Source organism: Mytilus edulis, chromosome 8 (genome assembly GCF_963676685.1).
Source record: "Mytilus edulis chromosome 8, xbMytEdul2.2, whole genome shotgun sequence".
Taxonomy (NCBI): Eukaryota; Metazoa; Mollusca; class Bivalvia; order Mytilida; family Mytilidae; genus Mytilus; species Mytilus edulis.
Genome location: NC_092351.1, coordinates 72,719,149 through 72,780,096, shown reverse-complemented (window position 1 = coordinate 72,780,096; position 60,948 = coordinate 72,719,149). Strand labels below are relative to the sequence as shown.

Here is a 60,948-nt window from a genome sequence, read left to right as displayed (position 1 = left end):
TTTTTTGACATCCCAATGTCATTTTTACTGTCAGTTTATCACGACTACTGAGTATTCTAATGCAATTATTTTGTATCAATGGTTCTGATTGGATGACGGTAAGCGTAAAATTCTCTATCTCCTTGTCTGTAACTAAGGAAGCCGACATTTTGAATTGCTGAATGTATTGACATGTAATTTCTACAATAATAAGCCAAAAAACTCACACGTTGCACCTAAACATTTCTTTTTTTCAAATTTTATTACATTCTAAGGCGGTACAGAAGCCAGCAAACGCCCGGTGTTTATGTTTGACGCAGGAAGCATACCTATGACGTCACCTAGTGTAGGGACCAAAGAAGATAACATCTTTTCGCGGAATTTTCTTTAATGAAGATTTTACACTGAAATAATGATTGAAATTCAATTATGAACTTGTTTTGCATTAGAATAGAGATAACTGTATTGTATTTGAAGCTTTAAGGACGTCCATCGGTAGTTTTACTGTCGCAAATTTAGTTTACCTGGCGACGCGTAGCGGAGACAGGTAAACGGGTATTTGCGACGGTAAAACTACCGATGGACAACCTTTAAGCTTCAAATACAATACAGTTATCTCTTAAATGAATGACACCTTGTCTTTTCGATTATAAACAAATAAGTCCATAAAAACACCAAGTTAATAAAATACTTTATCCAGCAAAAAAGCACATGAGATTCTTAAAATTTAATTTTTCGAATGATACAATCGAAATGAAAACAAAAACATGAAGCTTTAATTTTCCGGGTTCCAATATTACTTTTTCTTTGGTTGGTAAAAAATCAATATACACGCAATGATTTAGTCTTCAGAATAAATTTGTCTGAGAGAACTCGAACATATCGAATGAAGACATGTATCCTGTGTGATTGTATTTCAATGAAATTCCCAAAACGTGCCAGTGTATAGATAATAATAATCAAACTTATGTTTACAAGGTTCACAACAGATAACCCAGTTATGCATGTTCTGTAAGAACCTTGTCATTCAGAATCTACGTGATCATGGTATCGATTTCGATACTCGGTAAGACATTTATTATTGAAAATGAAAAGCAGGATATTCCAGCAAATCTTTTTATTAACAACATAATAATATTTATTCATCTAATCTTGCTTGTTACAAATTTCACCAAGAGTCCAAGCTTCTCTTGATATGTTCCATCTTTCATACTTGTGAACATGGTAATTGTGTACAAAAATAGGTGCACTCCTTCATGAAAGAAAATATTCATATCTATACTACTAAGGAAGAAACCGATTTCATTGAGTTGAGACTCCTCTGAAACCATACAAAGTCGGAAATACGTGTGATATGACGTATAAATGTAGTTTTGTACTTCTTAAATTTGGCTTTGAAACAATCTTTTTTCCACAGAAAACTTCAATTTTGAGAAAATATCCAAATTCGGAGACCGTTATTGATTCGTGTCTTATACGCTTTCGCGCATGCTCAGTTGACGTCCATTTTTTTATTCAAAGGCAATAATTCGTGACATAATTGTACATGTTGTAGTGCAACATTGGTCAACCATTTCTTTTCCTCTTTTCTTTCTTTCTTTTTGTGTAGTTTTAAAAATGTTACTCTAGACTTTTATATTGTACACTTATTCATTATTATTACAACTCGGCAAATTAGCCTTATTTGTTTCAGTGTTTATTGTATGTATAATATACTTGCCAACGGGAACAAATGGTAAGTATCAAGTAGGTTAGCGAAACAATAGGACTTCAAAAAGCTATAAAAAAGATTCAGCTATTGAAGTGGCACTTGGTGTCAAACTCATGTTCACCGATTTGACTCAAATTGTCATATTTGATTTTATAACAATGTAAAACATTTATCCAAATTACAAAAAGTCTAAAATAATCAATTTACAGGGCATGGGCTCGATAATATGCAGCTTCGTTTAATGTGTATTTTAGTCTAGACGCCATCTAATTAACTATCTACATCCGAAGACCTCCTACTGCCATATGCATTTATACTGCACTCGTTCTTTTTGAGCAATCCAAATGCGTTGACCGTATATTTCTATGTCATATACAGTCACTGACCTGATATCACTTTTCCTCATGAATGTTTAAATTGCTGAAATTATAATTAATTATTCATACGACCTATTCAACCTGTTCTTGTTTCCAATGTATAACACGACTCAAACTTATTTCTTTTGCAATTTTTGGTCAGCATATTACACTTGTTAATATTTTTGGTTTGCAAACTATAAATCATTATATTTTAAGCTTATTGTTGATATTAAAGCTCATTCTCAAACAAATTCGTTCACCATCGATTGCAAATTTCAACAGGTTATATACATGTCTGTGTGTTGTACATTTCTCCGCTTGCATGATATGAGGCCTTTTCAAAAAAGAGGGATGTTTCCTAATAATTAAATCAAATAATAGCATTAACATATTAAACAACAATTGAAAATGTTTATTTTTAGATTGCAGTATAAAGACAATAATAGTGCAGTGACTTGACATATCAACGATATAAGGATTCGGCCCGAAACTGAGAAAAAGCTCGTTGCTAAGCCTCATCCTTATATCGTTGATATGTCAAGTCAATGCACTATTATTGTCTATCGAAGCGACATAAATAAAGATATAAACAGAAAGCGAAATCTTGCAATTAGAATTTTCTAGGTCTGTTGATTACATATTGATTACAGATTGAAAATATATTGAAAATATATGTTTAAACCCGTGTTTACTTGTAAACGAATGCTTTCTGTAAATTGAATCATTCAATCAAATAATCTAGGACTAACTAAATAGACAACAAATCAATGACAATCTAATACATATCAACAATAAACAAGTGCCCCATAATATGCATTCTGGAAATTGACAACTAGTGACAATATATTAACAGCTTCTACCTTATATTTATCATCGCACACATTTTCTGGTTAGGAAATATTTGATCTATTATAAAGTGTAAGATTTGTTTTCCACATTTGACATACGTGTATTTATGGTCTTTTGTTGGTTATGTCATCCTTCAACGTTTGTATAGTTTCGGTTTAGACATAGATTGTCTTATTTTTGAACAGTGATAATGACGTATTATAGAATTTAGCTCCAGATTGCAAATTAATAGTAATATATATCAGCTATGTTCGAGTTTCTTTTATTTGGGCAATTTGAAATACATAATAATTGTGTGTTTCATGTCTGACAACTTTGTCAAAATCTTAGTCTGCAATATCATTATCGGTACCAATTTTTCGGCACCATATGTGCATTTCGACAATCAATATCTCTTCATTGATGCACGAGGCCATCAAAAATGAAAGTCCAAGCTTATTGTTGATGTACAAATAGAAGAATGCTACAAGGTTCCCTATCAAACAACATTAGTGTTAATTTCTACATTTTAGTTGAGTGTTAAGTTCTTGTTCATGTTGTTGTTGAAATTTCAAACGTCTGATTGGAAGGCAGAATGATATAAACTTAATCATTTTATCTTTTTATATCTATAATTTTTCTGGTTCAAGGTTTAACCTGTTTCAGTTGTTTGAGTATTACGCATCCAAGATTTTGCAAACATGTAGATAACTGTAACAGTGGAGAGGTAATGATACTTAACTTGTATCTAAATTTTATAAGGTTAATTGTTGTTTTGCTGACAGATCAGTTACTTATTAGATCAACGATCAATTTTTCCGCAAAAACAGTTTGGTCTAGCTAGTGGTTGATCGAGCAATAATCAGGATATCAATAATTCCTGTCATATAAGACATTTCTTATATATTTTCTATATACTGCAAACATTTGGACTTCATATGTATCGCAGTAATGAAAACTCGCATTTTTTTCTCAAAAATCATTTCAATGCGGCATTTCATGGATTGACAATTACTTTATTGATTTATATTTGGAGCTACTGTTTGAATTTAGCAATGATAACAAAATAAACACGCTCAATTTTCAAAGTATTAGGTAATTAAACTCATCATTTATACCAGGGTTACATTTTGTATTTATGCCAGACGCGCGTTACTTCTACTAAAGACTCATCAGTGACGCTGGAATCCAAATAAGTTAAAAAGCCAAATAAAGTACGAATTTGAGGCGCATTGAGGACCAAAATTTCTAAAATGTTTGCAAAATACAGCTAAAGAAATATATTCCTGAGGTAGAAATGCCTTAGTATTTCAAAATTGCAAACGTTTTATAACAGTTAATTTATAAATATGACCATATCAATGATAACTTAAGTCAACACAGAAGTGTTGATTACTGGGCTGGTGATACCCTCTGGGAATTAAAACTCCACCAGTAGTGACGTGGCAACGATATTGGACTGATTGATTTTCTGATTTTGATTATTTTTTTGTAGCAAGAACGATTAGTGTAACATGTGGTATGTGAGGTCAAATATGAGTTGCACTTGAAATTTTGTTTACCATTTATAATGTTTTATTAGATATGTGGATTAGAAAAACTGGTATATCCATCTGGAGAGACAATTTTTAATGTCGGATGTTTTCAATCGCAGGTAACATTATTTACACTTAACTTAGTAAGATGAAGACATGAACACACAATATTTGACAAAATACATTATTGTACTTGCGTGTAAAATCATTTCTTATCAAATCAATTCATCAAAATTAACAAAGCCATATGCATACAATATGTTTACTAGATTTTCCCTAACGTCGACTTTTTTATATAATTACATGACTTCCAAAAGAAGTACCAAAACGAAATTGGTCAATGATTCACGAAAACTCGCTTTGATTGATATGTGTTTTTTTTCATTTTACCTTATTAAATGCCTTATTTATTTACCTTATTGTTTTTGAAATAGCATTCAATAGATATATAGGGTATATGTATACTCTTTGATCATATTGCTGTCTGTAAGATTACTGTTTAATGTTTGATTTACAGTCTTTTCTACGTCTTTTTTGCTTTGAGTGTTTGCAGCAGACTCACTAAACTGTAATCCTAGTACATTTTCAGTTTTGAATACCATTTTAATTTTTAAAAAAGGTGCAAAAGATAACAGAGGGACAGTTAAGGCTGTATGGGTGTCTTTCGCCATCTTGGATTGTAAACAACAGAGAATCTAAGGTCCAGATTTTCAATCAAGTTGAGCCCCAGTCCCACTAGACCACGATTGCACCACGCTCACCGCAATCTAAAATAAATTCAGATCGTGGTGAGGTCGCGGTATGAGCGGCACGAAAATGTAAACTTTCGTTGTTTTCACGATGCTACTACGTCCTCATTACGCTTCTACAACGATCCCGCTACGATTATACCACGTTCTCACCGCGCTTATTCTGCGACCTCACTATCGAGTACCTTCTACGCTCTTCACGTTCTCACTACGACCATACCACGAGTTATCCGATTGCAACACGATCTTACCACGCTTCTACTGCGATTGTAGCACGTTCTTACCACGATTATACTACGTTCATACTGCGATCTTACTACGTTCGTTCTCAGCAATAACGTAAACATCGTGTTCCATATCAATACAGTTCCATTCCTTCTATTTCTGTTTAATACGTCATGCCACCATAATCTACTAGAACACGTAGGCGTTGTGGTAGGGGTTGATGTAGAGGCAGAGAAAGTAAAGTAACGAATCCTGATCAAGCAGAGATGTCGGACCGACCAATCCAACCTAAATATCAACCTATTGCTGGTCCATAAAGCTCAAATGAAGATATTTTAGTGAACGATAGCAGAGATGACACAGATGTGTCAATATATATAGGAAGATGTGGTATGAGTGCCAATGAAACAACTCTCCATCCAAGTAACAATTCAAAGTAAACCAGTATAGGCCAAGGAACGGCCTTCAACACGGAGCCTTGGCTCACACCGAACACCAATCTATAAAGGTCCCAAAAAAGAACTAGTGTAAAACCATTTAAACGGGAAAACCAACGGTCTTATCTTTATAAAATCAAAAAACATGGTTGAGCCGTTAGAGCAAATGATTAATTACATACAGACAAACAGAATCTAGGGAACTTTTTTATATATTTTATGTAAAAATTACAATGAGAATGATGGTCGTAGTATGAACGTAGTCAGGTCGTAAGAGGAGCGTGATGAGGACGTCAAGGGCGTGCTAGAATCGTACTATGGTCATGAACAGCGTGGTATAGTCGTAGTGGAAGCGTAGTTGGGTCGCAGTGAGAACGCGATGGTCGTAGTCAGGTTGTATGAAAGTCGCTGTGATATCGAAGCGCAGTCTCTCCGAATAGAATCACGCCTTCGCTACGCTCTCGCTACGATGGTACAGCGACCTTTGTGATCTTACTACGATCTTAGTGCGCCCTTACTACGCTTCTACTACGACCTGTTTTCGCCACGACCGCAACACGATTGTTTTGAACATGTTCAAAGTTGGCCACGCTCATCACGATCTTGAAGACATCACCACGACCGTGATACGACCTTACTGCGATCTACACGATCGTACTACGATCTTTAAAATTTGCATTTTATACACAGATCGTAGTGCGATCGTGGCCTAGTGGGACTGCGGTATTAGCAAAATTTGATCCAGGAATGCAGATAACTATGAAATAGTGCACGCTCAATGTTCAATAATGTGAATTTGCATTTTAAAGAACATTTATGAGATTATAACTCATAAATATTAAAAATTTTACAAGTGAAGATTATTTTTGCGTGCATTTTTATTGTTTTTAAATTAACATTTTAAGGGGAGGTAATTATAAAATATAGCATGTTCTGAAGGAATCTGCATGGATGTTTTCTATGTTGTATTTTAGCCAGAAAAAACGTGCTATGAGATTATCAAAAGAAAAGCCTTTTAGAAAAGCTATCTTCTCGTATTTTATTTTACAATTCTATCTTTAGTTATGCCTCTAATCATATAATGGTGTTTTTCCTGTTTAGTCCATACAAAATGTGTCATTTTGTCACACCCTGTAGCTTGCGAAAATGCAAGGTCACCTATCATTTTTATTATATTTTTTTTTATCATATATCAATATATACTACGTTTTGAAAAAGTATGAACAAATTCTATCATTTTTAATTTAGACTCCCATACCATCTTAAACTCATAGATTGAAAAAGAACTCACAACGCCATGGCTAAAAATAATAAAGACAAACAGACAAATGATAGTACATAAGACGTTGGTATTGCTGGTTGTAAGACTTGTCTTCCTGGTATACCCCTGAATAGCATGCGTTCATTGCGTATTCTTAATTTACCGTCATCGCGAACGCTTTTAAAACGGAACTGAATAAGGTATTTCCACTTGAATACTTCGAGTGATCTACGACCAAAACAAAACATATGTCAAATCGAGGGCAACATTTATTTAGAAAGTTCAGAAAAAGAATGTAACATATAGGTAATCAGAAAATCTGTCTTACTTCGGGTATGCCCAATACATTACAATGACAAGTACATGATGAATTAGCACATGTAAACAATGTATTGTGCAGTTGAAGAAGCCAAGAATACCACCTTTTTTTATAATTTGCATTAAATAATTCTTTAAATTTTTATTTACATCAGTTGATTTTTTATGTATTGCCGGATTACAATTATTATTTCTGCTTATATTTGATGTTAGTGCAAATGATGTCCTTTGAAAGAAGGACGAAAGATACCAGAGGGACAGTCAAACTCACAAATCGAAAACAAACTGACAGCGCCATGGCTAAAAATGAAAAAGACAAACAGACAAACAACAGCACACATGACACAACATAGAAAACTAAAGACTAAGAAACACGAACCCAAGCAAAAACTGGGGCTGATTCCCGGTGCTCTGGAAGGGTAAGCAGACCCTGCTCCACATATGGCACCTGTCATGTTGCTTATGTTATAACAATATCAACTGATTTATTTCGAAACATGTATAAAAACGGAGGTGGTATGATCAGTAAAAAGTTAAATATCAAAAATACCGAACTCCGAGGAAAATTCAAAACGGAAAGTCCCTTATCAAATGGCAAATTCAAAAGCCTAAACACATCAAACAAATGGATAACAACTGTCATATTCCTGACTTGGTACAGGCATTTTCTCATGTAGAAAATGGTGGATTTAATTTTGTTTTATAGCTAGCTAAAGCTTTCACATCTGAAACTACATTAATGTTACACGATGAGAATCATTCGACTACATAACTGAATAAATAATGGCCCTAACAACTAATGACAATATTTATCTATCATTATTGGATTTAACTTAATAGAAGCTGCTGTCTTATAACTGAGCTGAAAATCTAAATATTGAAGACAGCTTAGAAGAAAGCAATTTGATATGAAAGGAGACGGGAATTGAAAATAAAACGATTGTGTTTTTTGCGTCTTACTTTTTTTCATATACATTTTAAATATGTACTTACGTCTGTACAATTACAGGATACAATAAGCAAACATTTCATTTCAGATCATATAATGTTTTCCCCTTGACGGTTTATTTCCTTTTCATAGCTATTGTTTGCTTTCAGACTTGTTATGATAACAGAGCTACAGTACATGAAACCTGTAGACATTGTTGCTCCAAAAACATGTGCAATGATAACGGCTGTGGAGAGAAAGGTTTGTCTTTATAAATATTTCAAAAAGGGCATATTACTTTTATTATTTATTTGTAGATTTGTACTGTGTTTTGGTCAAAAGAACTGTTCTAATGATTTTCAACACTTGCGATTAATCAGTTGAATATATACACATGGAAAAAACTATTGCAACACCTTGATTTTTTAAAACTTGAAAAATTAGCCTCTTATTTTGGATGGAATATGATAAAATATTTGTTAAATAATATTGAAACGTAGTTAATGATAATATTGGCATTAAAAAGAACAAAAAATGAATGAAAAAATAATGTTTTATCTAACCAAAATTTTTATAACAAAATGAAGTGTTTTTTGTACAAAAAAATGCATTTTACAACTTTTACTGTAGTCGAACTTTACAATTTCAGACAATTCAAAATTAATCTTTTGATGATTGTTCATATCATGGTTGATCGTTATACGCCGAAGAGTTAGTACTTTGTGCGCAGCCTCTATTCAAATGGATAATAGTTATCAAAGGTACCAGGATTATAATTTAGTACGCCAGACGCGCGTTTCGTCTACATAAGACTCATCAGTGACGCTCATATCAAAATATTTATAAAGCCAAACAAGTACGAAGTTGAAGAGCATTGAGGATCCAAAATTCCAAAAAAGTTGTGCCAAATACAGCTAAGGTTATCTATTCCTGGGATAAGAAAATCCTTAGTTTTTCGAAAATTCCAAAGTTTTGTAACCAGTAAATTTATAAAAACCGAATCTTAACGTCTTCTGATTCCTGCCATAAGTCGACTAATTTGTTGCTAAGGTAGCAGAAACCATTCCTGACGAAAGATACGCTCGATATGGTTCAAATTTGGGCTACGATCGCGCCAAGTAAGATAAACCGAATTCCATTGGAACAATGGATCTTCCTCCACGATGCTAATTTCCAACTTTGGAGAGCTCTGCACTATATTGGATACGGGCAACTGTTTGTCTGTTCATAGGCAAAGGTCCCCAAAATGGTCTTATTGCAGTAGCGATGAGCCGATCTCGAACATTTCTTGTTTAAATGCTCCTGTATGGTCATCTCTCTCTTTTTAGGATTGTATTGTTTGCAATGGGTTTCCTTCTGACCAACCTTCTTTATGCTTGATTCTCCCTAGCAGATGTTATAGGGGTCTTCTTGATCTCGGAAGGACTTTAACATCGTTTATTGCCTGATTTTTAAACTCAAAATGACTTATAGTGGAATGGTGATGACTAACAATACGTGCAATTGTCACAGCGACATATCTGCTTCTTTCATGCTGATTATCTCCCATCTTGCTGCAGTTATTAGATTTGGATCACCAATTACAAGGTGTCAATCACATAACTTTATAAACTTGGTTATTTAAGGTGTTGAAAACAATGAGGATAAAAACATCTGTTTTATTGTTTACGAGTACAGTAGCTGCATGTGCAAATAAGAACTTATTGAATCAATATTTATTGATTAAACTCAGGTGATATTTAAATAATGTTTAACTAGTTCTATTTCAACAAATTATATCACCAAAAAATAAAGAATATTTTTTTAATTTGAATTTCAATTTGGTGTTGCAATATTTTTTTCCATGTGTATATATAATGAATTTTTTCTATCTTATAATACCATGTATCTATAAAAAAAAAATAAAGGCTTTCTATTGTTAACTGTTCCTTATTGGTTATTATTAGGGATGTCAAAAGATCTGAATTTTAATACTCGGATACTCGGTCATACTACTCGAGTACTCGCGACTACTCGATTGAATCTTAAAAGTCTTTTGAAAAGTTTAGATTTTAGGCAGGATGCAATGTTTTTCCTATTTCCTTTCATAAACATATTAACGAAAGACAAACGTACTACAAGCATAGCTTGATCAATTTTTTTGGTCAATTTTACAATGAATTACCGACCGCCGTTTCTACAAATAACCTATCATTATATCAATTATTGTTTGTGTACGTGTTCATAAACCAAATTCCAATAAAATCAAAAATGTTTGAAAAAAAAGTCCGACAAAGTATGCAACAAATGTATCCTCTGTTCCTGAGGAGTTGGTATTTTTTATAATACGACTTATCCAATAATTTGTCAACAACAATATTAGACATCAAATAACTTGTGTTTTTTTGTGTTGCTCAGTCTTACTTTTTCTGTGTTTTGTTATTTTGCACTATCGTTTGTGCGATTTTCTTTTTTTTTTAGCCATGACGTTGTCAGTTTATTTTCGACTTTTGGTTTAGGATGTCGCTCTCGTACTTTTGCTCATCTTTAAATTGCAAATTCAACAACTATAGTTAAGTTTCAAATACAGGGTTATTAAATTAATTTAAATGTACATCTTATACCAATCACATTTACTGAAGTCTTGATTAACAAAAACAAAGGTAAGTTTTTACGACTTGTGATGAGTTAATTATTAATCCATGAAAGTGTTGATCAGTGTACAAACACTGGTTAATTAACTGTCTCTATAATCAGTTGCGTAGGGTTCACCGTAGGTCACTTTGGTTTTGTTTTTGTTTAGAAATATGCTCTGGTCAACAATTTCAAACGAAAGACTGTTTGACTTTTACTTTTGTTACAAGTAGTGTACATGAAAACATTCCCTCGGAAGGAAAGGAAGTTGCCGGGACGACTATTACAAATATAGTATCCTCAAGATAAACATATTTATGTTGTTAATTGATTTTATTTAGTATTACGAAGGGGATATTTCAACGGAACTAAAGTGAGTGGAAATGTGAAGAGAAATATCTCAAGTTGTATAACAGGCAAACGAGTATCCGAGTACTAAATCTGTACTCGAGTACTCGGCCTTCCGATCGAGTAAACGAGTACTCGATATACTCGTTGCCATCCCTAGTTATTATAATATATAAAGGCAACAGTAGTTTACCGCTGTTCAATAGTAAATAGGCAAAAATAAATCCGGGTAACAAACTTAAACAGAAGGAAAAAACATTTATAAGAGCAAAACAACGGAACAACAAAAACACTGAACTACAACAAAGGCAAGCGCCAACATATATAGAAACGGACTGTAGATAACAAGTGCGATATTCCTGACTAGGTAGATGCCATTTTAGGAAACTATAGTGGATTGTACCTGGTTTTCTTGCTACCCAAACCTGCCACTTATATGGCATTGTTCAAAATACTATAATGACAACACTGCATGACAAAATACAGTACCAACAAACGCAATAACATTCAAAACAGAAAATACTTGAATGAATATTTCCTAACAAAAAAATCTTATTAATTCGACAAACAACATACCCAAACAATATGTCAATATGTGTTATGCCTCAATACACAGAACGTGTTCGGAAATAAGCAAATAAAGATTAAAATTATATAAAGATGTCTGTCCGTTTTAAATATATATATTTGCATACAAATGTCAAAGTTCGAAGCAATGTGACGCTTGTCTACTTATACTACATTTGCTTTAAAGCCGAATGGCAGTTTGTATATTTGATTGCTTGTTTCTTAAATAACTATCAAAATAAAAGAAATTTAGGTTTTATATTTTAAGGATTAACACTATCGAGAGGACCGATATGTTACCATTGTGATGGGGCATTATCAATGACTGAATGTAAAAAAATATCAATTTGTGAGCAAAATCAGGTATTTACAATTAAATATTATCTGCAATCAACTTTTATCAAATTCTCCATTCTTGGTTTATCGTATGGGAATGAATCCAGAATTTGATATCAAATTTTGACCGCTGATTTGTCCGCGTTTGCTGAAGAAAATAGTATGGTTATAACTTGTGGTAACTTAACACTTGTTTAACAAATTAAGCATGCTCATTTTCCCAGAATTAATCGATATATCTTCTGCATTTGATTTGACATATTGCTGATTCCCCAACAGATGTTAAAATGAGCTATTTCACTGAGTGAGTTTGCGAATTTGGTTCTATGAAAAATAATTGGATTCATATATTTGAGTGTAGTCATAGTGAAAAAATTTAGTAAAAAAAAAGACAACAATTCAACACAAGACGTTTAATAGAAAGGTATATGGCAAAAGCATGTAAAATGTATTTTTCAAATGGAAGGGAAACGCCTTTATGTTACCGATTGAAATAATAGTCAAGCAAGTAAATCTACAGAATTGCTATTATCAATTTATGTAAAATTTTATTAATGTTTTCAGTTCTGTTATATTGAGGAGCAATTAAGTCTCGGTGAAAGATTTTATACAACTAGTTGTCAATTCAAAAATGTATGTACAGTAGATATTATTCCTGCTTTTTTATTTGTTGTAATGTGTTAGCGAATATATATTTTTATAGTTACTAGTACATCCGTAAAAAGAAAGTAGCAACAAACAGATTCACTTTATATTTTATGTTTCAAAATCAAACTTCACTTCTTTCAACTTAACAAAAAAGACAACCAAACGGCAACATGCATAGAAACATAATGTTTGATAACAACTGCCATATTCTAAACTTGATACAGGACATTTCAAGAAAAAATGGTGGATTGAACCTGATTTTATGGCTAGCCAAACATCCCGCATATATGACAATATGGAAAATCACACTAAAATGACAACATTACCTGACAGGAATACAGTACATATAAACGCATGTATACTATATTTATAGTATATATAACAACATGTAAAGCACAGAATAACATGCATGTACGACTATTGAACAGGGCACTTCAATAGAGCAATTGATTAATGTAACTGAAAAGAATTTACTTTGGAATGCTTTGTTGATTTGTTTGTTTGATTTGAATACATATGTACTGCTGTTTGTCTGTTTTTCTTTTTTTTTAATATGTTTTAATTGGAGTGTAAAAGAATCCTAGTTAGAGAAAAAGGTTCAACGACATACGAGACCACCAAGGGCATTTTCAAATCAAACATCTCAATTTGTTATGAATAACATTGTTATAACACATGATGTGTAACATATTACAACTCTTATAATCTTATCGACTACTCTGGACTTAAAATATAACTTCGGCCATTTGTCAAAATTCTCTCGAACGATCGATCGAACTCGAACAATTGTTATAAAGTAAACAACTCTTGCTCATGTCACATGTGTCACACATATGTGCACAAATCATACATTCATACTAATCATTCATACAGATCAATGCTTAATACACGCTTGGGCATAATGAATAAAAGTAACATAACCAAAAAACGAGACTTTAATTCAGATCTTGAATGGTATTTAAGGTGTGTGATGCAGTGTCAGGTGGTATGCCTATAATAGGCAGAAAACGTAGCGTAATCAGAAGTCGAATTCGAAGTTCTGCGTGCAGCAGATGTTGCTTAGAGGATCTGTGTAATACGGAATGCTGGAAATCTAATTTCAGTGCAACAAACGAAGCGACAACAACAATTAAGGCCACAAAAGGAGCAACATACGCCACAACAACAACTAAAACAACAGTAAAGGTCACTACTACAACTGCAACAACTAGTGTAGCGACCACAGCATTGAGAGGTTAATTAGCGACAGTTTATTATCTTCTTTTGCTAACCCTACAATGCAAATAAGTGATGAATGTTCATGTTTTAATTTGTTTAAAAAATATTCTTTTCCTGGATTCAGTTATAAGTATATGATTTGATTCTTAAATATCGCACCGAGACTGTGAGAAAACAATACTGCTCATCGTTGCATCTAGAGTGAATATCTCCATTTTAGTTGGCAAATTAGATAAACATGATGAGTATTTTGATAAAATAAAAAATTGTCGATACAACTATCATACCATAACAATATGTTAAGCCGGAAATTATCTACTGGCCTACAAATTACATCTGCTTTTGACGCAGTGCAGAAAACTTGAAAATAATATCATTTTAATGTTCTTAATAACATAATTAGTTAAGAAGCTTCAATTTCTCAATTTCGTACACTTAACTGGGTCTTTTTATTATTGTTTAGGTCAGAAAATGTTTATATCCCAAATTTCGAACGCTCTTCTTTTTACAGATTTATAACTGAACTTGCAAGGTACAGCTTTTTGACAACTGAACAATATAAGTTCATATAACTAAAAGCTTTTGGGAAGTATACGATGAGTGCGAGTGTAAGCTGTTTACGTAATTGAACAATGTGTTAATAAATGGCACTCTACTTTCAAGATTGATTAGACAAACATCGGCATTTAGAATAAGCTATTCGATCATCAAAATATACTCTCTTAGATAAAAGGATTGAAATATTGTATTTCTGTCAAGCGCTTGTTACGTTTACAAAACAGACTCATCAGTGACGCTCGAATAAAACAAAAGTTGTAATACCAAATAAAGTACTAATTTAAAGAGCTTTCGGGACTAATTTTCTGCAAACTTCAAATTTCAATTTGATATCTAAACCATTAATCTGCCGAAATTTCATGAGCAATTGCCTATGTTATTATTTTATCCCTGACATCACATTTTATTCATGCAAATCGTCTTTCATAATAGAAACATTTTCGGAACAATTGCTCACTGATAACTTTTGTTTTTAGACAATCCAAGAGAATGCTCTGACATAAATTTTGCCAAGCATGGTGTATTTACAATATATCCAAGAGGAGATAACCATCCTAAAAGTGTGTACTGTATGATTTTGAACAGTACTAAATGGACGGTCTGTATCGTTTTTATGTCAACCATTAAGGTTGTTGGCTCCTCTTGTTGTTGAAATTTTGCAAGATATTCGGAATCCAATGGTTTTAACCATGTATCGCCATTAAAAAAAAATCCCGTTAACACCTACTTTTCCTTTAATACTTTTATTACATATAGTTTAAAAAGCCACACTTGAAAATACTATTAAGTCATTGTATTTTTCTCGTAATTTCTGAAAGAAAAATGTTGCTAATATTAAATGCATGAACAAATCAAGAAAGATAGAAAGAATAATTTCACGCCAAATTTTCAATGGCTTATTTCACGAAAACAAGCTCAAGAACCCTTTCTATCTTTCTACTTTTTAAGTTCCTTCTTTAACATTCTAATTACATTCTATCCATTTATAAAAGTATTCTAAAACGCTTGTTAATTTTAAACAGCGGAGCGAACATCCTTAAGTGTAAAATTTGGTTTCAACATACAAGTGTTTTGATACTTTAGAATTATAGACATAATCATATTGATCATTTTCCATACTACATTAATTTTATTCGAAATTTATTCGCTTATTGTTTAACCATTTTAATAATAATGATTATTGTCAATAGCCTGTTTACGCTAATAGAGTTCACAAGCGTACAATAAAAGAGAAAAAACTTTCAAATGATTACTTATAAATAGACTATCTATGCAAATGAATTGTCATATTAAAGGAACATTTAAAATTGCAATATTGTGGATAAACATTTATTAAATTAAATTTATTAGAATAATGTTTCTAAATCCTCATAAGTTAAGGAGGAAACATGCATATTATCGCATAGCTTATTATGTTCGAAAATGTACCATCTAAAGCCCCAGTCCCACTAGAAAATTGCATTTTTTTCACAGATCGTAGTGCGATCGTGGCCTAGTGGGACAGCGGTATAACATTTTAGTCTTTGAAGCATGATTTTTTTTATTAGTTGTTAGTGGCTTTAAACTAGCTGTCAGATAACTGCGAGTACTCTCAGATCTGTTCATTGTGTCTTTTTGTGTCGGGATGTATAAGTACCCGGCCACGTCCACTTGTGTTTTTTTCTATCTGATGAGTTAAGCCTTTTTCAACTGATTTTTATAGTTCGTTCTTATGTTGTACTGTTATACCACTGTCCCAGGTTAGGGGGAGGTTTGGGATCCCGCTAACATGTTTAACCCCGCCACATTATTTATGTATGTGCCTGTCCCAAGTCAGGAGCCTGTAATTCAGTGGTTGTTGTTTGTTTATGTGTTACATATTTGTTTTTCGTTCATTTTTTTACATAAATAAGGCCGTTAGTTTTCTCGTTTGAATTGTTTTACATTGTCTTATCGGGGCCTTTTATAGCTTACTATGCGGTATGGGCTTTGCTCATTGTTGAAGGCCGTACGGTGACCTATAGTTGTTAATGTTTGTGTTATTTTGGTCTTTTTTGGATAGTTGTCTCATTGGCAATCATATCACATCTTCTTCTTCATGACAATGTAAAACATTCAAACAAGAAAACTCATGGCCTAATTTTTGTACCAAAAATGAACGAAAACTAAATATGTAACACATTAACAAACGATTACCACTTAATTTCCGACTCCTGTCTTAGAACAGGCACATGTAGAGTATGGCGGACGGAGTTAAAGATGTTAGTGGGATCCCAACTCTCCCCCCAACATGGGACAGTGGTATAGAGCATGGTTTTGGCGGGAGCTCGCTCAATTTTCTCTGTTTTTATTTTCCTATGGGTTTTTTTTGTCATTTATCGCTTTTGTCAAGGAATTGTCAGTTTGATTTCGACGGATGTGTTAACATATTTTTCGCCTCTATTTTCCTTGTTTGAAAAAGTCGTTAATATATGAGTAATCATTTATTTTACTTCAAATCTCTTCTAACGTAGTATTGTTGGAAAATGAAGATTTCTGCAAGCAATATTTTAAAAATTGACGAAAAAAGAATTCAGAATTATATGATTCATTTATATCTTTAACTCCTTATTCGGGTATAAAACAAATTAGATGGGAAATATACGAAAAACTAAAAGAAAAGAAATAACAGGTCAACGAACATATAGTGAGTTTATATCTCTGATAAATCTTTAAAAATTGTATATCATAATATACTGACCAACTTTGGAACTTTGGAAACGCAACACTAGATAATTCTTTTTAATTTCGGTTTTCAAATATGCAATTTTTGTTAAAAAAAAACACTTTTGAACAGAAATTTCTATCATTATTTAAAAAATACTGGCAGTTCGAACAATATTGACTACGTCATTTGTAATGTTCAATTCATGTGGTATACAATGAAACCACTTACCAATGAATGTGTCACCGTCAAAAGCAATGACTGTCTGTAACCAACGCCAAACTGATTGTCAGAAAAGTCAACCAGTTCTGTTCGGCATGTTTTGGGTTCTGTTTTGCACCTTCTGATTACGCCTTTGTACCACCCATTGCAATGGGGTTTGGCAATTATGCGGGTGAAATTTTAGGGCTTTAAATGTTTTTTTCTGCAGTCGATTCGTTTGCAGTTCAGTTTATGGGGGAAAATTATGGCATGAATCTGTGCTCAATGTCATTCGGCAATTTGATTTGCAGTTGACGTTGCGGCTGTAAACATGTCTCGCAAATGACGTTGCGTAATCAAATTCCATTGACGTTGCATTGTAACCAAATGTTGATCTTGTCATTGATGTTCATCAACAAATCCCGTCTACCTGTATCGTTGTCGAAAAAGTTTCTGACGTCAAATTTTCTGGTTGCAACACGTTCACGTTTACCTGTTTGCAGTATTCGTATGGGCTGCTTCAGTTTTTTATATATTCCTAAGTCTTGCTAATACGGAGATGCAACATTTTTTAACTGATTGAAGTGTTCCACCATGAAAAAATAACAAAAAAAGTCTTTTATGGGTTCCAAATTTCGCTTTAAGAAATTCGTGCGACTTCAATAATCCGGTATGTTCCATAACCACAGGTAAGTCAGAGGTTGTTTGTTTTCTAAAGAGAAACCCGTGTGGTAAGCATGAATATTGGTTGATGAGGATCAAACATGATTTGGTAAAAATAATCAATAAATGAGTGTTGCGTTTTTAAAGTCAGTAAGAATATTATAGGTGATTCAACGACAGATCAACGGTCTCGTTAGTTTTGATGAATCTTGGAATAAATACAAAGAAGGCTTCGGGAACGTTAATGCAGAGTATTGGTTTGGTAGGTATTCAAAACTAAACATATTTTTAAACCAAAGGAAGCAGGAATTTAGATTGCAATCAGTCATAGCTTTTTCTTCGAATATAAACTTATAATATATATATATATTAAATATTGACACCGAATGTTTGTGGCACAACATCCTGTCCACAAGTTAACAATTTTTTTTTCTGTGACGTATTAAATTTATATTAGGATCCATTTTGTTACATCTTGTGATCAATTTTATTTGGCAATCGTCAATGGCAGTCAGCAGGGTTAAAGAACATCAGTTGTTCGACCTGTTAGTCAAATGCGTTTTGTTTAAATATACTTTTTCACTCTTTTGGAAAATGTTGTTTGTGCTGTTTTTAGACCCTTCTACAACGAAATTTGTTTGACATGCACACGTATAAAAACTGCGGTTTTTATCCAACGCAGTCATAGGTTTGAACGTAGTTTTCAATTTAGACTCGTTTATTTTTTTTGTTTGGGCATGTATCATATTTTCCCTCCGGTTTATATGATCCGTTCATCCTATATATTGACTCTTAAAATTCAAGAGTTAATCTAAAAATGAGGGTACTTTCTCTAAAAATGAGGGTACTTTTTATATGGCCTTCCAAATACCGTTTCGATCCCTAACATCACTGAAGAGACATTTATTGTCGAAATCCGGATATGGTGTACTAAAGAAATATTGACACCGAATGTTTGTGGCACAACATCCTGTCCACAAGTTAACAATTTTTTTTTCTGTGACGTATTACATTTATATTAGGATTCATTTTGTTACATCTTGTGATCAATTTTATTTGGCAATCGTCAATGGCAGTCAGCAGGGTTAAAGAACATCAGTTGTTCGACCTGTTAGTCAAATGCGTTTTGTTTAAATATACTTTTTCACTCTTTTGGAAAATGTTGTTTGTGCTGTTTTTAGACCCTTCTACAACGAAATTTGTTTGACATGCACACGTATAAAAACTGCGGTTTTTATCCAACGCAGTCATAGGTTTGAACGTAGTTTTCAATTTAGACTCGTTTATATATATATATATATATATATCTGAGTCAGTGACAACCCTACAACAGATGTATCCATCGGATCGCCATCAATGATGGTGATACATGGCTGTGTACATAATGTATATACAACTCGTCTAAACATCAACCCAACAATGTTAGATCTGTAAATTTGCTTTCGCAAATTTTTGGTTCTTCCCTCGCCGGGATTCGAACCCATGCTACTGTGATATCGTGACACCAAATCGCCTGCACTGCAGCCGTCCCACTAGACCACATGACCACCTGGGCTCTCTAAAAAAGAGCTTTCGGTGGCCATATGTTACCTTTCCACGTCAGTTTTAATCTAGCGGCATACTACAGTACATGATATATAAGGCATGAAGATGTTATTGTTACAGACCAGCTAAATTATCTATAGTAAAGGATCCTACAAATTAATGTAAGATACAGTCACAGAAAATAATTATATTCATAAGTACGTCTGAGTCAGTGACAACCCTACAACAGATGTATCCATCGGATCGCCATCAATGATGGTGATACATGGCTGTGTACATAATGTATATACAACTCGTCTAAACATCAACCCAACAATGTTAGATCTGTAAATTTGCTTTCGCAAATTTTTGGTTCTTCCCTCGCCGGGATTCGAACCCATGCTACTGTGATATCGTGACACCAAATCGCCTGCACTGCAGCCGTCCCGCTAGACCACATGACCACCTGGGCTCTCTAAAAAAGAGCTTTCTGTGGCCATATGTTACCTTTCCACGTCAGTTTTAATCTAGCGGCATACTACAGTACATGATATATAAGGCATGAAGATGTTATTGTTACAGACCAGCTAAATTATCTATAGTAAAGGATCCTACAAATTAATGTAAGATACAGTCACAGAAAATAATTATATTCATAAGTACGTCTGAGTCAGTGACAACCCTACAACAGATGTATCCATCGGATCGCCATCAATGATGGTGATACATGGCTGTGTACATAATGTATATACAACTCGTCTGAACATCAACCCAACAATGTTATATATATATATATATATACAACTCGTCTAAACATCAACCCAACAATGTTAGACCTGTAAATTTGCTTTCGCAAATTTTTTGTTCTTCCCTCGACGGGATTCGAACCCATGCTACTGCGATATCGTGACACCAAATCGCCTGCACTGTAGCCGTCCCGCTAGACCACACGACCACCTGGGCTTCATAAAAAATGAAGCTTTCGCTGGCCATGTGTTACCTTTCCACGTCAGTTTTAATCTAGCGGCGTACTACAGTACATGATATATAAGGCATGGAGATGTTATTTTTACAGATCAGCTAAATTATCTATTGTAAAGGATCCTACAAATTAATGTAAGATATATATATACACTTTGTTAGTCTTGGGTTCTTTTTGTTTGTAAATTTAGTTCATTAATATGTTTTTGGGGTTTAGTGTAACGTCAATTTTCACTGAACTACATGTAGTACACATTTTGTTTTGGGACCAGCTCAAGCCAGCCTTCAGGCGCGGGATTGTCTTAATTTTATAACAAGAGTTTTATTTTTCATTCATGTTGTATTGTAAATCTTCTTAGTACATTGAGAAACAGGAAAGAATATTTGTATAGTGATTTCAGTCATTCAATTGATGGTTTCATAAATCATTTAGCATAATATTTAAGATGAACAGTCTGTAAATACCTTAACACTCATTGAGAGTACAAAAAGTGTAGTGGATTCTCAATGACGATATTATATTTTGTTTTTATGTCCCATTTATGGGCATTATGTTTTCTGGTCTGTGCGTCCGTCTGTCCCGATTCAGGTTAAAGTTTTTGGTCGAGGTAGTTTTTGATGAAGTTGAAGTCAAATCAACTTGAAACTTAGTATGCACGTTCCTAATGATATGATCTTTCTAATTTTAATGCCAAATTAGTGTTTTTACCCCATTTTCACTGTGCACTGAACATAGAAAATGATTATGCGGATGGGGCATCCGTGTACTAGGGACACATTCTTGTTTGTTTCTATAACGGTAAGAATTCCCTGATTTCGCCCTGTTTGGTGAGACACGGAATTGTAGATACGGTAGCAAAAAGTGGGTGTTCTAGACGATAAAGGACTTGTCTAATATCATACTAGTCATAATATTTCATACATCAAAGAGATCAAATATACTTCGGTTTGAAAGTCCTTGTGCACTTGCCTCTATAATTAATGTTTTGAATATGAAATAGATTATAGTCAACAGTTAAACCACGTTTTAGATTATGACCGTCGTTGTTTTAGTTGCTGTCTTATAACCATTACTAATATCTATAAAATGTTTCCGGTATTTTGTTGCTTGTAACATGACGCAAATCAAATCGTTCTTAAAACTTTCTTTCTCTTCGATTTATGAATTTAAATGCCTTTCGGTATATCCCGCCTTTCTTATCTGTTATATAGTTTTTATCATTCCCTAAAATACTTAATGTGAATTCTTAAAAGTTGGAATTAACTACAATTCTGATTTTATTTTATTTTTTTAAATAAAACAAACATAAATAATGTTTACTTAATGTGAATTCTTAAAAGTTGGAATAAACTACAAGTCGATTTATGAATTTAAATGCCTTTCGGTATATCCGCCTTTCGTATCTGTTATATAGTTTTTATCATTCCCTAAAACACTTAAATGTGAATTCTTAAAAGTTGGAATTAACTACAATTCTGATTTTTTTTTTTTAAATAAAACAAATATAAATAATGTTTACAATATAAACATGTATCTGTATTTCAGGAAACGAGTACATTCATGCATTGACCACCAATGGACTACACAGGGTACATATCATTCTCGAGAAATCAAATATCAATGTTCGATATGCTGAGTATGCATCTTTCCTAGTTGGTGATGAAAGTTCTAAATATGTGTTAAATGTCACAGGTTATAGCGGCAATGCAGGTATGAATAATTTTGTATACTTGGTTTGAAGAAACCCACACCAAAAACTGACTTAATCAAAACAAACCTCACTAAAAATCCGAGGGAGACCGCGAAAGACGTTATCTCTTCGAACGACTTAAAGCAATGAAGTGTGTGATATGATTAAGATCAAAAGTCCATTGAGTTTTTAGATCATTATGGTTGCAATGTCAATATGACATCGAATCGTTTTTTACTAACCTTGAAATATGTTATTAGTGACTATAAATTGGTAGGGGGAATATTCTACCGTGTTGACACTGTTGCTCTCATGGTTTTTACGTTTCCATATAATTTTTTTCAACATTGATGTCCCGAGGGTTTATTGAAAAATAATGATGATATAATTATGGCTCTTATACGTCCAGTGGCAAACCAAACACATATTCAGGACGATGATATGATATAGTGTGATATAAACATAAATTCTGCTTTGCACTTGATCGACACGCTGAGCGGCTTTTTAACGTGTTAGTTACCAAGATGGCAGTCCTCATAACGACATGTCATCCTAACCAGACACTGAAATCCGAGCCGACCGGTATATTTTCTCCGCGTGACTTGCGAATCTTTTGATTAGTCAAAATTATAACCTACGACCTTCCGCGCATGATCTCTCTCTCTATATATATATTATCCAATGCAGTCATAGGTTTGAACGTAGTTTTCAATTTAGACTCGTTTATATTTTTTGTTTGGGCATGTATCATATTTTCCCTCCGGTTTATATGATCCGTTCATCCTATATATTGACTCTTAAAATTCAAGAGTTAATCTAAAAATGAGGGTACTTTCTCTAAAAATGAGGGTGCTTTTTATATGGCCTTCCAAATACCGTTTCGATCCCTAACATCACTGAAGAGACATTTATTGTCGAAATCCGGATATGGTGTACTAAAGAAATATTGACACCGAATGTTTGTGGCACAACATCCTGTCCACAAGTTAACAATTTTTTTTTTCTGTGACGTATTAAATTTATAATAAGATCCATTTTGTTACAACCTGTGATCAATTTTATTTGGCAATCGCCAATGGCAGTCAGCAGGGTTAAAGAACATCAGTTGTTCGACCTGTTAGTCAAATGCGTTTTGTTTAAATATACTTTTTCACTCTTTTGGTCTTTTGGAAAATGTTGTTTGTGCTGTTTTTAGACCCTTCTACAACGAAATTTGTTTGACATGCACACGTATAAAAATTGCGGTTTTTATCCAACGCAGTCATAGGTTTGAACGTAGTTTTCAATTTAGACTCGTTTATATTTTTTGTTTGGGCATGTATCATATTTTCCCTCCGGTTTATATGATCCGTTCATCCTATATATTGACTCTTAAAATTCAAGAGTTAATCTAAAAATGAGGGTACTTTCTCTAAAAATGAGGGTGCTTTTTATATGGCCTTCCAAATACCGTTTCGATCCCTAACATCACTGAAGAGACATTTATTGTCGAAATCCGGATATGGTGTACTAAAGAAATATTGACACCGAATGTTTGTGGCACAACATCCTGTCCACAAGTTAACAATTTTTTTTTTCTGTGACGTATTAAATTTATAATAAGATCCATTTTGTTACAACCTGTGATCAATTTTATTTGGCAATCGCCAATGGCAGTCAGCAGGGTTAAAGAACATCAGTTGTTCGACCTGTTAGTCAAATGCGTTTTGTTTAAATATACTTTTTCACTCTTTTGGTCTTTTGGAAAATGTTGTTTGTGCTGTTTTTAGACCCTTCTACAACGAAATTTGTTTGACATGCACACGTATAAAAATTGCGGTTTTTATCCAACGCAGTCATAGGTTTGAACGTAGTTTTCAATTTAGACTCGTTTATATATATATATATATATATACAACTCGTCTAAACATCAACCCAACAATGTTAGATCTGTAAATTTGCTTTCGCAAATTTTTGGTTCTTCCCTCGCCGGGATTCGAACCCATGCTACTGTGACATCGTGACACCAAATCGCCTGCACTGCAGCCGTCATAAAGACAAAAGAGAGAGATTTTGGATGCACCAGTTACGAACTCTTGAATTTGATGGACTCAATGAGAGAGACGAAAAAATATTTAAAAACAAATCAAAACCATAATCTTGAAATCATACAAATAAATTTATAGAAATTCTTACAATTTATCGAACATCAATAAATGTGTTAAACTTTTATTCCAACTTTATGTAGTTGTAGCTACAAACATATTTTACGCAACATCAATAAATATGTTACACTTTTCCTCAAATCTTGTGTAGATTAAGCTACAAAAATATGTTTTTTGTCATGCGTCCGATTTCACCATGAGAGATGCACACGCCTGATGAAGCTAATTTGTATTGTTGCTATTTTTAGACATTATATAGGACTCTGAAGTTCGATGGGGACGCTAAAGTACGATGGTCACGCTATATTTCAAAATTTGGTGACTATGTGGAACGCATCTATCCAATCGAACTAGAGATAAAGGATACTACAGATACAGTTAAGTCGGCTTCATATCTTGACTTACATCTAGAAATTGACAATGAGGGTCGGTTGAAAACAAAACTTTACGACAAAAGAGATGATTTCAGCTTTCCAATTGTGAACTTTCCATTTCTAAGTAGCAACATTCCAGCAGCACCTGCATACGGGGTATATATCTCCCAATTGATACGATATTCCCGTGCTTGCATTTCCTATCATGATTTTCTTGATAGAGGTTTGCTGCTCACAAGGAAGCTATTAAACCAAGAGTTCCAAATGGTGAAGTTGAAATCATCCCTTCGTAAATTTTACGGACGCCATCACGAGTTGGTTGACCGTTATGGAATAACCGTTTCACAAATGATATCGGATATGTTCCTTACGTCGTAACTACAACCCCCTTCCCTTTCATGAATATGACCTACCGAATTAGACTATTTACCGGATTTGTAATCACTTAAGCAACACGACGGGTGCCACATGTGGAGCAGGATCTGCTTACCCTTCCGGAGCACCTGAGATCACCCCTAGTTTTTGGTGGGGTTCGTGTTGTTTATTCTTTAGTTTTCTATGTTGTGTCGTGTGTACTATTGTTTTTCTGTTTGTCTTTTTTATTTTTAGCCATGGCGTTGTCAGTTTGTTTTAGATTTATGAGTTTGACTGTCCCTTTGGTATCTTTCGTCCCTCTTCTATAAAGTCCGATGGTCTACGCTCAAGTCCGATGCCGCCATACGCTAAAGTGCGATGGTCCGCCAAAGTATAGACGTACAAAACGTAGTTGGATTATGACGTTAACAGTCGTTTATACAAACCAAAAATGAACATACCGGAATATGAAATAAATAATGGAAGCGAACAGATGCAAATTTATGTTTACGTTTACATTAAAATATTGATTTTATTGAAGAGTATAAACATCGGTAAAATAAAGGTACACGTTTTCAAGCGTAAATCAGAAATTGTCCATTAAAACATCAGTGTGTACATTTTGGTTAAATATAACATGTATTAATACTCGCTACGAAAAAGGGGAAAAATAAATTTTATTTATTCCGTCCAGTGGCAAATAGTTCATGCATGTTCAGGTCGAGGGGCGTATAGGATGTAGCTTGTTGTTTACACAGCCTATTAATGTAAACACATACCCTTGCCAGTTGCAAATACAAAATTCGTCTTCTTAATTTAGAAACAGTCACATAAGACTACCGGTAAAGTAAAAGCCTATCGCATTATATGTTATATCATAGCAGACTAGATTTTGCAAAAAGACTTGTTTTTATAATTGGTTCCCTTGAACCTTTCTCTTTTGTTCCATCGCACAATAGCGTGCCATACCGTCGCACTTTAGCAAACAAACAACCATCGTACTTTAGCGTGAGACACCATCGTACTTTAGCGTAGACCATCGCACTTTAGCGTTACCATCGCACTTTAGAGAACCATCGCACTTTAGAGTCCTACATATATACATATGTATATATAAATACGAGAATATCTTTAGTATATCGATTTCGAAACATTTGTATACTAATTTTATATGCGAATATTTTTCGTTTATTCTTTTTAAAAGGAGATTGTCTTAATAGTAAGGACATTAACGGCAGAGCAAACGGAATGAAATTCACAACAAAAGATCAGGATAACGATAGGAGCTCTTCAAATTGTGCCTCAACTCTTAAAGGTGGCTGGTGGTTCAGTGCATGTGAATATTGTGCTCTGAATGGACAGTACGGTAAATATAGTCCACGTTGGTATTATGATTTTCTTGGTTATGCGAAAACTTCCATCATGATGATAACTAAGGTCTGAGTGAACTATACAAGAAACATGGGTTAAAAATGGTTTTTCCAAAATGACGCATTAGAAGATAATTCCACATCAATTTTAAGTGACAGTATATAAATAAAAACCAAGATTATACTTTTGTAGTTTATGTTATGTTTCAATTACCTTGCTCATGTTGCTCATTTAGACGCACTAAAGGGTAGTGTAGATTACGAGAAATACTCGTATTTCAAAGGTATGTAGATTTTAATACTGTAACAATAGTATACAATAAAGAGATAAGTACTGAGCCTCCTCGCGGTTTTTATTAAGTGATTATTAGGCTGTTTTTAAAGTAATTATTTGATTACCAGATCAAATATTTCATGAGTATGTGAAACATGTTTCATGGTAATCTATGATTGTAATTTTGATTATTTGATTATCTTGTTTAAAAAAAATTATGTTATATTGGCAAATTATTTGTGATTATATGATTTCTTGGACACCCCCATGATGGGACTCATAACTATAAATAACACTCGACCTGGGGCTCCTCTCCAACAACAAAAGACATGAAAACCACATGGTTAATAATTCAAACTTGGTACAGGCACAAACTTGAAAAGTTGAACGGTAAATCAGTTCAACTTGCAAATCAACATTTCTCTTTTGTTAATCGTATGTCGTTCATGTAAAAAGTAAAATAATGAACTACGAGGTATATTCAAAACGGAAAGTCCCTGATCTACGCATATATACAAAAAAAGTCTCCCATTATTGTAACAAATCACAACTGTTGCAATTCAAGTTAATTAATACGCCACATGGAAATAACAACGCGTTAAATGGCTAATTGATAAACTGTCCAATTTCATATGTAAATAGATTTATCATTAAATGTTTAATATTCTACCAGCATTTGTGTCCAGTAAAAGCAAACGAAAAGTCAACATGGTCAAATTGTTTGTACTATATGGTGGAAGCCAGATTATGCTGGGGTTTATTTCCAAATTTGTATACGTAATCAACACTTTTAAGTGACATTGTTTTAATTATAATGAAATTGAGAATGGAAATGGGGAATGTATCAAAGAGACAACAACTCGACCATAGAAAAAAATTTGTAAGGGTTCCGCGGAACCCAGTGTCTCGCCTATTTTTACTGTTGATCGCAGGCTAAAAACAATGAGGCAAAAAATCAATGAAATTATTCCTCCTGATACTTTCTTATGATTGTAAGAAGCTTCTGTCCAAGTTTGGTAAAAATCTAGGATATTTAATGAATCTGATAAATGTTTTGAAAAACTTTAACTGCAGACTGTACATAATGTTAACTGGAAGAAAATCTAAGTCCATTTAAAAGTAAAATACAGAAAAAATGGAGTTATCTTTTTACAAAATTTACTTCTGGGTACTATCTTATGATCATAAATAAGCTTCTGTCCAATTTTGGTACGACCCAAGGATAGTTTAAGAAAGTTATCAAAATCTTTAAAACTTTAACCACAGAGTGAATGTAATGCTTCCCAACAGAAAAACTAAGTACATTTGAAAGTAAAATACAGAAAAAATGGATTTACTTTTTTACAAAATTTACTTCTGGAATCTATCTTAATATGATCATAAACAAGCTTCTGTACAAGTTTGGTACAAACCAAGGATAGTTTAAGAAAGTTATTAAATTTCTAAAAACTTTAACCACAGAGTGAATGTTATGCCCACGCAGAAAAAACTAAGTCCATTTATAAGGAAAATATGGAAAAAATGGAATTTTATTTTTACAAAATTTACTTCTGGATATTATTTTATGATCATAAACAAGCTTCTGTCCAAGTTTGGTACAAACCAAGTATAGTTTAAGAAAGTTATTAAAATTCTAAAAACTTTAACCACAGAGTGAATGTAATGTTTCCCTGCAGAAAAAACTAAGTCCATTTATAAGTAAAATACGAAAAAAATGGAATTTTATTTTTACAAAATTTACTTCTGGATACTATCTTATGATCATAAACAAGCTTCTGTCCAAGTTTGGTAGAAATCCAGTATAGTTTAAGAAAGTTATTAAAATTCTAAAAACTTTAACCACAGAGTGAATGTAATGTTTCCCCGCAGAAAAAACTAAGTCCATTTATAAGTAAAATACGAAAAAAATGGAATTTTATTTTTACAAAATTTACTTCTGGATACTATCTTATGATCATAAACAAGCTTCTGTCCAAGTTTGGTAGAAATCCAGTATAGTTTAAGAAAGTTATTAAAATTCTAAAAACTTTAACCACAGAGTGAATGTTATGTTTCCCCGCAGAAAAAACTAAGTCCATTTATAAGTAAAATACGAAAAAAATGGAATTTTATTTTTACAAAATTTACTTCTGGATACTATCTTATGATCATAAACAAGCCTCTGTCCAAGTTTGGTAGAAATCCAGCATAGTTTAAGAAAGTTATAAAAATTTCAAAAACTTTAACCACAGGGTGAATATTTGTTGACGCCGCCGACGACGCCGACGCCGACGGAATGTAGGATCGCTTAGTCTCGCTTTTTCGACTAAAGTCGAAGGCTCGACAAAAAACAACAGCAGAAGGTCACCAATATAGGCTGACAATTTTAGTATAAAATACGGAGACATTTTATAACAGAGAGGCGAAAGATACCAGAGGCACATTCAAACTCATCAATCGAAAATAAACTGACAACGCCATGGCTAAAAAAAGTAAATTCTGCCAGTTGTAACAGTTTTTCGTGTGCCAGAAAAAACGGCTGCTCGATATATGACGTTACGCCATGATGACCGTCAGTTTGGGACCAATTAAAGAAAAAATATTACAGTGTTTAAGGTGGTTCCTAACACTACAGGGAGGAAACTCTGTAAAATCAGGTAAACGTTTTAATTACGTTGTGTCGTTACGGGAATATAAAGCGTCTCAATGATCAAAATTAGTGTTTGTTGAACTGTTATATAACCAGTGTAATTTTTCTCAATTGGTTGGTTAAAATTTTTTGAAATTTTTACATTTTTGTCAAAGGGTCAAAGTAAATAATCGGTCGAAATTTTATGAAAATTAAACGAGCCAAATTAATTTTAGTGAAGGTGTTGGGTACCACATTTCTGTATAATAGCTGAAATAATCGGATGACTCCTTATTGAAGTCAATGTTCTTCAATGGGGATTTTTACTAAAATTTAGGTTTTTACCTAATCCCTTTATAACTATAATCATAAAATTATATAGATAGATATAAAAATAAAAAAGCATGACGAAAAATTGGCAGTTGACTCATTATCAAAGTTATTGCCCTTACATGATCCTTTTGTTTTTCCATTTTTTAGCTTGATTATAAAAATAAAAAATAAGCCACATTGCTGAATATTCATCAGAGTCGTTATTGGAGTTATTGCCCTTCATATATGCTTTTTACCACTCTTCTTTATTCTCTTGAAAACTATAGTGGATAAAATATAGATAGCATCTTTATAAAAGGTAAGACCAGCAGCACATGCACTCTTCTCAGAAAAACAATTTCCAATATACCTTTATATAACACAAGGTACTTAACTCGCGATTTACAAAAATGTCAGGCGATGACGACATTCCGTAATATGTCGATTTCTCGGCTGTCAACCCCACTAAAACTTGTTATTTCGTAAATCTAAATTGATTTATCTTCACAATCATTATGGTGTATAACACGCCTACTTTTGTTGTACTTTTGTTCACCATTGTGAAGATAAATCAATTTAGATTTAAGAAATAACAAGTTTAAGTGGGGTTGGCAGCCGAGAAATCGGCCGCATATAACGGAATTTCGTCACCGCCTGACATTTTTCTAAATCGCGAGTTAAGTACTTGTGTTATATAAAAGTATATAGGGGAAAAAATCTGAGACGACTGCCTGTGGTCAGCAGTACAAGATTTACATATGTGTCAACAGCATTGAAATTGTCAGTTATTTCTTGATAAAGTTATTTGCCTATACGTGTGATTATTACACAAAAGTAGCCATTGTTGAACATTCAGGTGGACGAATCAGGCTGTGTACACCTTCTAGTTCTACCCTGTATTCTGTGCTCCCTCATCTTTTCTTCATATAGGTGCACTGTCTGAAGGAAAAATATACTACCCAATTTTAGCATAATTGGAAATAACCTATATGTTATGTATAGGATCAACGTATAGGATCCATTTTGTTTTAAATAGACACTACTTTAAAGTATGTTCTATTTGGCAGAGCGATTTGGTGGTGTAACATGCATATGATGATGAACACCTCAAGTGTATCTGAATTATTAAGCAAAGAAATGTGCTCAAAACCGGTGATATAGGGACAGTCTTAAACTTGCAGTGAAGCGAAAGTTGTTTTTCTGTGTTGAAGGCCTCACAGTGACATTGAGATAAAGAACAGCTTTTAACATGATCTCTGTTCCTTTGTATTATGTGTGTGTGGGTTGGTCTTGTTTTGATTTTGCTTTGTTGTTTGGGTTTTTTAAGCTGTGCATGTACTGATTTTTTATTATCGCTGAATTCCTAATACCTATTGTTTTCCATTAATTATAAAGTAGAACAATGTCATCGTATAGCAAGACTGACTGTAGATGCTTACATCAAAGATATTATATATCGAGGATATCAGTATACGGCTAAAATTTACTACTGGTACCTACTTAAATTCTCGAAACGAAAAGAGTCGCCTGCATCGAGATCCAAATATATCTAGTATGTAGTCTGCACTGATTTCTCCTATGGGTGTACCAATTAAGCTCGAATATATGCCTGAACCTTTTCCTTGAAAAAAAACCATTACCTATTATTACCGCTTGTAGCTGGCTTGTTTGCTAACTAGCCTCCAAAATAAAAGAAACCGTTGAAGTGGTCCGTATGGTTACTATATCACCTCTGCACATTAAGGACATGAAAATCTTACTAATTGCATTAAACCTCAACGAGAACCTTTACATAATAAAGGGTTTTGTCTTGTCTTGTCTTGTCTACCATAATAAAGGATATAAATTCTTGAAAATTTATGTTCACAAAAAGAAGGATAGAAAGGGACATTAACTGACGAATTCATGTTCACCATTCTAATTCTTATATTTGATCTACAACTTACTAAAACGTATATCCAAATTATAAAATGTCTAAAAATAAACAATTTTTAAGGCATGGGGTTGATATTGTGTATCTTCATTTTGTGTCTATTTTAGTCTAGACGTCATCTAATTAATGATCGAGTTGACCTCCGAAGACTGTTACCGGTCATAAAAACATAGCCTATAGATATAAATAGATAGCGAACTCGTGTAATTGCAATGGCGGCTCCAGAATAAGTGGGGGGGGGGCAACTAACAGCCTAAGAGGGGACCGATCCGGTAATGCTTCAGTGATTCCATATAATCTAACTTGAAAAAAATCCCAGTAAAGGGGGCCTGATCCCCTCCAAATACGCCTTCAACAGGTGAATGATTTATCATCGTTGTTTCTTAGCTTATTTTGACAAAATTTAATCATACTGGCTTCTAAAAGCGAATTTTTATTTCACTGTCATTAATGATTAAACAAAGAAATCATTTTATTATTTATTTCGTAAATCTCAATTGATTTATCTTCACAATGTTGTATAACACGCCTACTTTTGTTGTTGGAATCATCCGTATCAATCCTACACAAGGAGGTCAATCGCAATTATTTCGTCTACCGACAATTGATTGGCAATAAACGCGTCACGTCTTTTATATATCTCGGTCAATTTTATGGGAAAGTCTAAATGATTCTCGGAGTTATCTGATCTTGTTTCATTTCATACGTAAAGTCAAGAGAGAGTCTGAATGACATTGACGTCATGGGAAAATTTGTAACTTATTAGACATACCACAAATAACACATGTTAGATTTTTTCACGGTATCTTATACAATTTTACTAAATGGACGATAAGTTCTATTCATACGAAAACTTAACACTTTTTCTGAAGCAATTTTTATAATCAATAATTTATGCCAGACGTTTATTGGCATAACTTTTTGGAATTTTGAATCCTCTATGCTCTTCAACTTTGTACTTGTTTGGCTTTATAACTATTTTGATATGAGCGTCACTGATGAGTCTTATGAAGACGAAACGCGCGTCTGACGTATTAAATTATAATCCTGGTACTTTTGATAACTATTATTGCCAATTTTGTGTAGGTTGACGAAATAATTACGATTGACATACTTGGGTAGGATTGCTACGGATGATTCCGACAACAAAAGTAGACGTGTTATACACCATTGTGGAGATAAATCAATTTAAATTTACGAAATAACAAGTTTAAGTGGGGTTGACAGCCGAGAAATCGGCATATAACGGAATTTCGTCACCGCCTGACATTTTTCTAAATCGCGAGTTAAGTACCTTGTGTTATATAAAGGTATATAGGGAGAAAAATCTGAGACGAGTGCCTGTGGTCAGCAGGACAAGATTTACATTTCCATTCTCAATTTTATTACATATGTGTCAACAGAATTGAAATTGTCAGTTATTTATTGATAAAGTTATTTGCCTATACGTGTGATTATTTCACAAAAGTAGCCATTGTTGAACATTAAGGTGAGAAAATCAGGCTGTGTACACCTTTTAATTCTACCCTGTATTCTGTGCTACCCCGTCTATTCGTCATATAGGTGCACTGTCTGACGGAAAAATATACTATCCATTTTTTAGCATATTTGGAAATGACCTAAATGTTATGTATAGGATCAACGTATAGGATCTATTTTGTTTTAAATAGATACTACTTTAAAGTATGTTCTATTTGACAGAGCGATTTGGTGGTGTAACATGCATATGATGATGAACACCTCAAGTGTATCTGAATTATTTAGCAAACAACTATGCTCAAAGCCGGTGTTATAGGAGCAGTCTTAAACTTGCAGTGAAGCGAAAGTTTTTTTTCTGTGTTGAAGGCCTCACAGTGACTTTGAGATAAAGAACAGCTATTAAAATGATATCTGTTCCTTTGTATTATATGTGTGTGGGTTGGTCTTGTTTTGATTTTGCTTTGTTTTTGTTTTTCCGACGTAGTCGGTAAAATTTCGGTTTGTGCCCTTTTAACTTAACGACGCTTAACTATGGCAACAGAATACGCATGCTCGAAAATCCTCTCTGTGATTGGAAAAAATGCTGTCATGGTGGGTGATTTGGTTGTGTTCGAAAAAACGTCTCGTTAGTTATATCGTGATGGAAAGCAAGTGAAAAACTATAAATATTTGAACTAGATCTTACAAAGATTTATATTTTTATTAAAATAATTGTTTCTCCAATAGCTCTTTGAATCCATGACAGCTGTTTATTCGGGACAATCATATAATTTGTAATGTAAACTTTGTTGTACGAACGTACATGACTTTTAGAACGCACCTACGCATGTGAGATTTGCGCGGGGTTTTGGTAAATGTAAACAGAAAGATACGAGGACCGAGAATACTGAACACAAACAGAGAAAACGTTATTTAAATGGTATCTTTGTGCTTCTGAAGGTTATCGAAATGATAGTTTTAAACATATACTCAAATTTAAATACGTCGGATATCTTTTTTAAAGATAGTTCTTGTTAAGGCTGTGCATGTACTGATTTTTTGTTATCGCTGAATACCTTATACCTATTGTTTTCCATTAATCATATAGTAAGACAAAGTCATCGTATAGCAAGACTGACTGTAGATGCTAACATCAAAGATATTATATATCGAGGATACCAGTATACGGCGAAAATTTGCTACTGGTACCTACTTAAATTCTCGAAACGAAAAGAGTCGCCTGCATACAGATCAAAATATATCTAGTATGTTGTCTGCACTGATTTCTGCTATGGGTGTACCAATTAAGCTCGAATATATGCCCGAACCTTTTCCTTGAAAAATTTTTTACCTATTATTACCGCTTGTAGCTGGCTTGTTTGCTTATTAGCCTTTCATGCAAAGGATACCGTTTAAGTGGTCCGTATGGTTACTATATCACCTCTGCACATTAAGGACATGAAAATCTTACTAATTGCATTAAACCTCAACGAGAACCTTTACATAATAAAGGGTTTTGTCTTGTCTTGTCTTGTCTACCATAATAAAGGATATAAATTCTTGAAAATTTATGTTCGCAAAAAGAAGGATAGAAAGGGACATTAGCTGTCAAATTCATGTTCACCATTCTAATTCTTATATTTGATTTACAACTTACTAAAACGTATATCCAAATTATAAAATGTCTAAAATAAACAATTTATAAGGTATGGGGTGGATACTATGTATCTTCATTTCGTGTCTATTTTAGTCTAGACGCCATCTAATTAATGATCGAGTTGACCTCCAAAGACTGTTAATGGTCATAAAAACATAGCATATAGGTATAAATAGATAGCGAACTCGTGCAATTGCAATGGCGGATCCAGAATAAGTGGGGGGGAGGGCAACTTTCAGCCTAAGAGGGGACCGATCCGGTAATGCTTCAGTGTCCCTATTTAATCTAGCTTGAAAAAAATTCCCAGCAAAGGGGGCCTGACCCCTTCAAATCCACCTTCAACAAGTGAATGATTTATCATCGTTGTTTCTTAGCTTATTTTGACAAAATTTAATCATACTGGCTTCTAAAAGCGCATTATTATTTAAATATATTGATTACGTGTTCCAACATTAAACATAAGTTAATTCTCTGTAGTAATTATAAATAATCTTTATTAAGAGTCGACATAATATACAAATAATTACATCCCAGCTCCTTTGTTCTAACAGGGGTGATCTGGGTCGGATCACCCGGAAATGATCTGTTTGGCGATAGTGTATTGTTACAAGGGTAGTTTGTGTATTGTATTGTAGATGTCTTTGTTTATAAAGACACAAACCATGCTGGATTTCTGATACTTTAATCAAGGTAGATAACTGTGTTAAACATTGTACATAGTAACATACGGAATGAAATGACGGACATATATTCCGGATCAATATTAAAGTTAGGATATTACATCTCTCCTCAAATTAGATAGAGAAATAATTTTCATTTAAAATAATTCAAATATTAAACATTAAAATTTTTTGTTGTCGTTGAAATTATCTATTAAAAGAATGAAAATGATTGTCATAAAAAATGGATTTCAAATTTTCTATCATATAAAGTTCAAATGTTCTGACTAGAGTTTCTTGACTAGAATCCACATAATGATTGCTAACAAATGTATTGGCTTCCAAAGCTCCACAAAACACCTTACAAATATAGATGTATTTCGTCTTCAAGCCATAGTTCTGCAACTAAATTGTCTATTCTTCTTACCAGTACACTTCGTACAATAAAAAAACCTAATAATAAATTGTTCAAATAAGGCTTTCGAAAATAGTGGAATTAATTACTTTTGGAGTGTCAAGAACTCGTTGGAAGTACTTGATAAATTGCATGCTTATATTGGTGATTTTGAATCTGTTCAAAGTTTTGATTTTTCTACCCTGTATACGACATTGCCTCACATTCTCATTATGAAAAAATTCACCCACCTAATTAAATGGGCATTTAAAAAGTCAGAATGTGAATATATATGTTCAAACTCTTTTAGGTCATTTTTTAGTAGTAATAAACAAAAAACTATGTCAATTGGACATGCTTTGATTCTATATATGCCCTTGAGTTTTTACTAGATAACATTTTTGTTCGCTTTGGAGATTCCGTATGTCGTCAGGTTATCGGAATTCCAATGGGGAATAACAGTGCACCACTTATTGTGGACCTGTTTTTGTATTGCTGTGAGTTACAATTTATGACAAACACCAGCAAGGACCCATCGAAACAACATCTGATAAACAAATTTAATAATACTTTTAGATATTTGGATGACATTTTGGCTCTCAATAATGACGACTTCAGTATGTATACTAAAGACATTTATCCTGTTGAACTTACTTTAATTAAAGCTAATACTAACAATGACCACTGCCCTTTCCTCGATCTTGATATCTATATCACTAACGGAAAGCTTAATACTAATTAGTTATCAAAAGTACCAGGATTATAATTTTATAAAAGAGATGATAAAAGAGATGATTTTTCATTTCCTATCGTTAATTATCCATTTTTAGATGGTGACGTTCCCTTGTCACCATCTTACGGTGTTTATATATCTCAACTTGTACGATTCGCTCGTGTATGTAACAATGTTTTAGATTTTAACGAGAGAAATTTATGTATTACTGAAAAATTATTACACCAGGGTTTTCGATATCACAAACTAGTCAAAACATTTACTAAATTTTATCATCGGTATAAGGACATCATTCGTAAATATAGCTCAACATGTAGACTTCTTATACGTTTAGGTATTTCACATCCAATTTTTTATGGAAATATTCTTTATAAAGCACAAAAATGTCAGTATTCACCACAGAAACTAACAAAACCTTTTAATAGACTTATTAAGAAGGGATAAAGTTACGATACTGTTGTCAGGTCATTAAAGATTGCATATTTTGGCGTTAATATTGATTCACTTATAGGGTCTTTGCATCGGAACTATACACAATTATTTAAAAACCAGTTGTTGGCATGACACGGGTTATGTTCTTCTCATATATGTTATGATGGTATGATACTAAACCCCTAACGGGAAGGATTGTGCCTGATATTCATATGATGAAATCATAATCTTTCAATCAGTTTAATTGAAGTCTGGAGCTGGCATGTCAGTTAACCGATAGTAGTCTGTTGTTATTTATGTATAATTGTCATTTTGTTTATTTTCTTTGGTTACATCTTCTGACATCAGACTCGGACTTCTCTTGAATTGAATTTTAAATGTACGTATTGTTATGCGTTTACTTTTCTACATTGGCTAGAGGTATAGGGGGGGGGGTTGAGATCTCATAAACATGTTTAACCCCGCCGCATTTTTGCGCCTGTCCCAAGTCAGGAGCCTCTGGTCTTTGTTAGTCTTGTACTATTTTAATTTTAGTTTCTTGTGTACAATTTGGAAATTATTATGGCGTTCATTATCACTGAACTGGTACATATTTGTTTAGGGGCCAGCTGAAGAACGACTCCGGGTGCGGGAATTTCTCGTTACATTGAAGACCTGTTGGTGACCTTCTGCTGTTGTTTTTTCTATGGTCGGGTTGTTGTCTCTTTGATACATTCCCCATTTCCATTCTCAATTTTATAATGTCCAGTTCACTACTAAACTATTCTAAATGATACTAAATATAATCAACAAAACATATTTTTTGAAACTTAAGAGCCTTTTTACTCTTTCACTAATCTAGGGGATTATTATGCCCCATTCACTGAACTCACTGATATAACTATAGGGGATTATTATGCCCCATGCACACGCAATAAATTGCAATGGTTTGATCAGAATTAACGCACATAGTCTTCCAAATATTTAGGAGCATGTTAATGTGGCACTGGTCTTTCGCTTTGTTGCGGAGTAGTTGTCTGTTGTTCGGTCCCTGAAGACGGTGGTTGATCTTGAATATGTGATGGTATTGTGTCACATATATTTTCAAATTGTTCTTCAATTTCATCAGTTGCGTTGCGGATCGGTGAACGGTTCACTTTCTTGAATTTTGATGAGTTTCGAGTAACTACTTTCTCGCCGTTCGTAACGGTTATTATACTTCCTTTCTTGTTGATACCATTATACGGATTTGGTTTATAAGCTGGTGTCAGTTTGTTGTTGCATGATTCCTCTCATCAAATTATTTTTTCATTTTGCATTTTTCACTTTTATCATTTTGTCGTGCATTTTCATCCATTTGTTTGTTGGTAATGTTAGATTGATGCATTTGGAAGTTTTGTTACTGGTACCCCGTAGAATATATAATAACTGAAACGGCGGGTAACCTGTGCTTTTGTGTGGAATTGCTATAAATTGTTGTAGAAATTTATATAGTTCTTGTTTCCAGCCGTTTCTCTCCTCATGAGCTGCTTTAATTGTCTTCATCATTGGTTTATTAAATGATTCGGCCTGGGCGTTTGCACGCGGCCATAATGGTGTTACATGGCGGTGTTCAAATCCAGTATTCTCAGCGTATTGTCTGAATGCATGAAAGTTAAATGGAGGACCATTATCTGTCTTGATTACTTTAGGAATTCCGAAAGTAAATATAACTTTGTTCAAAACAGGAATAACAGTTGAAGTCGGATTTTATTATTTCAACTTCTGGATAACGTGAATATTCATATGTAATAACAAATAAGAGGTCTCCGCTAGGTAATGGACCACAATAATCAGCACTCAAATTTGCCCATGGCTTTTCTGGCAATTCAGACATTCTTAGCGGTTCAATTCTGTTGGTGTGTGTAACAGATTGACATGCTGGACAGTCTTTAATTGCATTATCAACTCTGTAGTTAGATCCTGGAAACCATATCATGGAACGTAAGAATGCTTTAGTTTTGGTGATATCCTGATGGCCGTCATGCGCAATGTTAACAGCTCGCACACGGAGTTCAGATGGGAGTACAATACGATTTTCTCTCAGTAAAATAGTGTCACCATAGGTTACAAGTTCACCGCTGATGCTCCTTAATGCTTTTTATTCCTCAATGTCAATTTACAGATCTGTTATGTTTTTGATTTTAAACCATTGTCCAGTTCTTACGAATTCTATTGCCTTTTGAATAGTTTTGTCCTTTGAAGAAGCCATTTTAACTTCATCAAGTGTCATTGCACGAGGGACTGATTCAGACATAACAAATCTCACATACTGTTCTGCTATAGATTGTTCTCAGGATTTGACAGGGTTGTCTGATGGGTGTCTTGACATAAAATCTGCAGGATTTTCACTTCCTGGTCGATATGTTATCTTAAGTTTGTAAGGTTGTTATCTCAAACCCCAACGTTTAATTCTCAGTGGTGGCTTTGGTTTCTGCCAAATACGCTCTAGTGGCTTGTGATCTGTTATAATGTTCACGTTTGGTGCACCTCTTATGTACATATCAACGTGATCACATGCCCAAATAATAGCAAGAGCCTCCCGTTCAGTTTGGCTATACCTTGTTTCTGTGTCAGTAAGACTCCTGCTTGCATAAGCTACAGTCTTTCCTTCTTGTGACATTATTGCCCCGAGCCCAACAGGACTGGCATCTACTTAAATATCAATCTCATGTTTTGGATTAAAACATGTCATGATATAGCTTTATGGTTGACTCATATCAACACACAGTCTAATCTCTTCTGGGTTTTTTTTGGGGTGGGGTCACTATCGGCGATACCCAAGGTGTAGGTGTCTCTTCTATTTTCTCAATAATATCTTGCTCCTGCAATTTTATAAGTTCTTATTCAAACTTATCACGATGGTGAAATGGTGTCTTGCGATGTCTCTGCGCTACTGGTTTCACATTTTCATTGATGTGCAATTTGATTGGTTTTCCCTTGTATTTGCCTATGCCTTGAAATAATTTTGGATATTTTTCTTTAGGATCTGTAATTTGATAAATTATCTTAACAAGCCCTAGCGTGCTTGCAAGTGGATATCCTATTAAAGCTCCATGATATCCTTCAACTACATAGAAAGTGTCACAGTCAATAGTACTTTTTGTCTCGACACTCAGCTGACATTGACCCATGACCTTTAAAGTATCACTTCCGCTATACGGTAATAAATTTGGATTATTGCCCTTTTTCATCTTAGGTGCTCTTATCTTGTGATATGGTTTCTGGTCAAGAAGATTAACTGTTGCACCAGTGTCTAGAAGAAAGTTACAATGTTTGTCGTTTATGCGAATGTTTACTCTTAGTGTTTTCGAACCAACTACACTTACATGTTCTTGTGACGGTGTAATCATGCTGATATGATATAAGTATTCTTCATCACTACTTGATTCATAGTTATTATTGTTCGTGTTATCTTGAACCTCTCTGACTTTTTCTTGTCTCGGATTGTGCCTCTGTCTACATACTTTGCTGAAATTATTAAGTTTACTGCAATGGTTGCATTTTTTCTCTTTAGCTGGACATTCATTTGTATGCGGGTACTGTCCACCACAGTTACGGCATGTTTGTTTGTGTTGTTTAAAATAATCATTACGGTATTGTGGCTTTGTGTTATTTCTTTGGTTGTTTTGCTTTTGTGGTTGTCTTTGAGCGGTACGATGTGTAGATTGTACTTTATTTATGGTTTCGCGTTCCATAGTTAGAGCTTGTGAATCTGCCATCTCAAGCGCCCTCCCAGTTGACAACATGTCATCAAGTGTCTGAGCCTGTTTGATTTGCAGTTTTCAATGACTTGTGTGAGAATTTCACTGTCTATGTTGGCAAATTTGCAATTTTTTGGATAACTTCCGTAATTCGGTAACAAACTCGTCTAATGATTGACCATCTAATTGTTTATAGCAACGGAATTTATATATTTCCATTTGTATGTTCTTCTTGGAGTCAAAATAGTCTTTCAAGGCTTTCTTTGTTGCATCATACGTGGCTAATGTTTGCTTACTTGGCATCGTATATATCATAACCCTTTCCCCAGCGTAATGCAATAATAAGGCACGTTTTCTGTCTTCATCGTCGATATCTAGACCAATGAAGATGTTTTCTATGCGTTCAACCCATCTTTCCCAACAAGGTCCTGCACTTGATTTGTCTGTTTAAATATCAAAGGAAGGAAATGCTGGTAAACTAAAAAGCTGCAATTTTCTCGTCACCAATGAAATGATCTGTAAGGCGATAGTGTATTGTTAAAAGGGTATGTTGTGTATTATTTTGTAGATGTCTTTGTTTATAAAGACACAGACCATGCTTGAATTCTGTTACTTTAATCAAGGTAGATAACTGTGTTAAACATTTTACATAGTAACATACGGAATGAAATGACGGACATATCTTCCGGATCAATATTAATATTGATATCAATATTAACCCCTACCAGATCACCCCAGTTTGAGTTTCTTTGTTTTGCATGCTTTCCTTTGTTCTGTAACATTTTGGCGGGAATGTCAAATCCACTATAAAACTTATAATTAATTATACGGAAAAGACTATCTATCAAAATTTCCGTAGAAAAATCCAGTGTCTATGTTAAGATTCGAACTCAAAACCTAGTTTATCATATTAACCCACGACACATCACTGGGGTAAAGCTGATGACCGTAACTGCATTCACGGTCATCCCAAGATGTCGGACGAAAAATTAGGTCAGTATTTTTATCGTCTGTTAAGGTGTTTCTACATCATTTTCTTTACAAATCATACATTGGTACGATGTAAATTTATAAAAGATTCACACAGAAGTCACAAATCTCTACCGAGGAACGTGTAAAAAACGGGAAATTGGATTTAAAAAATTCGCTAAGATGACCGTAAATCATCTTTAAAATATTTTCAAGATGACCGTAACATATAATAAGGATGACCGTGATTGGTAAAATGATGACCGTAATTTCGAAAGGATGACCGTAATTTATAAAGGATGACCGTACCTTTCATAGTATAACCGTCATTTCTAAGAAATATCCGTATTTGTATTACCTTTGTTGTATCAAATAATTAATCGTGTTGGTGTAAGACGTATTTATAAGACAACATTAGTTTAAACAATATTTATTCAGATCATTCATCATGATACGATATTATACCAAGGAAATAATATTCAGGATTCAGAAACAAGCAATTTGCTTTTACAAATCTGTCTCCTTTACAAAAATAATACACTTATTGAACAATACATAAATATAAATACTGGCATGCTCTGTAATAAATATATGAATATGAAAAAGGTGAAAGAAGGAGAAGAAAAAATGTAATGATAAAAAAATTAAAAAAACCAAACATGGATTGTTGTAATGAATACAGCGTGAAATGCTTTGGGTCTATTGTGTGATGAAGCATTAACATCAAGGGTTAAAACGTTTACTTTTAATAATATATTTCTGCACCAAACTAAACAAAAGACTATTTTGCTCATCTGAGAGTACCGTTGATCCAGAAAGCAAAGTTTTTGTGTTAACTTGGACAGGAAGAACTGAAACAGAATACAATAGTTCTTGTCTTAAATTAGTATATATAGGACAAGATAACAGGAAGTGAGAATTTGTTTCTACATCACCACAACGACAATTTGGAGAGTCTACTAAGTTACGAAGGAAAAGGTGATGTCCTATATAATAATACGCTGGGATCTTACTATTTTGGGTACTAATTTGTTTTTTGAATAATGATAAAGATTCACATTTTCTTATGTTTAAGTTAAGAGTGTTCCATAGTTTTGTTGTTGCAGGGATGAAATATTCAGAATACAAACTGGTCCGTGTGTTGACTTGTGAAATATTATTTCTCTGTCTTGTATTATGATCATGCCTACTGCCTACTGAATCAGGCAATAAGTCTTTTATTCTGTGATTGCGTCGTCTTTCAGATATTTTTTCCCATCGAGTTTCAACATATAAATTGTTTATACTGGTAAGTTTAGTACCCCCCGTGACGATACGCGCTGCGTCAAGCTGAATACTTTCAAGTTTAGCAATCCAATTCTGATTTTGAGAGTCCCAAACGATATCGGCATATTCAAGAATTGGGCAAACAAATGATATGTAAATTTTTTCAAGTCAAAATCTATCAAGAACATTTTTCATTTTTCTCATTATATTTATTTTTTTGTAAGATTTAGAAACTATATATTCAATATGGTCGTTCCAGGATCCGTTGTTAGAAAAAAAAAAGACACCTAGATGTTTGTGTTTACTTACTGTTTATAGCTCTTTGGTGTTCATATTTAATGGAGGATGAAAGGGTCTATTTATTTATTTTGAAATTATCATACTTTCAGTTTTCTGGGCATTAAAATTAACAAGCCATTTTTTTTACCAATTATAAATCTTATCTAGATCGTCATTTACAATTTTAGCTGTTTCTATTGGATTGACAACCATAATATATAATGAATTGTCATCTGCGAATAGCTTAATTTGAGATTGAATGTCTTCTACAATATCGTTTATAAATACAATGTATCCAAAAAAAATGGAGAGGGCCTAGAATAGACCCTTGTGGGACGCCTGCATTTACAGGTAACCATTCGGAACTTGAACCGTTAATAACCGTTTATACTGGTAAGTTTACAACCGACTCTATTTGTAAGATAAGTTTTAAACCATCTTAGTAAAGAACCCGGTATGCCCGCTTGTCGAAGTTTAAATAGCAGTCCCTTATGCCAGACTCGATCAAACGCTTTACTTATATCACAGAATACTACCCTGATTTCTTTACCGCTATCTAAAGCCTTCCCAAAATCATTCGAAATGTTAATTAATTGATTAACTGCTGAATCCCCCGTGTAAAGCCCGACTGATTTTTCGTTAAAATATTATTGCGCATAAAGTGATTTTAAACATGTTTATATACACATCGTTCCATACACATTGATATTACACTCAACAAGGAAATAGGTCTATAGTGTTTAACATCATTCGGTCTATTAAAAATTTACTGCATTTTTACAGGTAACCATTCGGAACTTGAACCGTTAATAACCACCCGCTGGACTCTATTTGTAAGATAATTTTTAAACCATCTTAGTAATCTTGTTGTTATAATCATCCTTCGATTTTCTTATTAAACTAGTAACTTCATTTCGTATTTTCTTAAATTTTGACCACTCTGATGGGTTATCATATTTTTTAGCCTTTCTGTGGATTCTATTTTTTTTTCCTTATCTTTTTTTTTAACATCATTTGACTTGTTAGCCATGGAGGTTCATTTTTGCGAACAGTTATTATTTTATTTGGAATACATTTTTCAGCAGCTTCTATGATAGTTTTTGTTATTTTGGTTGTAAATTGTTCAACGTTATTTAAGTTAATTACGGAATCCCAATTTCTTTCAGATAAAATGTTACGATATCTGTCATAGTCTCCTCGATCATATAGCCAAATTTTCCGCTTAAAAGTTTTTTGACGACATTTTGGAAAGTTCATAAGACTAATTATAGGACATACGTGAGAACGTATTTGGTCTAATAAAGGTGGCCCGACTCCACAGTAATTTATTATGTGAGCATCATTTGTTATAAAAAGGTCTAACAATGATGACGACGATTCAGTAAAATGAGTAGGTTCATCTATCATTTGAGTAAGACTCAATTGGCTTAACAAAGGTGTAATTTTTGAAGACAACATTATCATGAAGGTAGACAAAAATAAGACGTGCTTCAAATACATGGTTCGTCATATGTAGCATCCAACTACAAACCAAATAGGTAAAAAGAACTAAACGTTCCCCTATTACGACAAACTCAACAAAAAACAATGCATACAACTATGGATATTTCTTTCAATTGACGGTCATCCTTTTAAATTTAGTCATTCTTTATAAATTACGGTCATCCTTAACAATTTACGGTCATCTTTTAACCAATTACGGTCAGCCTTGTTATGAATCGCTAATCCTGTTACGGTCATCTCGATTACGATTTACGGTCATCCTCGCGTATTTTTCAAATCCAAATTCCCGTTTTCTACACGTTCCTCGGTAGAGATTTATGACTTCCGTGTGAATCTTTTATATATTTACATCGTATTAAAGTATGCTTTGTAAAGAAAATGATGTAGAAACACCTTAACAGACAATAAAAAAACTGACCTAATTTTTCATCCGACATCTTGGGATGACCGTGAATGCAGTTACGGTCATCAGCTTTACCCCAGTGACATACCACTACACCAGGACGACTGGATACCACCCATCAGTAATTTAACATACTTAAAGGAAGCAAGATATGTTTATAAGTGGGCGAGTTGGTAGACCTTTATTCAGTGGGGTTTAAACCCTTTTCGTTAATAAGTAAGTTGTCAGACTGATTGTTCAATTTGATTTTACACTTTTGCAAAAGTAGGGCGAGAGCGGAGCATTTTTTTAATAAAGTGGCGATCTAGTGTGGGCCGATTGGCCAGTGGTGCGAGTTGACATTGTTTCATATCTACTCATCGTGTTCGGGGGTCATAAAGGGTATACATTATATAGTAATATATAAAGTATATTATAATGGTTGTGTGGCGTTCTAAACTAAATTTTATGAATTGAAATGATTTTACGTCTAATCTAAAACAGCTGGGATGTAAAATAGTTATCCCACTTGGACTTGGTGTGTCCCCAGCTAACACATAATATTTTCATGATATTAATTACTGGTTATATACAATGTACATGTTTGTCAAAAACATTTACAAAAAAATATTTTATAGACACATCAGAAATTATGCATGAATAATATTTTAACAATGATATTTCATCCCAATGTTTGATTGCTAATATAAAAACATTTTTTGTAAAAAATTGTTTATAATAAATAAATAAATATTCTTTGCTGATGTTCTAAAACGTTTAATAGACAGTTTTATAAATGAGAACAATTATATGTCGAGGAGATATTTCTTTGCAATATTCAATCAATATCTGATGGACATTTTTATATTACATTTAATAAATATATTTGTAAGATGTGTAAAAGAAATATTTATAAAACATTTTTGATTAATATCTGTACAAAGCATAGGTTTGATATATAATAAAATATCTATTTTGTGTAACATCAATATAATTTTCTTGTCCTAATTAAAAATATAAAATATTTCGATAATATCATAACAATATATTTTTTTCGATTTTATTTAGAAAATATTAATTAAAATCTGTTTCATAAATGATTTAAGATAATATGTTTAAAAGATATTTGTAAGATGTATGATAGAAATGTTTTCCAAATGTTTGTTAGTGATATTTGAGTACATGTTTGGTATGAAAAAAGAAATATTTTATAAACATTTTTACATAATATTTCTAATTGATATTTGTAAATAAAGGCAACAGTAGTATACCGCTGTTTAAAACTCGTAAACCTATGGACAAAAACAAAATCGGGATAACAAACTAAAACTGAGGGAAACGCATTAAATATAAGAGGAGAACAACGACACAACATTAAAATGTAACACACACAGAAACGGACTAAGCATTAGACAAAATCCGATGAGAATAACAAATATAACATCAAAACCAAATACATGAATTTGGGATAGAAAAGTACCGTGACACGTCTTATAGTAATGTGAATTCACACTCAAATATAAGAGAAAACAAACGACACAACGAAAACACGACGTTAAAATGTAACACACACAGACACGAACTATAATAATTATAACAATAGCCATATTCCTGCCTTGGTACAGGACATTTTTAAACAAAAAAATGGTGGGTTGAACCTGGTTTTGTGGCATGACAAACCTCGCACTTTAATGGCAATGTTAAATATAACATTAAAATGACAACATAACATTACAGGACTACAATACAAATAAATAGGAGAACATTTAGACACAGAAACACATGAATAATAATAGCTAACAAAAGGCATCAGGTTTAAAATTCAATACGCCAGAAACGCGCCTCGTCCATACAAGACTCACCAGTGACGCCCAGATATAAAAGTTCACTAGTCAAAAAAAGTACAAAAGTTGTACAGCACTGGGGATCATAAATTCGAAAAGGTTGTGCCATATACGGCTAGGGTTTTCTGCTTGGGATAAGAACATCCTCATTATTAGAACAATTTATGCTATTGCAAACAGTAAATTTTATCAAATGAATATAAAAGATATACATGATAAAACTGAAGTATTAATTAATTACAGAAAACAAAACCCGGATATATTACAAAGACCAACACAAAAAAAAACCACACCCGACTTAGTCAAGGCATCAACGCAAAAAGTGACGTCACAAACGAAGTGGTGAAAAGGCACAAAAATAACGTCATATTTGAAATTCTGAAACAGCACAAAAATGACGTCACATTTTAATGGGTTTTTTTTATGACTGCTAAAGTCCATTAACATGAAAAAATAGCTTTACTAGAATAGTTCAGATATAAAGACAAACATACATGTAATATAATATATGGTACATTTTTTGGTATGTAAGGTTAACAAAATTAGAATAAGCAACAGATTAATCTTTTGAACACAAGTGGTATAAAGTTATACAGACAAAAAACCTACCTTTGATGATTTTAAAGACTGGCATTCCCAAAACTGATTTTTGATTTTGCTCAACTTGATGCATTTCAGCCATTGATTTGTTTGACAAGAAACTGTAAAATAAATAATGCATGTTCATAATAATGGACTGCTAACATTCAGCGCCAGGTTACATACACATTAATGTAAACAGGCGTCAGAGATCACCTAAAGATCAGATATCATAAGTGTCAGACTGACTCGTTTTAAAAAATAATTAAAATAGAATTACTTTTTTAGAAAGATTAATTAGGAGAAAAGTTATCAATGAACATGTTCTATAGTTGTCCTCTCATAGACATAGCGTGAAATAATACTATTTTTTTTAATTATTTAATGTTTTTGTAAAAATAAGTATCAATTTTCATCACATGATCGTTCAAATTCAATACTTTGTTGTCCAGTTGAAATTTATAATTTATAATCTCAAAAAGTATGTGGTTTACCAAGCCTTAATGTTAAACTAAACGAATATCATTTATATAGTACATAGTAAACATGTTGGGAAATTTACCTGAGCACAATAATGTATACTGGAGTTGTATTCTTGGATTTTACAAAAGAGTAAATCACTCAGGTCAAACAGGTCTCAAAAAGTAAAAATAAATATCAACATATCTTCAGAAAAAAAAAAGTAACATTTGGTGTACCGCAGTGCAGTATTCTAGGCCCTTTATTATTTCTCTTATATATTAATGATCTCCCACTTCATCTAAATCATACAAAGCCTCTTAAATACTCTTCAAATTCCGGTGATGATATATGTGTTAACTTAATGATAAAATAGCAACTTTTAAAATATGGTGTGAAAATAATGAAATGATTCTAAATATTAAAACATCCAAATCATGGTAACGAAGTTGGTTCACATAGAAAGCTTCAGAGTATACAAGATACTTTAAAGATAGAATACAGTGTAATTCTTTTACACAATGTAAGCAGTGAAAAATTACTTGGCATCATAATCGATGATTGTCTTTCATGGAATCAACAAATAAACAAAGTATGTACTGTGATTAGTACTAGACTAGGTTTACTAAATCGATTGAAGCATTAATTTATATTCCACAAAAAGGTTTATGTTTATTTTATAATGGATACGTACTTCCTCTTTTTGATTAGTGTTGATGTATGTGAAGTTAGCAGCCGGTTCGTTATTCGTTATTCGATATTCAATATCCAATCGGCTGCTAGCAGCCGGTTTGATATTCAAAATTTAGTGAAAAAATTAAAAGAAAATTAAATACTTGATAACATAAAAAGCATGATTTTCATATTTAAAAATACTGATAAGATACGTAGGAAATCGTTAAATGACCTTTTCAAGCTGTCGTAATTTCTCGTCGTAATTTCTCGTTGTCCTCGAATATAAACCCTTTTCCATGTTACATATTTGTCTTTATGTAATATAGAGTTTTGTCAATAAAACGACTTCAAAGATGTACTTTTGTGTATAATATTTCTTTAGACAAAAAGAAAAACCCATAACTCTAGAAATATTCATAACTATAAATAGAAATATATATGGAAAGCCAAAAAAACAAAAACAAATCATTCGAAAAATGTCAAAATTTTAGGACAAAGGGCACAGGGTAATGGTGAGAGCCCCCTGATCTCTCAATCTTTCTAATATTTGACAGACATTTAGTCAATAGGTAGATACAAACGTGACTAAAAGAAATTTGGGTACACTTCCTGTCTTCTATGTTTACGGAGCGCCCAAAGTGCCAGTTGGATATTCAAAATGTATAGCGAAAACCTACCCGAGACCGCTAAAATGAGGTTGAGACCCCCCGGGTCTTTCAATGTCCATAAAATTCAACCAAATCATTGACTCTGTATATATAAAGGTTGTATTAGATAGATTTACCAGAATAGCGTCATCTTCCATATCTACGGAGGGCTAAGATTGTCAATTTTCAGTCGAAAGATTGAGAGATCAGGGGGCTCTCACCATCACCCTGTGCCCTTTGTCCTAAAATTTGGACATTTTTCGACTGAAAAGTGACAATCTTAGCCCTCCGTAGATATTGAAGATGACGTTTTTCTAGCAAATCCAACTTATACAATCTTTATATATACAGAGTCAATGATTTGGTTGAATTTTATGGACATTGAACGACCAGGGGGGTCTCAACCTCATTTAAGCGGTCTCGGGTAGGGTTTTCGCTATATATTTTGAATATCCAACTGGCACTTTGGGCGCTCCGTAAACATAGAAGACAGGGAGTGTACCCAAAGTCCTTTTCATCACGTTTGTATCTACCTATTGACTAAATGTCTGTTAAATATTAGAAAGATTGAGAGATCAGGGGGCTCTCGCCATCACCCTGTGCCCTTTGTCCTAAAATTTGGACATTTTTTGACTGAAATTTTTTTTTCGGCTTTCCATATATATTTCTATTTATAGTTAAAAATATTTCTAGAGTTATTGGTTTTTCTTTTTGTCGTAAGAAACATTATACACAAAAGTACATCTTTGAAGTCGTTTTTATGACAAAACTCTATATTACATACAGACAAATAAGTCGCACGGAAAAGGGTTTATATTCGAGGACAACGAGAAATTGCGACAGCTTGAAAAGGTCATTTAATGATTCCTACGTATCTTATCAGTCCTTTTGACTATGAAAATCGTGCTTTTTATGATTTCCAGTATTTAATTTTCTTATGATTTTTCACTAAATTTTAAATATCAAACTGGCTGCTAGCAGCCGGTTGGATATTGAATATCGAATAACGAATAACGAACCGGCTGCTAACTTCACATACATTTAGTGTTGTACAATATGGACTGAAACATGTAATCTAAATATGGAAAAAATGTTAAAATTGCAAAAAAGGGCAGCCAAGCAGAATAATTCTTAACAAATCATCCTAGTTCTAACATACAACCTAAAGAATGGTTTAAATATTTTAATAAATTAATGAATATTGATTATGATAAAAATGTTTGTAATGATAAGAAAGAGTATACTACTTCTAAAGATTGTAACACATGTACTAAGATGTTAAACAGTTCTATTACAACTGAGGAGGTGGTTATTGCAGCAAAAGCTTTAAAGAATAATAAAGCAAGTGGTTCAGATTGTATTACAAATGAAATGTTACAAATATCTTGTTATATGAATATTGATGTTTACGTAAAATTGTTTAATCTTATTCTTAAGTCTGGTATTTACCCAATTTTGTGGAGACATTTTTTTATTAAGCCCATTTTCAAGGGTGGGTGTTTTAATGATCCATCTAATTATCGAGGTATAGCCCTTTCAAGTTGTTTAGGACAAATTTTTCTAAAAGTTTTATATAACAGATAAGAAAAGTATCTTGAAGGCAATGAACTTATTTGTCGTGAGCAAATTGGATTCAGAAAGAGAAGTCGAAACAAGTGATCATGTTTTAACTCTAAAGACTATAATTGATAAAGCATTTAAATCATCAAAAAAGATATATGCCTGTTTCATTGATTTCAGGAAGGCATTTGATACTATTAACAGAGATGCCCTCTTTTACAAATTGTATTATTACAACATAGATGGCCCCTTTTTTAGTATAATGAAAGGTATGTATATAGAGGTTTTGTACTCGGTAAAGATCTCGGAAGGTTTTAATTCCTCAGTTGGGGTAAAACAAGGGTGTATTTTAAGCCCTACATTATTTTCCTTATATATTAATGATTTACCATCTATTTTTGACTCCACATGTGAATCACCAATGTGAAATGATGTCTGTTATACGCTGATGGTTTAGTCCTTATCTCTGAATCTGCTAATGGCTTACAAAAATGCCTTGACAAGTTTAGTTTATATTGCACTTGTTGGGATTTACAGTAAATATTGACATAACCAAAGTTATAATTTGTAACAAATCAGGTAAAAAACTTACAAAAGTCAAGTTTGTTTTTAGTGATAATATTTTGGAACACTGTACAGAATATAAACATTTGGGTATACTGTTTAAACCATCTGGAAGTTTTACAGAAGCAGTGAGACTTCTTTGTAAAAAAGCCTCAAAAGCTATAGTTTGTATTAGAAAACTGTTATTTTCTGAAGATATCAATGTATTACCTCACATAAAGCTTTTCGATGCTTGTGTTAAACCTATACTTCTTTATTGTAATGAAGTTTGGTCTCTGTATATGATAAAAGATATTACAAATCTAGAGTCAAAATATTGGTCATTGGCTACCATCAAAGTCCAAATTAAATTTGCAAAATCTTTAATTAGAGTAAATAAATCAGCTGTCAATTTAGCAGTACTAGCTGAAGTTGGTATGTATCCAGTTTTTATAGAAGCTTTAAAACTGTCAATTGGCTTCTAGTTGCATGTGATAAAATCTGATAACAATTGTTTACTAAAAGATGTATATTGTTCCAACCTGCAATTAACCAATGGATTTGCTAAAAAGATTGCATGAACAGTTACTTGCTACATTAAATTTTTCACATGTTTGGAAAAATCATGATACTATTTCTAAAAAGCGTTTATTATATGCAATTCATACCAAACTTAATGATAGATATCTCAATTATTGGAAAGAAAATATAGTTTGTGATAATAAATCAGTACATGATAATAAGCTGAGAACATATAGACAGCTTAAAGAAAATTATAAATTGGAAACCTATTTATTGTTAAATATAGACAGAAAAGTAATAGGGCATTTTACTAAAATTCGTATTAGTAATAGTGTTCTTAGAATTGAATAAGGGCGTCACACTTAAACCCCTGTAGAAGAGAGAATTTGTCCTTTGTGTCTCTTAGAAGTAGAAGATGAATTTCATTTCACTTTGACATGTACAAAACTAAATATAATTAGAGACCAACTGTTTTCCAAAATTAGTGAAATAGTTCCCCCTTTTTTAAATATGACTAATGAAGCAAGATTTAAAGTGTTGTATACGTGTGTTGAGACTGATAGAATTAGAATTATTGTTAAATTTATAAGCGACATGTACATTTCTAGAAATGCTTTATCAAGCACTAAATAACTTTGTGGTACCGCCCCCTCATATAATGTTTATGAATTTGGTATGATATATGTTTATTTGTATGTTTGTGTATAACAAATTTGTAATGTCTTGGTATCAATCCTGTAATTTGGGATTTTAAACCAATAAAAATTACTTACTTACTTACTATGACACACCATCAAAAACGTTATTTAAACAATCAGGATGGTTAACTTTTCAATCAAGAATCACATATCACAAAGGAGTTTTAATGTAAAAGTGTGTAAATAGTCTTCACCTGATTATCTTTGTCAATTATTTAAATAATAACCAAAATGATAATGCAAGATATTCTTTGCGTTCGTCGGACAATAATTGTCTTTTCATACCACGTCCGAGAACAAATTTTATGAAAAAAAAAAATTTCAATGTACATTTGACATTAACAAAATACGTTCATGAACCTATTCTGTATGTTTTTCGCCTTTTGTTTTGCATAAAAGTATGTATGTACATGTATATATAATGGTATATTTTGAATTATTCAGAGGGCATCAGGGGAGATTAGTATTGTACTAACCGATTTCACCCTGATTTAAAGTATTTATTATTATTATTATTATTACTATTATTATTATTATTATTATTATTATTATTATTATTATTATTATTATTATTATTATTATTATTATTTGTAATATTTCTTTTAGACCTTAAATGTGATAAAAAAATCCATAGCAAGTGAACTTATAGAAAGATTTCCAAATATGATTCTTCAAAAAAAAAAATAAGTCAGCGTTTACTGTTGTCAATGGCCATTTGAAAATAGCATTTATATTATTTCCTTTTCCATTGTGTTTCTATTGTGGCTATTGTACCTTTGACTTAAAAAAAATCTAAAAAATTTTATTTTTCGTCGCAGTTAATTTTTCCATAGCAGATAAGATTGTAAAATGATGAAACCAGTAATAGTTTAATTTTGGCAGCTTCAATTAACATAAATGAATATAATGTACACTCAAAATATTCATATAATACAATACAAAAGATACACATACGAATAATCTAAATAAAGCGGGCCTAAAAGAAATAACAAAATGCACCAAACAACCCGCCAAAAAAGATTAACAAAAACAAATTATACACACGCGCAAATAGAAGAATTGAAACCCAAGGAATGAAACACTTCCTTGTAAGTGCCAGTTGAATAAAAAAGGAATAAGAAACTTCCTTTATACGACACACTCAGAGAATATGACGGACTCCCCTGTAAGTACATTAACTTCAAGAAAGCTTATGATCCCATTGAATAGTACACTCCTTTGTAAGATCAAAATCCTAAGGGATAAATTTCTCCCTTATAAGATTAACATCGATGACCTCCTAACAATATACAAAGCATACAAACAAAAATTAAGATGATTATCATAAAACAAAAAGTACATAATACAGATTATATATGACTGATAACATGTTGAAAGCATCTGTGAAGCTCGTATAGACCAGCTTCATTTAGATGCAACACTCCGTCCTTAAAGGCAAAAAGAGACCTAATAGGACGCCCTCTTACAAGAAACCTTTTATATGATTTTATAAAAAAAAAATGGTATATGTAGAACATACAGAAAGTAATTGCCTATTAATATTAGCACATTTAAAACCAGTTAAATCAAAATCTAGAGGTCTTGGTAAAATAGAAGATATATAAAGCTTGATATGCGGAAACAAAGCTTTAAATTTTACAAATAACTCTCTAAAATCAGCAATGATACGATCTACAGAAAAGTCTCTTACATCGTTAGTTCCAACATGAATAAGACAGTAAGAATAGTTACTCAAGTTTATTTCACCTTGATCCAGTTTCTTCTTAATAGTGGAAATACGAGCACCACTGTAAGCTTGAAGGTCCATGTTAGAATTGCCAGATAAATGTTTACAGATTGAATCGGATAACACCAGTACATGTTTGTTGGTTATGTCTGTAAAAATATTATAAAAGTTTGGCCATTGACTCTGCAACAGATATTTTCTCCTGCATAGTAAAATTCAAATATAGCTTATAGGCATCACTTGCCCAGTCACCGTGCAGCTGTATCAGTTCACTAGGGACTCTAGCCTGAAAGGCAAATGACGCACCTCCCCGTCTAAAAAAATGTGTAGAGTAAAGGCGAGAATCACGCCCAGTCAATGAAATGATACGCTTAAGTTTAGATTAAAACTGTTTGTAAGTTACTGTTTTAAGACTAGCATTTCTCTTGATAACAAAAGCAGGAGATTCTTCAGGAGCAGGAATCATGCGGCACATTCTAGTGTATGCAGTAACGGGACATAAAATAGAATCATCTATTTTGACCAACGGTATTTTTAAAATACGTTCACCACATTGTATAGTTTTAGTCCATTCAAACACCACAATAGCTACTCTTTCATGCATAAAAACTTTGCCTCTAGTAAGTTGCCTTTTACAATCAAAAGAATCTACAGAATCTGGCACTAAATTAGACGTACGAGACATAAGAAAAAAGGCAAATAAAAATAAACACCAATACACAATATCTGTACAATTAACAAGGTCTACAAATTTAAGCATCTCTTTTAGCAAATCGGGAGTAATAGGCCTAGCTTGTCTAGGACAGTGTTGTTTGACTAGAAATTCCCGCCATTAACAAATTAAATTCAAAATTTTCTAAAAGTGGGAAATGGAAGATCTAAATAAAAATGCATAATTTTAACACCAACAACAACAACAACAATACTTTATTTTAAGAGGGTTATACAGTTAGCTATATAACTAATCTTCCCTGAGGTCCTCATAATCACTGGGGTAAAGCTGATGACCGTAACTGCATTCACGGTCATCCCAAGATGTCGGATGAAAAATTAGGTCAGTATTTGTATTGTCTGTTATGGTGTTTCTACATCATTTTCTTTACAAAGCATACATTGGTACGATGTAAATTCATAAAAGATTCACACGGAAGTCACAAATCTCTACCGAGGAACGTGTATAGAACGGGAAATTGGATTTGAAAAATTCGTTAAGATGACCGTAAATCATCTTTAAAATATTTTCAAGATGACCGTAACATATAATAAGGATGACCGTGATTGGTAAAATGATGACCGTAATTTCGAAAGGATGACCGTAATTTATAAAGGATGACCGTAACTTTTATAGTATAACCGTCATTTCTAAGAAATATCCGTATTTGTATTACCTTTTTTGTATCAAATAATTAATCGTGTTGGTGTAAGATGTATTTATAAGACAACATTATCATAAAGGTAGACAAAAATAAGACGTGCTTCAAATACATGGTTCGTCATCTGTAGCATCCAACTAAAAGCCAAAGGATTTTTTTATTTCTCAGATTCCTGTTAATTTTATATAATAAATACAGCTTTTTAAAAATGCCAAAAAAGGCAATGGATGTACAGCCATTTATATTATATCGTTTCAACTACCATTGCAGATGTTGGTTTTTTTAATTTCAGATACGTACATGTGTTATCAATTTTCCTCTTGCAAGTTCACCTCATCTAATGTAGACAGCATTTTAATACACTATATAGACCATCATGTTGGTCCACAAACAATTAGAGAGCCGTGGTGTAGTGGTTAGTGCATCGGACTACTAACACAAAGGTTCCTGGTTCGATTCCCGTTTGGGATGAAAATTTCAGGAACCCAATTTTCGGCTCTCCCTTGACACCATTTGCAAGTATGGTCTTGAGGAAACGATGATAGTCCGTCGGACGGGGACGATAAATGGCTGGCCCGTGTTAAGAGAGAGCCACATCTCTTGCACGTTAAAAACACCCTTGTAGATTTCGAAAAAGAGTAGGCTAATGCCGCTACAAGGCAGCACTCGCACCCGCAAAGTGGAAAGGGATTAATATAAGTTGCAAAACTTGTTTCCCAATCCACTATAAATAAATATGTTTAAATTAAACATTTAGTTTTAGGAAGAAAGTTTTGGATGAAAACACTGGTCATACGGCATATCGGTCCGTACATTTCGGAGTCACAAAACTTAAAATGATGTTAAGAAAAGGTTATAAGTCAAATATAAATTTAGAAGAACATGTTTTTAAAATACTCCGAACAAACTAGTGAAGGTGAGCTCCAGCAAAATTGATCCTACAATAGTCTTGTATAAATAGCGAATTTCAAAGGGGAGCCTTGTTAATTGTATAAACAGAAAACAGAATTGTTTTTTTTTATATATCAAGACAAATCAAGATTTTATTCTGCTCCTCTGGAACCATACACATGGGCTCAATTACCGGATATTCATAATATTTAAGGTTCATCTGAATGAATTGAAAAATATGGCCGTTTTTACACACACATATCTATTAAGAGAACAAACTGATGCATCTAGGAAAGTATTAAGGATTATGTATCCTTGTGTTGCTTCAATGCTAAACATATGGAAATTTTATAGAAAATAACAAAAATCTCTTTATTAAAGGCTGTGGATTTTCTATAAAAATCTTGGTTTATTTGCCACAAAATACTCTTTTTCTATTAAATGCTAGGCAACAGTAAATAGTAATGCTTTGCATCAAGTTTTCCCCTAGTATATGTTTAAAATGGACTGTATCTATTATTCATTATATCTGTAGTTTGATACAATTGATGTTTAAAAAATTCGTACAAAAATGGCTATAGAAGGGTACATAAACCTTAAAGCATGGCAGGACCTTTAGATATGTAAAAGTTATATAAAGTCTATGTTTGAGAAAAAAACTAACTAAGCTGGTTTTTGAGTTGCATTTTTTTTAAATATGCAGAAGATAGAAAAATAAACAGACATACGATATAAAAAAGAAGATGTGGTATGATTGCCAATGAGACAACTATCCACAAAAGACCAAAATAACACAAACATTAACAATTATAGGTCACATTTGAGTTTCATTTGATACGGTCCACTCAGTTACATGTTGTAGTTAAAATCACCTATTGTTTGCAGGTGTCTATTGTCCATCTATTGTCCATTTAAATCAAAACTACTCACAACATCGATTATACTATTTACTATCATTTTCATATAAACTGAAAATACGCCAAATAGTTAAAAAGAACTAACCGAGCCCCTATTGCGACAAACTCAACAAAAAACAATGTATACAAATATGGATATTTCTTTCAATTGACGGTAATCCTTTTAAATTTAGTCATTCTTTATAAATTACGGTCATCCTTAACAATTTACGGTCATCTTTTAACCAATTACGGTCAGCCTTGTTATGAATCGCTTATCTTGTTACGGTCATCTCGATTACGATTTACGGTCATCTTAGCGAATTTTTTCAAATCCAAATTCCCGTTTTATACACGTTCCTCGGTAGAGATTTGTGACTTCCGTGTGAATCTTTTATGAATTTACATCGTATCAAAGTATGCTTTGTAAAGAAAATGATGTAGAAACACCTTAACAGACAATAAAAATACTGACCTAATTTTTCATCCGACATCTTGGGATGACCGTAAATGCAGTTACGGTCATCAGCTTTACCCCAGTGATAATGACAAATCAAACAAAATGCAAATATATACATTGCATACATAAGTATAAAAAGTCAAGTATGATAATATTGTTCAATACAACTTGATAAAATGTGATGAAAAAATAAACATAATGACATGTTCAGTTTTTAATATTATTTATACAGCTAGGTTGATTTCAATAAATGATCTGTTATTTTGTATTTGAAAGAATTAATATTTGATATAAAGAATTAACCATTGATATAATTCCTAATAGAATCAGTCGATTTGAATGATCGACTTAAAAATTGCGCATAACAGTTAATCGTTTTAAAAGTGACAGGAATAGGAGCAACATCAAAATAAAAACAAAAGAGCAAAAAGGCTCTCCATTGTGAAACTAAATTTTTCTTAATTCCTACTGCAAACGCAGACTTAGTAGACTTTTTAACATCTTTCTCTAACTGTTTAAACTGAACATCTGAAAAGAGGAATTATATATATTTTATATATAAATCACCAACTGCGACTAAAAGAAAATAGACTGTCTTCAACTTCAAATTCCTCTAAATTCGAGGAAACAAGAGTTAAAAAATTGAGTTCGATGCAAATCAGACAAATGCCAACGAGACAAATAATCACTGATTCTATTATCACATGTATCACTTCCGGGCACATGACATGCTCGTACCTCGAATTCCGATAGTGCACATAAGTAACATATTTCTCTCAGACACATTTGTAAGTACTCATTTCGGGATCTTCCTGTGTTTATCACTGTAACCGACACTTGATTATCACACAATATTCGTATTTTTCGGCACTTTGTGAAAAATTGACCCCAAAGTTTTAAACAAATTACAATTTCCAATAACTCCAGACAATTAATGTGAAGCTTATATTCTAGAATAAACTTTGGAAAGGTTCTGTGAAAAAATCGACCGCTGAACCATCCATCACAACCAGTAATACATGAATCAGAGGAGAAAATTTCATCCGGTTTAGACCACTCTTCCAACGACATCATAGAGATCCCATTATATAACGAGACGAACTTCTGCCACCATACGATATCTTTGTTAATGTTTGACCGAATGGAAATGTTACCCTTTCTGTCATATACCTCACGTAGCCAGTTAAGTAAACGAGACATGAAGACCCTTCCAGGACGCACACATGTTGCTAAAAAGTTCAATTTCCCTATAAGGGACTGGATATCCCTAAATTTTGCTGATTGTCTACCCTCCCACGATCCAAGAATGCTTCGAATATCCTTTAATTTATCGTCATGGATTTCTAAAGTTAACTGGACTGTATCGCAAATAATACCTAAAAATTCCATTCTATGGGATGACGAGAAGGCCTTATGAGTAGATTCCTCTATACCACAAGACAAAAATAAATTTTCCAGCTCCTTAAAAGCTTTAAAGGCGTTTTCAGACGTTTCTGCACCCGTCAAGATAGTTAATAATGTTAAAACCGGTTAATCTATATATATATGCGACTGCCTTGGTAAAACGTTGGCAAATTTGCGCTGCTGAACATAGCCCCATAGATAACACACGGTCAAAATACAAATGATCTCTCCAGCGGTAACCTACTAAATGAACATCGTGTGGATCTATATTTATTTGTCGGTAAACTGTACATGTGTCATAATAAATTATATCTCGGTGAGCAACTTCAAACTATCACAGTTTTCTTTAAAACAAAAATTGGGTTATCTCGCAGGAATTACGGGGGCTTTCAAATATAGAAGATATAAACCAGAAGTTGTTTAATTTTGGCATCTTGAATTAACATATAAGATACATAAATAAATATAATTTACGCACAAAATATTCATATAATACAATACAAAAGATGCACATACGAATAATCTAAATAAAGCGGGCCTAAAAGAAATAACAAAATGCGCCCAAAATGCGAAAACTTTACAACTGCACATTCAAATAGCAACTTCAATTTTGTAAAATGGGTTTGGGTGGGTGGGTGAAAATTGTACGTCTTATTCGAACAATCTAAATCAAATAATAAAGATATAATATAACAGTGTGAGCAGGTTTCACTCACTTACAAATTTATTAACATTTTATACCTTAAGGCTATCCAGACGAATTACAGCCAAGTAATTACTGACTTTTAAATTATAAAAACAAACCAATTATGGGGGCTTTCAAATAAAGAAGATATAAACCAGTAATAGTTTAATTTTGGCAGCTTGAATTAACATATAAGATACATAAATAAATATAATTTACACACAAAATATTCATAAAATTCGTAAGGGTTCCGCGGAACCCAGTGTCTCGCCTACTTTTGCTGTAACTCCCAGGCTCAACAAAAATGAGGAAAACAATCAATAAAAATATTCCTCTTGATACTATCTTTTGATTGTAAGAAGCTTCTGTCCAAGTTTGGTAAAAATTTCAGGATAGTTTATTAATCGAATAAATGTTTTAAAAACTTTAACTGCAGACTGTATGTAATGCTAACTGGAAGAAAAACTAAGTCCATTTATAAGTAAAATACAGATACACAGGTACCAAATATTAACAAAATTTCCTTTCTAGATACTAGCTTTTGATCATAAACAAGCTTCTGTCCAAGTTTGGTACAAATTTAAAATAGTATAAGAAAGTCATTAAATTTTTTAAAAATTTAACCACAGAGTGAATGTGTTGTTTCCTGGCATAAAACCTAAGTCCATTTAAAAGTATAATACGGGAAAAATGAATTTATTTTTTACAAAATTTACTTCTGGATACCATTTTATGATCATAAACAAGCTTCTGTTTAAGTTTGGTACAAACCAAGGATAGTTAAAGAAAGTTATCAAAATTT

General features: G+C 32.9%; 1 protein-coding gene across 1 annotated transcript; it reads left to right on the top strand.

The window, feature by feature from the left end:
- Positions 1–1,023: 1,023 nt before the first annotated feature.
- On the top strand, positions 1,024–26,676 carry LOC139487098 (uncharacterized). The gene is made up of 12 exons (XM_071272100.1): positions 1,024–1,045; positions 1,673–1,714; positions 3,528–3,604; positions 4,460–4,531; positions 8,501–8,591; positions 12,127–12,221; positions 12,759–12,827; positions 13,806–14,052; positions 15,095–15,216; positions 18,331–18,427; positions 22,217–22,381; positions 26,438–26,676. The coding sequence occupies exons 1-12, from the start codon at positions 1,024–1,026 to the stop codon at positions 26,674–26,676; spliced, it is 1,338 nt and encodes a 445-aa protein (XP_071128201.1).
- Positions 26,677–60,948: the final 34,272 nt, after the last annotated feature.

What these genes read in the sequence shown, in the direction of transcription:
- LOC139487098 (XM_071272100.1), top strand. Translation starts at nt 1,024, where the DNA reads ATGGTATCGATTTCGATACTCG. An exon ending in ATAACTGTAACAGTGGAGAG is followed by an intron (nt 3,605 to 4,459) that starts GTAATGATACTT and finishes ATGTTTTATTAG; the next exon opens with ATATGTGGATTAGAAAAACT. An exon ending in CAATTTGTGAGCAAAATCAG is followed by an intron (nt 12,222 to 12,758) that starts GTATTTACAATT and finishes TAATGTTTTCAG; the next exon opens with TTCTGTTATATTGAGGAGCA.